The sequence below is a fragment of the Macaca mulatta genome, chromosome 9 (genome assembly GCF_049350105.2).
Source record: "Macaca mulatta isolate MMU2019108-1 chromosome 9, T2T-MMU8v2.0, whole genome shotgun sequence".
NCBI lineage: Eukaryota > Metazoa > Chordata > Mammalia > Primates > Cercopithecidae > Macaca > Macaca mulatta.
Window position 1 is genome coordinate 56,036,147 of NC_133414.1, and position 66,262 is coordinate 56,102,408.

The 66,262-nt window shown below is 41.5% G+C and overlaps 2 protein-coding genes and 2 pseudogenes across 12 annotated transcripts; 1 reads left to right on the forward strand and 3 right to left on the reverse strand.

Annotated features, from left to right (window-relative positions):
* Positions 1 to 2,369: 2,369 nt before the first annotated feature.
* On the reverse strand, positions 2,370 to 20,566 carry ZNF239 (zinc finger protein 239). Of its 6 annotated transcripts, XM_077946315.1 has the most exons (5): positions 20,490 to 20,566; positions 19,564 to 19,604; positions 17,500 to 17,840; positions 13,851 to 13,976; positions 2,370 to 4,200 (listed from the first exon to the last, which is right to left on the reverse strand). In XM_077946315.1, the coding sequence occupies exons 3-5, from the start codon at positions 17,501 to 17,503 to the stop codon at positions 2,732 to 2,734; spliced, it is 1,599 nt and encodes a 532-aa protein (XP_077802441.1). In that variant the 5' UTR covers positions 17,504 to 17,840; positions 19,564 to 19,604; positions 20,490 to 20,566; the 3' UTR covers positions 2,370 to 2,731. The 6 variants fall into 6 exon arrangements, with proteins under 6 accessions (XP_077802441.1, XP_028682120.2, XP_077802440.1 ...); XM_028826287.2 differs by lacking the exon at positions 17,500 to 17,840; XM_077946314.1 differs by lacking the exon at positions 17,500 to 17,840 and having other exon boundaries at positions 19,989 to 20,566.
* Positions 20,567 to 31,394: 10,828 nt separating this feature from the next.
* Positions 31,395 to 37,358, reverse strand: LOC100424503 (coiled-coil-helix-coiled-coil-helix domain-containing protein 2 pseudogene; annotated as a pseudogene).
* Positions 37,359 to 37,593: 235 nt separating this feature from the next.
* LOC705016 (adenylyl cyclase-associated protein 1-like) lies at positions 37,594 to 39,666 on the reverse strand (annotated as a pseudogene).
* Positions 39,667 to 39,860: 194 nt separating this feature from the next.
* On the forward strand, positions 39,861 to 51,298 carry ZNF485 (zinc finger protein 485). 6 transcript variants are annotated; one of them, XM_077946320.1, is made up of 6 exons: positions 39,861 to 39,962; positions 40,414 to 40,491; positions 42,030 to 42,156; positions 42,673 to 42,768; positions 47,922 to 47,947; positions 49,687 to 51,298. In XM_077946320.1, the coding sequence occupies exon 6, from the start codon at positions 49,713 to 49,715 to the stop codon at positions 50,763 to 50,765; it is 1,053 nt and encodes a 350-aa protein (XP_077802446.1). In that variant the 5' UTR covers positions 39,861 to 39,962; positions 40,414 to 40,491; positions 42,030 to 42,156; positions 42,673 to 42,768; positions 47,922 to 47,947; positions 49,687 to 49,712; the 3' UTR covers positions 50,766 to 51,298. The 6 variants fall into 6 exon arrangements, with proteins under 6 accessions (XP_077802446.1, XP_077802444.1, XP_077802445.1 ...); XM_077946318.1 differs by having other exon boundaries at positions 39,861 to 39,957; XM_077946319.1 differs by having other exon boundaries at positions 39,861 to 39,928.
* The last annotated feature ends 14,964 nt before the right edge of the window (positions 51,299 to 66,262 follow it).

The window sequence follows — 66,262 nt, forward strand, 5'->3', positions numbered from 1 at the left end:
GAATTTTCCTATGATGTCCTTTCTGACTTTGGTATCTGGGTAATGTTGGTCTCATGACTTCTTTGGGGGAAGGTTATCAGCTACAAATTCAATTTAACAGGACTATTCAAGTTCTCTCTCTCGAGTGGGCTTTGGTTCTATATTCCTTACAATTTTCAATTCCATTTAAGTTGCTGAATTTATTGGCATTAAGTTACTAATAAAATTCCTCTGTATTACCTTCTTGGTGTATAGGAACTATAGTGATATTTCCTCTGTCATTCCTGACACTAGGAATTCTTTCAATCCTTTCAAAGAGCCAGGTTTTGATTCCATTAAATTTTCTCTATTGTTTATCCATTTGTAATTTTGTGACTTTTAGCTCTTTATCATCTCCTATTCTACTTGCTTTGGATTATTTGTTCTTTTTCTCATTTCATAAGGTAGAAGTTTAGACTATTGAATTGAAATCTTTTTATCTAATGTAAGTATTTAATACTCTGATTTCACCTCTAAGCACTGCTTTAGCTACATTTCACAAATTTGTCACTCATTCAGTTCAAAATATTTTCAAATTTTTCTTTCTCTTTATTGCTCATTTACGAGTATGATGTTTAATTTCCAAATATTAAGAGATTTTTTGGACATCTTTGTTATTGGTCTCTTACTTAATTCTGTCCTGATGAGAGAATATACCTTGTATGGTTTTCATTCTTTAAAAAATTTTAAGACTGTTTTGTTATACTCCATAGTAGGCACACTTAAAAATAATGTATACAGGTTGCGCAGTGGCTCACATCTGTAATCCCAGTGCTTTGGGAGGTCCTGGAGGGAGGACTGCTTGAGCCTGGGAGTTCAAAACCAGCCTGGGCAACAGAGCTAGACCCCATCCCTACAAAAATAAAAAATAGCTGGGTGTGGTGGCACATGCCTATAGTCCTAGCTACTCTGGAGGCTGAGACAGGAGGATTGATTGAGCCCAGGAGTTCACGGTTGCAGTTAACCGATTGCACCACTGCACTCCAGCCTGGATGAGTGACACTGTCACTAAAAAATAAAAAAATATATTAATATATCATGCTAATGAGTGAAGTGTTCTACAAATGTCAGTTAGTCAAGTTAGTTGGTAGTGCTGTTCAAGGCTTGTATCTCCTAAGTGACTTGTGCTATCAATTACTTGATTAAATATCTAACTATAATTGAAATTGTGCCTTTTTCAATTTTGCCAGTTTTTATTTCATGAATTTTGAAGCTGTTTTATGTGTATTTAAGCTAGAAAGTAGCTTTGCTGTAGGATTCCCGAATTTCCACAATGTAGAGGTCTTTCCCTTGGGGCCATTCAACTTCTGCAGAGAAGAAACTTCCCATCTCCTGCTGGACGTTAAACCTCTGGTCAGCCATGCACAGGAGTTGGGGAGCAGTATGTGTGTTTATGTAATGAGGAGGAATGTTCCATATACAAATGGCCATTAGTTTCATTGCTTTCTCTTCACATCTCACTCCCGTCCTCCAAGGTAGTAAGCATTTCTGAGCCTGGAGCCAAACTGGTTCCTTCTTTTCTTTATCCCCATATGTAAGCAGCGTAACTGTGCCTGCTTCTGCTCTACTGGCTATCTTTCCATCTTTCAAATTTTCATTTGCTGATATTCTTTCTCCTATTCTCCTTATTGCTGTAGTTTGATAAATTAAAATTTTCCTTGCATCTTAATGTTGTCCAATGTGATGAGACATGTTTAACAAAAGCGCATTCTTGAACACTTTCTCTGCTAGCCATTTTTAGCTTATCGAGCCCCAACATGATTTCTGCAGCCTCTAAGCTGCCCCCTGCTCCTTATGTATTCATTTTTCCAGCTCTGCCTCTGGAACCTATTTGTTGTTATCACCTGCTCTTAGGTAGCCTCCTGAGTAGCTGCGTCTGAAGCTGTGTGCCAGCACACCAGCAAATTTTGGCACTTTTTTATAGAGACAAGGTTTTGCCATGTTGCCCAGGCTGGTCATGAACTCCTAGGCTCAAGTGATGCACCCTCTTCAGCCTCCCAAAGTGCCAGGCATGTTACTTTGGACCCTCCCTCACATTCCTCTGGAAGTATCCCAATAAACTAGCTGTACTCACCAAAAAGGACTACTTATGTTCCTGAATAGTTGCCTGGGAGGGGCTGTTCAACTTCCTATCAAAATGGTATATGGGAACGTACTACATGAGTAACTCTCTTCCAGCTTTTTGTTGTGTGGCTACGAACTATTGTACCTGTCTGCAATAAACACAAGGATTTCCATGTCCCTTGTATTTCCAACTGCCCTCTTGGCCTAAAATGGACACAGTGTACAATCATAGTTTAGAGGTGGCTAATCAGGACTGGAAAGAAATATGAAAAACACAAAGCACGTAATTTGAAGAGAAACCAGAGTTTCAATTTCTCAGAGAATGTGAACAAAGGAAAACATGCCCTGCTTGAGAATAAATATAAAGTTCTTGCCATTGAAATGCTGGGTAGAATATGTAGTTGAACTGTAAAGTACAGACACTTTTACTCTACCCATCTGAAAATAAGTACAATCCATTCATTGTACAGCATAAAAAAGTGCTTGATACTTAAATACTTTGAATGAATGAATTTTTTTCAGTGAGGAAACACATCTAAATAACCCTTACATCTCTCTCCTTTGTAGAATATAAAGGTAAGAGTGATACTAAATATTTAACAGTTTTTACAGTATGAGCGCTGTGAAGACCTGAACGGGCAAATGTCACTTAGCGAGGATCTTTCTTATGAACCCGCTGGTGGATGTGAAGGTTGGAGCTCTGGCTGAAGCCCTTCCCACACTTGCTGCACTCATAGGGCTTCTCTCCAGTATGTACTCTCTGGTGGATGAGGAGTTTGGAACTCTGGCTAAATCCCTTCCCACACTTGCCACAGTGATAGGGCTTCTCCCCAGTGTGGACTCTGAGATGGATGCGAAGATCCGAGCTCTGGCTGAAACCCTTCCCACACTCATAGCATTGGTAAGGCTTCTCTCCCGTGTGGATGCACCGGTGAATGTGAAGGTTCGAGCTCTGACTGAAGCCCTTCCCACACTCGCCACACTTGTAGGGCCTCTCTCCTGTGTGTACTCGCTGGTGGATGTGCAGGTTTGAGCGCTGACTGAAGCTCATACCGCACTCCCCACACTCATAGGGCTTTTCTCCAGTGTGGACTCGCTGGTGGATATGTAGTTTGGAGCTCTGACTAAAGCCCTTCCCACACTTGTCACATTTATAAGGTTTCTCGCCTGTATGGACAGCATGATGGATGAGCAGACTTGAGCTCCTGGTGAAGCCCTTCCCACACTTGTCACACTTATAAGGCTTCTCATCTGTGTGGACTGCCTGATGGATAAGCAGACTCGAGCTCCTTGTGAAGCCCTTCCCACACTGTTCACATTTGTAGGGTTTTTCTTCTGTGTGGTCTCTCTGATGAAGTAGTAGTTCTGAGCTTTGACTGAAGTTCTTACCACACTGACCACATTCATATTGTTTCTCTGCAGTGTGGATTTTCTCATATGGATGACCATCTGGGCTGGTGTTAAGTATTTTCCCACAGTTATTATGGTCACAGGGTTTCTCCTCTGTATGAGCTCTCTGCTGACTACAACTGATCACCTGTGATTTCCATCCATAAATGTCTCTGCCGTTACAGTTAATGGGATCCAAAGATTCTTTTAACTGGCCATTCTGGCAAGTTGCCTCACCATTTAACAATGGCGAGGCCAGTTCTTTTCCATCAGACACCATTTTAACTTGAAGGTTCTCTGAAAAACTTTCTCCCTTTATCACTTTTCTCTCAGTGCTTTCTTCCGTTACAAAGAGATGTTTGCTTTCCTGATGATTCTGAGGCTCCTTCTTACAGAACTTCACTGAAGAGTATTGTGTGTCTATTTGGCTTGGGACTTTCAAAGGCAAATATGTTTCACTTTCACTGTTTTTGAAATAATCACTTTGAAGAGTCATCACACTGTCCCTGTTTCTGGAAATACGAGAAGATGCTTCTCCCCACTGTTGACAAAGGGAAAGGTCTAGTTCAGGCTCCCCATCCACTTCCCCTTGATGATTCACGATACAATCCTGACTTCCGGTAATTGTACTGGCCATGCCTTCCAAAATTAGCCAGGAGGAAAGCTCATGTAACAGATCCTGAAGTGCTTTCTGCTGAAGATTCTCCACAGAATTTTCATTCAAGTCTCCTAGGGAACAGAGAGAATTCAGTGGTAAGAACAAAGGGTAGACTTCAAGATTTCTGAGTGAGAGTGCCTAAGGCCTGAAGGCTTAGTAACTACGAAAAAGTTCAGCTTGTCCTTATAGTCATGTCCTTTGGGTTAATGTCGGGTGCATTTGTATCTGGGTACAAGACAGAGATTTTCTCTTGGCTTTTAAGCATAGCCAAGGAAAGTCTTCCCTAACTAATCCTATAGAAGACTGTAAGTCCTATATCCTTGCTAACAGTAACATTTCATCTCATCTCACTTCATTTTTTTTTTTTTTTTTTTTTTGAGACAGAGTCTTGCTCCACTGCCCAGGCTAGAGTGCAACGGTGTGATCTGGTCTCACTGCAACCTCCACCTCCTAGGTTCAAGCAATTTTCCCACCTCAGTCTCCCAAGTAACTGGGATTATAGGCCCACGCCACCATGCCCAGCTAATTTTTGTATTTTTAGTAGAGATGCGGTTTTACCATGTTGACCAGGCTGGTCTCAAACTCCTGGCCTCAAGTGATACATCCGCGTCAGCCTCCCAAAGTGCTGGGATTACAGGCATGAGTCACTACACCCGGCCTACTTTCCTTTAAGTAAATTTGCATTTCATTGGTATTCTGCTTTCATAGGTATGGGGGACACAAGGAAGAAAATATAAATCCTTTTGCTTAACAAGCTAAAGCTTCCTGGGAAGACAAATATACCAAATAATGATAATACTAAGTGAGTGGTGTAGATGAATGTATAGTACAATACAGTGCAAGAGATGTATGCATAACCAGCTAGGAAAGTACAGAAGAGGAACACTCAACTCAGACCCCGGTGTTTAGGAAGATTTCTGGGAGAAAATGACAAGAAATAAAGAAAAAAAAAAAAGAAGTGAAACGTGGAGAGAAAATATGACATGTTAAAGAAAACTACAAGTGGCTTCTTACGAAGGAGATAAAAACGGTAAGAGTGGTGAAGAATGTGCCACGGAGGGGAAGTAAGGAGCCAGAGCAAAGGGCTTAGTGTCTCATAATAAGGACCTTAGGGCTAAACCCTGCACGGATTGAAAGCTATTAAAGGATTTAAATTCAGAGTGAAATAATTGACTTTGTGACCTATAAACACCACTGGAAAGTAAGACTTTAGGTAGCAAGATGGCTGCCATAGCAAATCATAAGAAAAACAGTAAGGATGATAGTTGTGGAGAGAATGGGAGAAATTCATTCTAGATCATGTGATGATAAATTAAACCTCGAAGAGAAAGGAGGCCCCAAGCCTGTTCCTTGGGATTGCTGCCTGAGTGAATGGGTACCGTGGTACTCTATAATCAGAGAGGAAATGCAAGAGGAAGAGGCTGAAGTAGGGAAGGGTGCAGAAACTCAAATCTGCCTTGCATAATCTGTGGTGTTAGTGGAACATTCTTGCAGTACTGGTCAGTAAGCAGTGAGATATATATAGGTCTGGAAGTCCTGTGAGAGAACTGTGCTAGGAATACAGAGTTTAGACTTACTGGTATATTAAAAAACCAAAACCAAAACAAAACCCTCCCCCAGACTTACTACAACAGTTAGAGTGAATAGCCTAATATTACACTGAAATGACAAGAAATCCATAATAGTCTTGGGAAAACAGAAAGGTCGACATCATCAGAATAAAAACATCGAGGAACTCGTAAATGATAAAGAGCAGATGGACTAGGAGTGATGGAGAAACTAGGGGAAAAATGTACAGCTCAAATTATATATAACAGAAGGCTTCCTCATGGGTAAAACATCTTAAGAAATCATAGAAATTCAATTACCAAACTCAGAATCAATTATTACAAAGTAAGGGAGCACTGACCCCATTTTCCTGGAGTCTATGTCTCAGAAAATAATAAACAGTGATAAAGACATTTCTTAATTCAACTTAGGCATTCTTAACGTGCTGTGCTAGTTTTTGCTGTTAGCAGCACTCTCCCAGCCCACCCTCTTCCTCTTAGAAATAGAAATATTGGATGGCTAGCAGCAGTGGCCTCATATAAAGCCTCAAGAATAAAATAAATGATCTGCCAAAGAAAGACTGCTAATAATGTTAACTGAACTGAACAGAGAAGCAGAGGTTGAGGTAATGCTGAACCTACACAATGACCGATGGATTGAGGAACAAAAAGAAGCAACTGACAACAAAAGTGCCCAGGATAAAACTTCAAGCTAATCTTTTTAATGGGAGTTCTGACAAGGAAGATAGCCCAGGGCTGGAAATGAAGAAGCAGAGCATGCCCCCAATAACTCAGTGGCAAAAGAGGTGGCCTTAAAAAATGGCCTACACCACTGTGCAGGGGAGTACAGGGAAGAGGAGGCCCACCTGAGGCTCAGCCCTAGCCCTTAGACCATCCGTGGGGGGAGTTTACTACCTGGGTAGTCCCCTTGCCCACACATCCAGCTACAAAACAATTCAAATTTTTTATTTTTCCCAAAATAAAACCTCACTTAGCTCTGCCAACTGTCAAAAAAAAAAAAGAAAAAAAAAAGGCCTACAACATCTACCATCTGGATTCTTATTACCTCCCTCCCTAGCCCAATCAGCAGAAGCGTCCCCTAAAGTAGAACACACATACATGCCAAAGTGGGTCAAGCATGGGTTGAGGACACACTCCAATATCATACTGAGAACACAAGAATTTTGAAAAAATATATAAGGAGACAAACAGAATTTAAAAGGTACATAATTAAAATCCCAGAAAAACTGGAGTGGATATCATATTTAAACACAATCTAATAATAAAATATAAACATATTGCTATGAAAATAATAATTCTAAATAAAATGACTGAAGATGATGATAGGTTATGTAACTTGTTTCCTAGATATGTGTCAGGCTGTTTTAGTCAAAGGCCTGCAATTTAGATGAGTTAAATAGTAAAATGAACATATGGCTAAGATGGAAGATTGAGGAATTCTCCAAGAATGCATATGAAAAGACAGACAGAAAGATAAAAGTAAAAGCCCATCTCCAAGGAGTTGCATGAGGACAGTGAAGATCGAACACATGGAGAGAAAATGATCAAAGAAATAACAACAAAAAAATGTTTCCTAGAATGCAAGATTCAGGGCCCAATAAATGCTAAAAAATGGTATGTAAAAACACCCCGAACTAAACATACCCTTTTAAAACCTCAGGACTTCAAGGAAAAAACAAACAAACAACAACAACAACAACAAAAAAACCAAAATGCTAAAAGCTTCCAAACAGAAAAGCCAGGTTATGTGCAAATAAGTGAGAATTATATTGACACTGAACAACTAATTGGCAATATTGCAAATCTTCAATATCTTCAAATTTTGGGTTAAAAGTCATTGTGAAATTATAATTTTTAACCAGCCAATTAACCATTTCAAAGAGAGGAAAAAATAGACACTCTTTCAAACATGAAAAGATTCAATTACTAAAACAATCACTCAGGAATATACTATAGGAAAATTTTTTAAAATTTAAGAAAAAGGATACATGCTACAAGAAATAACAGTAAGCCAAGAAGTCAATAAAATACATAATTAGGCCAAGCGTGGTGGTTCATGTCTGTAATCCCAGCATTTTGGGAGGCTGAGGCGAGGTGATTGCTTGAGCTCAGGAGTTCAAGACCAGTGTGTGCAGCATGGCAAAACCCTCTCTCTACAAAATACAAAACAAAACAAAAACCCTCAAACCCCAAAACCATAGTTGAAAAATAAAAGAAAAAATAAACAAAACTCTACAATAACAGTATGGAGTCAAAACCCTCCAAATAAAATATATTTTTAAAAGGCAAGTATTAGCTTCAGAGGAAAAATAAAAAAATAAAAAAGGAACTATAATCATATTGTACCACTTGACTCTATAGTGAACAACTAATTACAAAGTCAAAGCAATGTAAGCATTCATCACTGACATGACTCTAACAAATTCTTGGGAGGCTAGGCATTTGAGGAGGTAATATGAAAAAGCTACATCCTCATCTATAATATGGGGAAGTCAATAGAAATTACAAAATATTGATAAATGGAGAAATAACAGTATATCACAATACACTAAATTTAAATGATACTGAGGTACCATTTTCCACCTGTTAAACTAGCACAAACCCGAAGTCTGAAGACACACATTACTTGTGAGTGTAAACTGATATGAAGGACATTTTGACAATTATCAATCAATGTCATAAATATATGCACTCAACATTCCAACTTAGAGCTTTACTCTTCAGATTTCCAGGCACAATTTGTGAAATGACAGTTACATGAGACTACTCACTTTTTAAGGGCCAATGACCAGAACCTGCATAGACAAGAGCTACAGACATGAAAGAAACTTTTCATTGTGCACCTTTTATATTTATTTTGTAATCATGTGAATGCATTTATTGTTTATTTAGAAGAGTAACTATGTCTAAACATATCGTCTGGAGTAGGAAGACAAACCCAATATGGAACAGCTAGAAAGATGACAGCTGAGTGCCTTTGGAAGCCACATTGTGGCTGATGGAGCAGCAGAGTCAGGAAAGAGGAACGTTTTCACTATGAGCTGCCCATACAACTTGTTTTACCCAGGTGAATGTATCACTTTGTCTGCACATTTCAAAAGTAATGGCAAAAATGAAAAAGAAAAATGACAAAAGAAGAACAGGGCAGTCTGTAGCAGTTAAATCATGAAATGGGGTGAAATGATTAAATGGATTTGAAAGGATATTGCTTCAACAGCCATATCATACAGTACTTGGAAGTAGGCTAGTGGTTATAGAAATTGTAGGTGTGTGAAAATGAATGGGGGAGGAATTTTATGAAAGGTGCATTTTAATGAAAGTGTGATGTTAGCTTTTAAAAAAATGTTTAAAATAATATGAAGAATGAGGCCAGGCACGGTGGCTCATGCCTGTAATCCCAGCACTTTGGGAGGCTGAGGTGGGTGGATTACCTGAGGTCAGGAGTTTGAGATCAGCCTGGTCAATATGGTGAAACCGTCTCTTGTAAATATACAAAAAATAGCAGGACGTGATAGCGGGCACCTGTAGTCCCAGCTACTCAGGATGCTGAGTCAGGAGAATCACTTGAACCTGGGAGGTGGAGCTTACAATGAGCCGAGATTGTGCCACTGCACTCTAGCCTGGGTGACAGAGTGAGACTTCGTCTAAAAGAAGAAGAAGAAAAAAAATACTATGGAGAATGAGTGTACAACATTAGGAGAAAATACTGACATGAGAAAAGGGGTCCTTTTATAGGGAGTTAACATGGCAGAAAAAAACTAACACATACTGCATAAAACAGCAAATTAAAAATACGCACAGTGTAATCTCATAAAATTTTAATGCATATACTTGTACATACATAAATATAGAGTTCATAGAAAGTGATTTGATTTCACATTATACTGTGTTGTTTGAGTTTTTGAGACTTTTATGTCTTACTTGCAAAAAAGAACAATGTTCAACAAGTTTGTTCCATTTTATGTCAATAAAAATGAAAACCTAGAGCAGAGCTTGAAATTGGAAGCCCATCTCCTATTTCACTTTTGTCTACGTGTAAATCACTCTCCACAGAGCAGTCACAGTGATACTGGGTCAATCAGAGCATACCATTCCCTGATCCAATGGCTGCCCACTCAAAATAAATCTACTTTTTTTTTTTTTTTTTTTGAGATGGGGTCACACAGTGTCTCCTAGGCTGGAATGCACTGGTGCTATCTCAGCTCACTGCAACCCCCACCTCCTGGGCTCAAGCGATTCTCCCACATCAGCCTCCCAAGTAGCTGGGATTACAGGCATGTGCCACCACGCCTGGCTAATTTTTGTCATAAATCCACTTTTACCAGTGCCTTCAACGCCATAACTGAGCCAGGCCGTGTCCACCACCTCTTCTCAGTCCTTCTTAGATGCACCCTGTGGTCTACCACACTCCTCCTTCCAGGTCTTTGGGTGTCCTCTTGCGTGGTTCTCTTTGCCTGGATGTTCTTCCCCTCCCTAGTCACCTGTTTAAACTATTGATCCCTTAGCTCCCAGTTTAATGTCACTTCAGAGGCTCTCCCTAAGACACATACACAACCCGCATTCCATCACATGCCTTCGTTCTCTCAGAGCATTGTTCCATTCTTCATAGGACTTACCAACTGTATAGTAATACTTCAAAGAATGACATCATAAATGATGTTTAAAGGAGACAAGTGTACTTGCAACATCTAACTTGAGCTTGAAAAATGATGGCAACAATCTGACTAATTTTTACCCTATTTTAAGCATTAAACAGACTCATTTTAGGGCAACATCTGTGGGATCTAGGAGTGTTAATAAACTTAAAATAAGTTAAAGGTAAAAAAGAATTGGTGGGAGATTTTAGATACTGAGGACGAGAAGAGAGAAACTGTTTTTTTTTTTTTTTTTTGAGACAGGGTCCCACTCTGTTGCCCAGGCTGCAGCCTGGAGATCTTTGCTTGCTGCAGCCTGGAGATTTTTGCTCACTGAAGCCTCAACCTCCCTGGCTTAGGTGATCCTCCCACCTTGGCCTCCCAAGTAGCTGGGACTACAGGCACATGCCACCAGGCCCGGCTAACTTTTTATATTTTTTGTAGAGGGGGTTTTGTCATGTTACCCGGGCTGGTCTTCAGCTCCTGGGTTCAAGTGATCCTCCTGCCTCTGCCTCCCAAAGTGCTGGGATTACAGGCATGAGCCACCATGCCTGGCCCAAGAGAAACTGAATACAGTCATGGCCCATTTCTAAACTAGGAGGCTGGAACAACTTTAATACTGACAAAAGTGGGAATACAAGAAGGGAACTTAAAAAGGAAAATAATTTTAGGCTTATCAAAATAGAAAGGAGAGTTGAACAGCATTAAATATGTAACAGTTCCTCCTATAAGTGGACATATCATGCATTCTCAGGGACAATAATGTCTCCAAGGGGTGAGAATTGGTTCATAGGGGGCAAAACAAATCTTTTTATTTTTTTTTGAGATGGAGTCTCACTCCGTCACCCAGGCTGGAGGGCAGTGGCACGATCTTGGCTCACTGCAACCTCCACCTCCCGGGTTTAAGCAATTCTCCTGCCTCAGCCTCCTGAGTAGCTGGGATTACAGGCACCCACCACCACGCCTGGCTAATTTTTATAATTTTAGTAGAGATGGGGTTTTGCCATGTTGGCCAGGCTGGTCTTGAACTCCTGACCTCAGGTGATCTGCCCGCCTTGGCCTCCCAAAGTGCTGGGATTATAGGCATAAGCCACCACGGCTGGCCAAACAAATCTTACATATTATGCTGGTTTGGGACTCACAAAACAATCCTACCTGACAAAACCTTATTCCTTCATACTTAATTTCTCTAAAGGAGAAATCTGTCTCCTTTTGGCAGGGAGAGAGTAATGATAAATAAAAAGGCCGAGAAACACTGATGATGTAGTGACTTAAAACCAAAGAGCCCTTTGAGATTTCAAGTTAGAAAAAAGATAGAAGCCAGGTGATCAAGACCAGCCTGGCTAACATGGTGAAACCCCATCTCTACTAAAAATAGAAAAAATTAGCCAGGCATGGTGGTGGGCGCCTGTAGTCCCAGCTACTCAGGAGTCTGAGGCAGGAGAATTGCTTGAACCCGGGAGGCGGAGGTTGCAGTGAGCCAAGATCACGCCACTGCACTCCAGCCTGGGGGACAGAAAAAGACTCCATCTCAAAAAAAAAAAGAAAAAAGAAAGAAGCCAGAGAATCTGCAGAGAAAAGGACTACGAGAGAAGCTGGAGGAAATAGAAAAACTATGATTTCATGCATGACAAAGAATTTCAAGAGAAGATCAACACTATAGAAACCATCAGTAAAATTGATAATGGTAAATATGCTGAAAGAAACATTAAAAAAGGAACAAACTCTGAAAGAGACAAAAGTTCAGTAGTGGGCAATTTTGGTACAAGAACAGAGCACAGGCACTGGGTTTATATAAAGAATGTGGAAAGGCCTGGTTCACTACCTGGAGGTAACGACTTTGCCCTGTAGCATTCTCTTTACTCCCCAGGATTAGCTGAAAATAGAAACTGAAAGGGCACAGTTACTGAGGGAAGAGAACCAGGGCCCCACTGTGGACTGAGGGAGGAAAAAACCCTGAAAGCTAACATGATGGCACATTTTTTTTTTAAAGACAGGGTCTAACGGTCACCAGGGCAGGAGTGCAGTAGTGTCATCTTGGCTCACTACAACTCTGCCTTCCCAGCTCAAGGGGTCCTCCCACCTCAGCCTCCTGAGTAGCTGGGATTACAGGTAACTGCCATCACATCCGGCTAAGTTTTGCATGTTTTGCAGAGACAGGGTTTCGCTGTGTTGCCCAGGCTGGTCTCAAACTCATGAGCTCAAGCCATCTGCCCGCCTCAGCCTCCCAAGGTGCTGGGATTACAGGCATGAGCCACTGTGCCCAGTCACTTTTCGGTGCTTTTGTAGAATGGCTGCTTTTGGCTATAAAATGGCAATTTCACATGGTTCAACCTAGTAGGTATACATTCATCTCCCCATCTAATTAAAATTATTTACCAATCTATTTTTTAATGGCTACATACTTTTCTGTGATCCATGATAATTTGGCTGACCAATCCCCTGTGATACATTTAGGGGGTAAATATTTTTTTCACTATTTTAAATAATTCTGTAATGAGTATTTTGTTCACAATTTTTGGTTAAAATTACCATTGCCTTAGAATAGATATCTAAAAAATGAATTACTGCATTTGGAAATGTTTAAGGCTCCTTGATTCAGGCAGTCAAAAAGTGTTTTGGCTGGCTGGGTGTGGTGGCTCACGCCTGTAAGCCCAGCCACTCCGGAGGCTGAGGCAGGAGAATCACTTGAACTTGGGAGGTGGAGGTTGCAGTGAGCCGAGATCATGCCACTGCACTCCAGCCTCCAGCCTGGGCGAAAGACGTTGACTCCTGCTCAAAAAAACTAAAAAAGTGTTTTATTTATTTGTAGGGTATGAGAGTGTCTCACCACGAGTTTTGATTAATTTTGGGAGGGGAGAGGGATGAATTCCTGAATGTGTAAGAAAAGAAATAATGGAAACGATATTGCAAGGCAGGGGAGGACATTCAATGAAAAATAAAGTCCAAGCAAAGATGGCACAAGACCAATGTGGGGGAAATGTGGGGAAAGGCAAGAGTACAGAGAAGCAAGTGACCATTACTGGGAAAGACCACAACCTCCTGCAGAGGTAGAAGGGAAGTAAGTGAATAGATCAGGTAAAACAGTGGCACATAGGAAACATCCCAGAAGTCCCTGCTTTCGACACAGACTGCAAGATATCAGATAACTCCTGGAACACTGAAAAAGGGACTCCTCTGTTGTGGATTAGCCTGGCTTATAACTTGCCATGATGCCTGGTGCTCTTTGGGGTTCACTTGCTATTATATAATGATCTTTATCTTGTTCCATCTGAGAGATCACATTTCAGAAACTCACAGGGATTGGGTGATTGTGCAGAAAGCAAAATCAGTCCCACCTCTGGCTTATAAAGGATGGAACAGGTATGATTTTTGAGACAACCCAGTAAAACTACTATTCTCCAATTCTTACCAAGTTCTTTAGCTGCTTAGAATAGTCAGAAAACATCCTTTTGTGTCAAAAAGGAAGTGGGAAACAAAGATGCCAATGGGCAGGTGTCCAAGTTCACATGTCCTTACCCACCAAGACCAAGTTCCTGTAGTTCCCAGCATTACAGCTCTGCACAGCTTCCTGGGAGCAGAGTCCAGGCGGCCTCACTTCTCCTCCGTGAAGGCCACAGAGGCATTCTTGAATGTAACTGGTTCCTAAAACATTAAGCACATTCCTCCTCAACAAACAACCATCTGCACAAATGCCCTGGAACGGGGGTGAAGTCAGTAGCACTGGAAAAGGTAAGAAAGGTATAGAAGAAGTTTGCAGCTCAGGGGATCTAAGTGAGCTAAGTCAAGTTTTGTTGGAAAATCTTTCCTTTCTCACTTAATTGGCTACTTCCATCCAAATCATTTCCTTCCTGCCCACAACATGTCTACGCTCAAGTCCTCAGCTACTGAATCTTTCCGTGTCACTGTCTTCTTGTGTCATTGCTGAATTGTCATCTTCACCCCATTCCCACCATTATCCTGACAACCTTAACTCTCGCAGGAACAATTGACCCAACACTCTGACCTCACATTTCTTAATCTCCACAGTGCCAGTGATCTCAGCCACATTTCATCAAACTGTAATAACCATAATTGGGACTAGTCCACTACCTGGACTCCTCTACTCTTAAAATATTAATCTCTCTAATTTTAAAAACTTTAAAAATCACTTCCTATGCTTTCTGTTCTTCCGCTTATAAACTAAGTAGTTGAACATTACTGGGAAAATAAAATAGCACATATACACACAGCCATAAAACACTCTCCTGAGGGATCCCTTGACTTAAAATACCATTTACTGCCAAATATTTATTTCCAGCCCTTACCTCTTACCTCACCTCCAGACTCCTTTTAACATCTACACTGGGACGTCTAAAGGTGCTTAAAACTTAATAGGCCCTGGCTGGGCACAGTGGCTCATGCCTGTAATCCCAGCATTTGGGGAGGCTGAGGTGGGCGGATCACTTGAGGTCAGGAGTTTGAGACCAGCCTGGCCAACATGGTGAAACCTTGTCTCTACTGAAAATACAAAAATTAGCCAGGCGTGGTGGTGCATGCCTGTAGTCCCAGCTACTTAGGAGGCTGAGGTAGAAGGATCTCTTGAACCCGGGAAGCGGAGGTTGCAGTGAGTCAAACAAACAAACAAAAAACAAACCAAAAAACTGAACAGGCCCTAACAAAACTCCTGCTCCAGCAATATCCATCAGCATCTGCTCTTCCCCAGTCGTCCCCATTTTAGTAAACAGCCACACGAACCACTCAATTGCTCAAACCAAATCCAAGAAGTCATTTCATTCTCATCCTCACATCTCACCCATCACCTAGCTCCTTTACCTCTAAAGCATACCGGCATCCACTCAGCTCCCCTGCCCTGCACTGTCACCTCTCTAGGCCTAGGCAGCACTTGCTCTCACCCACACCAACCTCCTTCTTGGTCTGACTCTACTCTTGCTCCCCCAAACATGAGTTTTCCACATGGCAGCCAAGGTGATCTTTTAAAACAAAAACAAGGCCAAGCGTGAAACCCTCCAAAGGCTTTTCAGTGGCCATGAAGTAAAATTCAGACTCTTCATCCTGGCCCGTGAGGCTCTCCTGTCACCTCCCCAACCTAGGCCTCTCTTATGATCATATTCAGCACCAGTGACCCAGCAGGCCCTTGAACCGCATCACTCATTGTAGCTTTTGTGCTAGCTGCCCTCTCCATTCCTCATCATTCAGCTCTCAGTCCAACCATTGCCTCTTCAGAAAGCACGTCACTGACCATCTAATCCACTGGCGTACCCTATATCTATCATTTTCCTAGTTTAATTAAATTAATTTCTTCTTATGACTTATGCCTTACCTTATTTTCTTATTTATTCACTTGCTTTCTTATTTACTGTCTCTCCCTGCTGAGATTTAAGTTCCCCAAGAACAGAGAGGCTGCCTCATTTGTTCATGACTGCATCCCCAAGACCTCAAGCAGGGCCTGGCACATAAAGGGAGTCCAAATATTTTTTCAGTCAATGTCAGCAAATCTGGTTCCCTTCAGGGCTCTGTCTGATGAAGCAATGCTTCTTAAACTACCTGTGGTGAAGTTTTTTGTTTTTGTTTTTCAAGCTCTCAATTTCAGTACTTGTATCTGCACCGTGCATGGGCTGGCACCACTCTCTAAGGCACAATTTCAAAAGTAAAGTGATAGAATACATAAAAAGTCATAAAGGCTGTCTCATAAATTTGATCAGCTAAGCCAGCTTTAGCCTGAGGCTAAAGAGGCACCACTTACTCCTTCCTTGGGCCTGCCCTGCAGGGGTGACATGACTTATCCGACTCGTCACCAGTGGGGAAGGATGAGGGTAAAGATGAAGGTAAGGATGGGTGCTGTCTCCCAAGCTTTCTGTTCAAGGTCACTGGTCTCCACTCTGAGGAAGAGGGCTGGAAAAGGAGCCTCAAGCCCTGGAGTAAAGGTGGGACAAACAACCAGAAGCAAAGATTGCTGCCTTCATGTTCCACCACCACATCCTTTAGCAAGGCATGACCCACGGCATACTAAAAGCAAGTGGGCTGGCTGCTCTTCCCAACCAGACCTCTTCAGACCAGAGGAAAAAAAAAAGTCTTTCTGTTTAAGGCTAATCTCTTCCTGTGCATTCTAGATCAAATCCTTTCTTCTCTCTTTAGAGATGCAAGCCCACCAATTATGTTTTCTCTCCCTTATTTTTTATCTGTCTTCCATCCAGTCATCTGGATTGTCTAATCCTCCTTTTCTACCTCAACAATATTCAAACCATGTCAGATCCTGTCAATTCTGCCTCCTACATTTCCCTCCAATGTGTTACCTCTTTTCCATTTCCACTGCCAGTCTTAGTAAGACGCTTATTTTTTTTTTTTCCTTACCTAGGCTACAATAACTCCTTACCAATTCTTCGTAGTACAATTTTTGTCATCTTTCAGTCCCTAGGTTAGACAATCAGGGCTATTAATTTTTTAAGGTCCTGAAGATAAAATGGCAGGCGGGATTCCATTCTGAGAAGGGAAAGGATATGTTGGTGGACTATTAACTTTGTGGTAGGTAAAAAAAAAAATGACAGGAGTAGACCAAATGAGAGGAATCATTGTGACAAGGGAAGGGAGAAAAAGGAAATAGTGCTCCTAAGCAAGACAAAGCTGGGACTGAAACACTGAATAATCAACAGTCTTCCCAGGTATCAGTGGCACTAAGGAGTCACTCCAAGGCTGTGCTCCTGCTTACAGTGGAGAGAGCAGACTCGATATTCTAAAGGCCAACCAAAGAGGAAGGTCACAAGATCAATCGTTTCCTGTTTCTATCAGACAAATGTCAACCTCCTTAGAACTACATACATGCCATCACGTGGCCTTCCACTTCTTTCCAGAGCCCCTCTCTGCTGTATCTAACTTTACTTTGAAGTGGAAAAGCAGGAAGAGGCACACTAGATTACCTGGAGTCATTCAACACATCATACTTGAGTCTAGCACAGTCCTTTCTATCATAAGCCCTAACTTATTGAGTTCTCCCATCCATTTTGGAGCTTTCAGTCTTAGGACAATAGCCTCTTTCTGAAGCATGAGGATGAGTTAGAATTCTTCTCCTCTGAGATCTCACAGCATCTTTCACATCCCTCTACTATAGCTATTAAGTCTGTCTCCCAAGTTGGCTGTAAGATTCTGAAGGATAGGTGCCACACTCAACTCATCTTTGTTGTTTGACGCAGAGTCTCACTCTGTTGCCCAAGCTGGAGTGCAGTGGCAAGATCTCAGCTCACCACAACCCCCACCTCCTGGGTTCAAGAGATTCTCCTGCCTCAGCCTCCTGAGTAGCTGGGATTACAGGCATCAACATGACCAGCTAATTTTTTGTATTTTTAGTAGAGATGAGGTTTCACTATGTTGGCCAGGCTGGTCTCAAACTCCTGACCTCAGGTGATCCTCCCCACTCAGCCTCCCAAAGTACTGGGATTACAGGTGTGAGCCACCACGCCTGGCTTCAACTCATCTTTAAATCCCCAGCAGCTACCACAATTGACTTGGAATCTGAAAGATAAATATAAATTCATATTCAATTTAAATGAATAAATAACACAACTAAAAGAAAACTTAAAGACAGTCAAGCCTAAGACCCTCAGTTTACAGATGAAAAAACCAAAGTTCATAAGGGTGAAGTGATTTACCCAATGTCACAGAGGAAGGGCAGGGTTAACTAACACTCCCGCCTTTCAGCAGACCTAAGGACAATGTGTGGTACATAGAAAACACACAGTGATTGGAATTAAGTCCTTTCTTTAAATTAAAAAAGTTGTTGTGTAACACACACCAGAATCTCAAAATTTACTAAACTAGCAATCCCCAGTTGCAGCAGCAGTGAATAATTAACCATTAGGGAGCAGGCAGAAGTGAAGGAAGGAAAATGTATTGATTCTACTCAGGTTAGTCTCCCTTCAAGTCCTCAATTACTTTTCAGGGCACAGAGAAGCCATGCTCTCAGTACCTCAAGACAGCTTACTGTCCTCTAAACAGATTTTTCTAAGAGCTCGTGTGTGAGGGCTGTATTTGCCAAGCAAAAAGATGGCCTTTGCTGGTAGTGTTAAAAAACATTTTTTTTTCCTTAAAACGCAGTCTGATATTTTATTCAAACAATTTCCGGTGTGATGCCCTGTTTAGTTAATGGAGAAAGAACAGCCTGAAGTTAGAAAACACGGGGTTTATTTCTGGCCTGCTGCTCTCTGCAACAAAGGACAAGGCACTTTCCTTCGGCTCTCTCAGAGTTAGCCGAGTTAAGAGCTCTCCACCAGAAAACGCCAGGACAGGGCAAAGAGGGGGCCGACCATCTCAAACACCGTGGGATTCTAAGTGGAGGCTGACCATCTCGAATACCCTGGGAGCCTAAGGGTTAATTTTGAGGTAACCTCCTACAGATGGTTTTACAGAGACAAATGAGAACTCTCTTTAAAAAAGTATGACTTGGTAATTTAAAATTTATTGGGACAGTTAAATATGTAGACATGCTAGTGAAAGAGAACAAATCAACCTGAGTATAAAGGATGAATTTTACCTACCCTAGAGACACTTATGTCAAGTGTATAGACAGTATTTCACAATAAACCTTTGGATGTACAAAGATCAAAAGAATAAAAAAGGAGTGAAACTCTCCTTTCACTAGGTCTGGAAGAGAGAAGCTTAGTTCTTAAAAAAAACACCAGAGACTTCTGATGCATAGCCTGGTTGAGAAGCATTTCTAGAGTGATTTTGTAACCACTGTGCTGCCATTTAACGAATTTCCTCGTTTTTGACTCTTTCATAGTTAACAAATTATCACTATTAATATGCATATTTTTTGTGTACAGGTAATATAATATGCTAATCAAAATGGTAAGCTCCTTGAAGAAAAGCACCGTGGTATATCATTCTGTTTTGCTGAGACCACTTGGCACTGGGATGAGTATGGAATAGCTTGGAATGACTTTCAATGTGAGTGAAATGTCTGACAGGAAAAGGTAGGCTTCCAGATGCTCCGCAGGAGGGCACAGCCCACTGCTCTGAGGAGTGGAATAAATTCTTGGGTAGGATGGGCCAGTGAAAACTATCTGTGCAGACCCTGGTGACATCATCTGCTAGCTACATGTCCTTAGTATCTTAATGTCCCTATATCCATAGCTATAAAATACCGTACTGGGGGCCTGACAATAAAGAAAACAACACATGGCACAGGGACATTTCAGAGAGATGGCATTTTAGGAGAAATGGAGCGCCAACTCACCCGGACCTTGGTCATTTCTTACTCCCAGTGGGGATGGATTCCTGGAAAGGCAGAGTTAGGGAAAGAGAAAAAGCCATGAAAATCAAGTCCAGCAAGACTGCAGGGAAAAAGTTACCCAGCTCCTGCCTCTGACGCTTCTTCAGTCAACCCTTCCACTAGCACTCCCTCCATGAGGTGAGAGGTGACGCATTTTCTGTCACCATCTTCATCTCTCTCCACAGGGCTTTCGATTAAACAAGCCAAGTCTTCCCCCCAAAAAACCAAGAAGCTAAGTAAATTCCGCAGCCGCCGGCAGCTCTAAGCCGTGCCCATTTCCTCAGACTTTGCCGATCTCTGTCCTAAAGTTCTAGTTAAGAGGAGGAGATCTCGGGTTATATGACCGCTTCTCGGGATGGGTTTCGGTTGCCCAAGACGCCTTCCCCGACCTCATTCTCAGGAGCCTGGCTCGCTCCTGCGGTGCGGGGGCTCAGATGCAAGCTCTTTTCAGCGAAGGCAGTGCTGCGGACAGAAACCTCAGTCTCTTACAGGAGCCCCCCTCCGTCGCCTAACGTCCACCGAAAATCCCCTGCAATCACGCCGGTCACAGGCGAGGAAAAGGCCGGCGTGGCCAACCACGAAGCCCCCAGCCGGCCCAGGCCAGAGCTCGGCCAGGCGGGAGGAGGGGCCATCGGAGGCTCGGCCGCTCAGCTGCACGGCCCGACAGCCTTCGCTGTGGCCGCAGCCAGGCTCCCGGGGTGCAGCAGCTTGGAAATGCGGCGCCGGGACACACGTGCCGCTGCGGGCCGCGCCTCCGCTGGTCGCGTGCCCTACCATCGCCGCCCTCCCGGCTTCCGCGGCTCGCCGGCCCAGCGCCTTCGCCGCGGCACACCCATTTCCTGACCCCTGAACGCCTCTATCAGCGGCCGGGGAAGCCCGGCCAGTCTCACCTCCCACGTGGAACCCCACACCTGCAGGGGCCGCATTCCGGATGCTGCCGGCTAGCGCGCCTAGAGCCCCGAAATACAAGTCCCAGCAAGCCGCGGGCGAGCCACGCCCACTTCCGGCGCGGGCCGCGGAGCTCTGAGCTCTGCGGAGCGGGATTCTTGGCCGGGGGTGGGGGCCGGCGGGGTGACCATCTTTGAGTCAGCGATGCGTGTATTCAAGTCCTCGTCCTCGTTTTTTATTACAAACTCATAAGAATTATTTTGGGAATACCTATTAAGGTGTTTTTCATTTGTTAAAATACTATTGGGGGAAAAGGACGTAAATACCCGTAATTTCATCTTTACCTTTCAAAACATTCTGAAGTGAATATTTGCTATTCGGCATCTTCCATCTCACCTCTGAAGGTCATCCATTTAACAGATATTATTTGAGAGCCAGCTGTGTACCAGGAGCTGTTCAAGATGCTTGCACAAAAGTCACTGCCCTATTCTAGTGGGGGAAACAAGCAATCCATAAATACAGTGAATATATGGCGTCGTGTGTGTCATGAGGTGGTACGGAAAGCATAGAGCTGGGCGGGGGGTTGCGAGGTGTGAGTGTGTAGGGCTGGGGGTGTACTTTGCAATTTTAGATAGGAGATCTTGGAACAAACACAGGAGGTGAAGGAATTAGACAAGTGGCTCCCAGCAGTTAGAACTGTCCTAAACGCACACAAGGGTTGTTTATGCCAGGATTTTACATTTCTTTCACTTCTCACCGAGTGACACAGAGCTACCCGTTTGGTCTTTTCCCAATTCCTTTCTTTCAGATTTATTTTGGAGAGAAAAGAGATGTTGCCTGGACCTCTCTTCTATATCCTCCCCCTTCCTTGGTGTATTAGTTTCCAATTGCTGTCACAACAACTTACCACAAACTTAGTAGTATAACAAACATGTATTCTCTTAAACTTCTGGAGGTGCCAAGTCTGAAATCAGTTTTACTGAGCTAACGTCAGTGTCGGTGTGGCTAGTTCCTCCTGGAGGTTCTAGATGAGAATATTTCTTTGCCTTTTCCGGCTCCCAGGGACTGTTTGCATTCCTTGGCTTATGGCCCGCTCCTTTATCTTCAAAGAGCATGACTGCAATCTCTGCCTTCATCATCACATCACATGCTGGGGCACTGACTCCTCGTGGGGCCTTCTAATAACGACTGCTGTGATTACATCAGGCCCAACTGACTAATCTTGGGATAATCTCTCAACGTTAAGATCCTTAATTTAATCACATTTCAAAAAATCCCTCTTGCCATAGAAATTAACATCCACAGCTTCTGGGGGTTAGGACATGGACATATTTGGGGGACTCTTATTTTCGGACTTCGATGCTTGGAGAGGCCCATGTCCCCTTCAGTCTCCTCTTCAGAGATGCTCTCTTACCTTTTGCCTGGGGAACACAAAATGTCTCCCTTGGACCTTACTCCTCTCCTCAATGGAAAACCACAGAGCTTTTCCCTATTTAGATTCTACCACCCTTGCCCTGACCTTCACTTCCTCATGTGCACACTCCCCTCCTCGTGCAATATAAGAGGCCATGGGCCATGGTTATGGCCAGTCCTGTGTATGTGCGGTTACCCTTAACTCTCTTGCCCCAGTCTTTCTTGGTTTTATTCTCTTGATAGAAACCCAAATCTGCTTGAATCCAGTTCCTGGCCTGCACCTGCATGGCAGAGATTGTTTGAGAAAACCACGTGGCTGGGATGATTGGTCTCATTTTCAGTTTATAGCCATTAAGTTCAAGTGAGCCCTTCATGCTGCCTGGCTATCCTTCTACATTTCTTAGTCCATTCATTCTCCTAAATGACTGTTTCACAGCTTCTACTTTCTTTTCATTATTTATTTATTTTTTTGAGCCAGGCTGGAGTTCAGTAGCGCGATCTTGGCTCACTGCAATCTCTGTTTCTTGGGCACAAGCGACCCCCCAACCTCAGCCTCCTAAGTAGCTGGTACTATAGTCTTGCACCACCACGCCCAGCTAATTTTTGTGGGGTTTTTTTGTTTTTTTTTTTTTAAGAGATGAGGTTTCACTATGTTGTCCAGGCTGGTCTCTACCTCCTGAGATCAAGTGATCCGCCCACCTCAGCCTCCCAAAGTGCTGGGATTACAGGCTGAGCCACCATGCCTGGCCTTCTACTCTCTTTTCAAGCCTCCAACAACTCCTCCCGTCTCACTGAGTGCTGATGACTTTGCTTTTTGTTACTGAGTAAAGAGAACCTTTGTACCGCCTCACAGGTATGTCTGCCCTCCTTTCTGCATTATAATCTGTATGCTCTACTTTTCTTTCTGAGTGACTGGCCCTAGTTCCTATATGAGAAAATTCTTTTGCACCCTGGATGTTAACTGCCTTCTCGTGAATGAGGGCCTTCTCTCTCTTCTGTATTTCAAGATTTTCATTCTGTACTGAATTATCAGCATACTAATGAATACACTATAATATTGTCCATAAAATAAATAAAACCCCTTACCTTGCACCCTATTTCTCTCCAGCCACTACCTTATTTCTCTGCTTTGCTTTACAGCAAAACTCCTAAAAAAATTGTCCCTAAGGGATGTTTCCAATTTCTTTTCTCCCATATTCTCTCTTTTTTTACATGTAAAACCCAACATTTAATTTCTTAACTTAATTTAAAAAATTGATATATAATAGATGCATGTATTTTGGGGGTACATATGATAATTTGATTAATATTATGTGTAAAGATCAAAGCAGGGAAATTGGGATATCTATCACTATAGTATTTATCTTTTCTGTATGCCAGAAATATTGAAAAGATTCTCTTCTGGCTATTGGAAACATACAGTAGGTTAATGTTAACCATAGCTAACCTACTGGTCTATTGAACACCAGGTCTTATTTTTTCTATCTAACTGTGTATTATACCTTGATATGGTTTGTCTCTGTTTCCCCATTCAAATCTCATCTCGAATTGTAATCCTCACGTGTTGAGGGAGGGACCTGTAATTCCCACAAGTGGAGGGAGGGAGGTGATTGGATCAACAGGGGCAGTTTCCCCCATGGTGTTCTCATGATAGCGAGCGAGTCCTCACAAGATCTGATGGTTTTGTAAGTGTTTGGAAGTTCCTTTGTTCTTCTCTCTCCTGCCACCTTGTGAAGAAGGTGACTGCTCCTTCTTCCAACATGATTGTAAGTTTCCTGAGGCCTCCCCAGCCATGTGGAAGTGTGAGTCAATTAAACTTCTTTTCTTCATAAATTACCCAGTCTCAGGCTTTTTTTTTTTCATAGCAGTGTGGAAAAAAAAAAAAAAAAAAAAACTAATACATACCCCTTAACCAACCTCTATTCAGACCCCCACCTCTACTCTTACTGAACTCTGGTTACCACCAATCTACTCGCTATCTTCATGAAATCCACTTCTTTTTTTTTTTTTTTTTTTTTTTTTTAGTTCCCACATATGAGTGAGAATATGCAATATTTGTCTTTTTGTGCTTGACTTATTTACTTAACATCATGGCCTCTAGTTCCATCCATATTCCTGCAACTGACAGGATTTCATTTTTTTTTATGACTGAATAATATTCCGTTATGTACATACACCACATTTCTTTATCCATTCATCCATTGATGGCCACTTAGGTTGATTCCATATTTTGGATATTGTAAATATTGTTGCAGTAAACATGGGAGTGCAGATAGCTCTTCAGTATATTGATTCCCTTTCTTTTGGATATATACCCAGTAGTGGAATTGCTGAATCATATGATAGTTCTGTTTTTAGTTTTCTGAGGAGCTTCCATACTGTTCTCCATAGTGGTTGTACTAATTTACATTCTCATCAACAGTGTACAAGGATTCCCCTTTCTCCAAATTCTCACCAGCATCTGTTATTCCCTGTTTTTAGATAAAAGTCATTTTAACTGTGGTGAGATGATAGCTCATTGTGCTTTTGATTTGCATTTTTCTCATGATCAGTGATGTTTAGCATTCGTTTATATACCTGTTAGCAATTGTATGTCTTCTTTTGAGAAATGTCTATTCGGATCTCTTTTGTCCATTTTTAAACTGGATTATTTGTGTTTTTACATAGAGTTGTTGGAGGTCCTCGTATATTCTTGTTATTAGTCCCTTGTCAGGTGGATAGGTTGCGGTATTTTCTCCTATTCTGTGGGTTGTCTGTTCACTTTGTTGGTTGTTTCCTTTGCTGTGCAGAAGCTTTTTAGTTTGATGTAATTCCATTTGTCTGTTTTTGCCTTTGTTGCCTATGCTTTTGAGGTCTTACACAAAAAAATTTTTGCCCAGACCAGTGTCCTGGAGTGTTTCCTCAATGTTTTCTTCTAGTAGATTCATAGTTTCAGGATTTAGATTTAAGTCTTTAATCCATTTTTATTTGATTTTTGTTTATGGTGAGAGATAGGGGTCTAGTTTCATTCTTCTGCATATGGTTACCCAGTTTCCCAGCATCATTTATTGAAAAGACTGTCCCTTTCTCCAACGTATGTTCTTGGTTCCTTTGTTGAAAATAAGTTGGCTGTAAGTACATGGATTTGTATCTGGGTTCTCTATTCCGTTCCATTTGACTGTCTGTTTTATGCCAGTACCATACTGATTTGGTTACTATAGCTTCGTACTGTATTTTGAAATCAGGTATTATGCTATCTTCAGCTTTGTTCTTTTTGCTCAGGATTGCATTGGCTATTTGGGGTCTTTTGTGGTTCCATGTGAATTTTAGGATTTTTTTTCCTATTTCTGTGAAGAATTTTTTTTTTGTGAAGAATGTTATTGGTATTTTGATAGGAATTGCATTGAATGTATAAATTGCTTTGAGTAGTATTGTCATTTTTTTTTTTTTTTTTTTTTTTTTTTGAGACAGAGTCTCGCTTTGTTGCCCAAGCTGGAGTGCAGTGGTGTGATCTCAGCTCACTGCAACTTCTGCCTCCTGGGTTCAAGTGATTCTCCTGCCTCAGCCTCCTGAGTAGCAGGGGCTAGAGGTGCCCGCTGCCACACCTGGCTAATTTTTTGTATTTTAGTAGAGACCGGATTTCACCCTGTTGCCTAGGCTGGTCTTGAACTCCTGAGCTCAGATAATCCTCCTGCCTCAGCCTCCCAAAGTACTAAGATTACAGGCATGAGCAACTGCTCCTGGCCAATAGTATTGTGTTTTTAGCAATACCAATTCTTCCAGTCCATGAGCATGGACTATCTTTCCATATTTTGGTGTCCTCTTCAATTTTTTTCATCAGTGTTTTATAGTTTTCCTTGTATAGATCTTTTACTTCTTTGGTTAAATTGGTTCCTAGGTATTTTATATTCTTTGTAGCTATTGTAAATGGGGAAAATTGTAAATCAAAAAATGCGTTTTGATTTCTTTTTCATATTGTTTGCTGTTGATGTATATAAATGCTACTGATTTTTGTATGTTGATTTTGTATCCTGGAACTTTACGGAATTTGTCAGTTCAGAGAATTTTTTGGTATAGTTTTTAGGATTTTCCAAATGTAAGATCACATTGTCTGCCAGCAAGTCTAACTTGACTTCTTCCTTTCTAGTTCGGATGCCCTTTATTTTTTTCTGTCACCTAATTGCTCTGGCCAGGACTTCCAGAATTATACTGAATAAAAGTAGTGAAAGTGGGGATCTTTGTCTGGCTCCAGATCTTAGAGAAAGGATTTTCAATTTTTCCCCATCAAGTATGATGTTGGCTTTGGGTTTGTCTAATATATGGCTTGTATTATTTTGAGGTATGGAATACACCCAGTTTGTTAAGCATTTTTATCATAAAGGGATGTTAAATTTTATTGAATGCTTTCTCAGAATCTATTGAAATTATATGGCTTTTGTTCTTGGTTCTGTAAATGCAATGTATCACATTAATGTATCGTGTAAATCAATAAATGTTTATTAATGTATCACATAAGTCAATAAATGTTTAATATTTCTCGATTTATATATGTTGAACCATCCTTGCATTTCTGGGATGAATCCCACTTGAACATGGTGAATGATCTTTTTAATCTGTTGTTGAATTCAGTTTGCTAGTATTTTGTTGAGGATTTTTGCATCTACATTCATCAGTGATATTAGCTTCTCATTTTCTTTTTTTGTTGTGTCTGGTTTGATATCAGGGTAATGCCTGCCTCATAGAATGAATTTGGAAGTATTTCCTCCTTTTCATTGTTTTGAAGAGTTTGAGTAGAGTTGGTATTAGTTCTTCTTTAAATGTTTGGTAGAATTCAGCAGTGAAGCCACCTGGAGTTTTCTTTGATGGGAGACTTTATTACAGCTTAGAGCTCATTACTTGTTATGGGCTTGTTGATGTTTTCTTTTCTTCATGGTTCAGTCTTGGCAGGTTCTATGTGTCCAATTTATCCATTTCTTCTAGGTTTTCCAATTTGTTGTTGTATAGTTGTTGATGGTCTCTAATGTTTCTTTGTATTTCTGTGGTCTCAGTTATGTCTCCTTTTGTTGTTTCTGATTTTATGTATTTGGGTCTTCTCTCTTTTTTCCTTAGTCTAGCTAAAGGTTTGTCAATTTTATCTTTTCAAAAAACTACTTGTTTTGTTGATATTCTCTCTATATATATATTTTTACCTCAACTTCATTTATTTCTGCTCTGATCCTTATTGTTTCCTCCCTTCTAATTTTGGATTAAGTGTGTTCTCGCTTTTCTAGTTCGTTGGGGCACATTGTTAGATTTTTTATTTGAAGTCTGTCTACTCTTTCTTTCTTGGTTTTGTTTTTGAGACAGAGTCTCGCTCTGTCACCCAGGTTGGAGTGCAGTGGTGCAATTATGGCTCTCTGCAGCCTCGACTTCCCAGGCTCAAGCGATCTTCCCACCTCAGCCTCCCGAGTAGCAACTACAGGTATGTGCCACTACAACAGCTAATTTAAAAAATTTTTGTAGAGATGAGGTCTCACTGTGTTGTCCAGACTGCTATCGAACTCTTGGCCTCAAGCAGACTTCCCACTTCGGCCTCCCAAAGTGCCAGGATTACAGGCATGAGTCACTGTGCCTGGCCTGTCTTTCTGCTTTTTTGGTGAAGGTGTTTATTGCGAAAATCTTCCCTCTTAGTACTGCTTTTTCTGTGTTCAATAGATTTTGGTATGTTGTATTTCCCTGTTCATTTATCCAAGAAATTTTAAAAATTTCTTCCTAATTTCTTCATTGACCCTTTGGTCACTCAGGAGCATGTTGCATAGTTTCCATGTGTTTGTGAAGTTTCTGATGTTTCTTTTCGTCTTGATTTCTAATTTTATTCCATTGTAGCTAGAAAAGATACCTAATATGATTTCCACTGTTTTTTTTTTTTTTGAGACAGGGTCTTGCTTTGTTGCCCAGGCTGGAGTGCAGTAGCACAATGATGGCTCACTGCAGCCTTGACCTCCTGGGCTTACATGATCCTCCCCCCTCAACAACCTGAGTAGCTAGGACTACAGGTACATGCCACCACGCCCAGCTAATTTTAAAATTTTTTGTAGAGATGGAGTTTCACTTTGTTGCCAGGCTTGTCTCAAACTCCTGGCCTCAAGTGATCCTCCTGCCTCAGTCTCCCAAAATGCTGGGATTACAGGTGTAAACCACCATGCCTGGCCCGATTTCTACTTTTTAAAATTTACTCAGGCTGGGCACAGTGGCCATGCCTATAATCCTAGCACAGAGGCCAAGGCGTGTGGACCACTTGAGGTCAGGAGTTCGAGACCAGCCTGGCCAGCATGGTGAAACCCTGTCTCTTGTAAAAATACAAAAATTAGCTGGGTATGGTGGCAGGAACCTGTAATCCCAGCTACTCAGGAGGCTGAGGCAGGAGAATTGCTTGAACCTGGGAGATGGAGGCTGCAGTGAGCCGACATCAGGCTACTGCACTCTGGCCTGGGTGACACAGCGAGACTCTGTCTCAAAAAAAAAAAAAGTTATTGAGACTTGTTTTGTGGCCTAAGGTGTGCTCTATTATGGAGAATGTTTCAAGTGCTGATGAAAATAATGTGTGTTATGCAGCATTTGGGTAAATGTTATGTAGATGTTACTTAGGTCTATTAAGTATAGTGTGCAGTTTAATTGTGATGTTACTCTATTGATTTTTTGGTCTGTATGATTTGTCCATTACTGAGACAGTTCCCTACTATTATTGTATTGCACTCCTTCTCTCCCTTCAGACCTATTAATGCTTGCTTTTTAAACTTGGGACCATCCTGTGTTGCATGCATATTTATAATTATTATATCCACCTGCTGAATTGATCCCTTTATCATTATATAGTGACTCCTTTTGTGTCTTTCTACAGTCTTATTTTGTATTCTATTTGATCTAAGTATAATGATTCCTGCCCTCTTTTGGTTTCCAGTTTCGTGAAGCATCTTTTTCTATCCCTTCACTTTCAGTCTATGCGTGTCTTCAGAGGTGAGGTGGGTTTCTTATAGTAGCATGTAGTTGGGTCTTATTTCTTTATCTACTCAGTCACTCTATCCCTTTTAATTGGAGAATTGAGTCCATTTACATTCTGTTTTATTATTGATAAGAAAGGATTTACTACTGCCATTTTATTGCTTGTTTTCTGGTTATTTTGTAACTTTTGTCTTCCTTTCTTCCTTTTTTATTGTCTTCTTTTGTGGCTACGTGATCTTCTTTGGTAGTATGTTTTAATTCATTGTTTTTTTACTTGCAGTGAATCGATTTTTTTTTTTTTTTTGCATTGTGGTTCCCGTGAGGAAACCAAAAAATATATATCTTATAGATATAACAAGTTATTTTAAACAGATGACAACTACACTTTGATCACAAAGAAAAGAAGACAAACAGAAAAAAGGAAAAAAAGACCAGTTCTACACTTTAACTCTATCCCCCCATTTTGACTTTTAGTTGTCTGAATTTACATATATTTATATTACTTACCTCTTGACAGGTTGCTATAGCTATTATTGTTCATGACAAATCGATCATGGCTGTTGTGGTAAACTGAGCACCAGAGAGACCGATACGGGGAATATAGGAGGATGTTTATTTAAGGTACGCACCAGCTCAGTGGATTCACATCCAAAAAGCTGACCATTGAACAAAAACAGAGTTTAGCTTATGTAGGTTAGCATACATAAGCAAAATAAAGGCAGTAAGTTTTACAGTGACAAGTCACGTAATCTATAGCATAACTGCTGACCTTGGCAATAACCTGTGGCCTTGTATAGCTAGTGGCCTAGCAACTGCATCGAAAGAAAAACAGGAACTTTGCAAATCCTACTAAATACAAGCATTGGCAAACATAGTCATAACTAATAGTACAATACAGGAGAGACAGTAAAGGAATTTGTTTTTCTTCTTTTAACCTTGCTTGGGGGTGTCCGGAGTTCATTTCTTAAGGCTAGGTCACCACGACCTGTCTATAGCCTTGCCTGCAGTAGAGAAAAACTTGTGTTTCTCACTTCACCTTTAAGTGCTGAATGTATTCACTTTTCTTGGAGTGAATAAATGCAGTACTTATTTTCATTATTATTTTTAAATTTCTGTCTCATGCCTATTGGGCTCCATACTAAAATTGTGAGTGGATTGTATGCCACAGTTACAGTATTAGAGCATTCTGGGTTTTTCTATGTATTTAATTTTACTAGTGGGTTTTATACTTCAATTTTTCTCACATTAGCAATTTTTTTTCAGACTGAAGAAGTACCTTGAGCATTTCTTGTAAGATAGGTCTGGCGGTAGTGAATTCTTTTGGGGCTTTTTTTCTTTTGAGACAGGATCTCCCTTTCTTGCCCAGATTGGAGTGCAGTGATGCAATGTTGACTCACTGCAGCCTCAACCTCCTGGGCTCAAGCGACCCTCCCACCTCAGTCTCTCTAGTAGCTGAGACTACAGGCATGCACCACCACACCAGGCTAATTTTGTTTATTATTTGTATTTTATTTTATTTTACTTTTATTTTATTTTATAGAGATGAGGTCTCACTATGTTGCCCGGGCTGGTCTCCAACTCCTGGACTCAGGTGATCCTCCTACCTTGGCCTCCCAAAGTGTTGGGATTATAGGTGTGAGCTACTGTGCCTAGCCTGGCATGTTAGAATCATATAGGGAGCAATGACAAATATGATGTTTAGAGCCTGGGCGACATAGTGAGACCCCTGTCTTTACAAAAAACTAAAAAAACAGCTGGGTATGGTGGCTGATGTCTGTTGTCCCAGCTACTTGGGAGGCTGACATGGAAGGATGGTTTGAGCTTGGGAGGTGGAGGCTGCAGTAAGCAGTGACTGCCACTCCAGAGTGGATGACAGAGAAAGACCCTGTCTAAAAAAAAAAAGAAATGTTGTTTAACTTTCTTTGATTCATGTTTGCATGAAAGTATGCTTATTTATTTATTTATTTATTTTGAGAGTCTCACTCTGTCACCCAGGCTGGAGTGCAGTGCACTACTGGGCTCAAGCGATCCTCCAACATCAGCCTCCTAAGTAGGTGGGACCACAGGCTCATGCCACCACACCCAGCTAATTTTTTGTATTTGTTGTAGAGATGGGGTTTCACCACATTGCTCAGGCTGGTTTCAAACTCATGGGCTCAAGAGATGCTCAGTTTTGAACTCCCAAAGTGCTAGGATTGCAGATGTGAGCCAGCATGCCTATATTAATTTTGTTTTGGGTGGGAGGATTGAGAAAATCACTTTATTCTAATTAACTCTCAAACAATAAAATTACAGCAGCTGGTTTAAGGAAACCACAGAAATATTTGTCCAGCCCAAAATTCTATACCATCTCGGTGAAATTCTATACAGTGAGAACACCCTCTTCCATTGTAATTCTGAAGCAGGAAAGATATGAATGACAGAGGAGAATTTTAACTGATGGTTTTATACTTTATACCTTTATTGTCAATTATATTTTATGCTAAATTAACTTGGTCATAAGAGCCATTTTCATTTCTTCAGTTTGGACTTGATTAGGCTATTCCATTTGCAAATCTGCACTGTTTCAACACCTCATTGAAACCTCACAGAGTTTTGTGTCATCCTGGTTCTGGGCATGCTCCAAAAACCGTTTGATCTCAGAAGCAAGGCCGCTGCTGCTGTGCTGGCTGGGTTCCCTGAGGTTCGTGGTAAGTGAGACCAGGCCTTGGAGGCTCAGCATTATTTCTTCCACTAAAACCCCCAGCGTGTGCCCAACAGTAGAGCCCGCAGCAATGCCAGCTGCAGTGGTTGCCATTTGGGCCATCAGAGCTAGCCACCAAGGTGCAGCAGCAGGAAAGCCAGTTGCAGAGGATGGGGCTGCTGCTGGGGGCTGAGCTGTGGTGCTGGGCTGGGTGCAGTTCTCATCTCAGGTGCCCGGCTGGCTGGAGGGGCTGTGCAAGTGATGATGCGGCTTCCATGCAGCATTATGGCTGCACAGAGGCGCAGCCTGTGAAACCCTGCAAAGAGCTCAACACCATAAATGTGTTATGAGTATGTGTTTCAAAATTGTATAAGATTTCTAAAAAGTTGATATATCTTGGTACATGTAGTGAATTGCTTTAATCTGATGCTTTTCTGCATAGAGCTTTTAGCTCTGTGCAAATCCTAGAGTGTTACATCTTCAAGGATATTCATGGAAAGGACCAGGAATTGTACTCTTGAATAGAGGTTTCTGATAGCTTTGTAGATCATATCATTAGACTATGTAAAAGCTTACAGACCACTAATAAAAGACTGGTGTGTTCATGAAGATCACTAATTGTGTTAGTCCATTGCACTGCTATAAAGAATACCTGAAAGAAAGTGTAATTTATAAAGAAAAGAGGTTTAATTGGCTCAAGGGTTCTGCAGGCTGTACAGGAAGCATGGCTGGGGAGGCCTCAAGAAACTTTCAATCATGGCAGAGGGGAAGCAGGCACATCTTACATGGCCAGAGCAGGAGAAAGAGAGAGAGAAGGAGGTGCTACACACTTTTAAACAACCAGATCTCATGAGAACTCACTCACTCTCATGAGAATAGCACCAAAGGGGAAATCTGTCCCCACAACCCAATCACCTCCCACCAGGCCCACCTCCAACACTGGGATTACAACTTGACATGCGATTTGGGTGGGGACACAGATTCAAACCATATCACTAACTCAACCTCAAACAGAACAAGAATTAATTACCTGGGACTGAACTGATGGAGAAGTGAAATGATTTTTATATCTTTTTGTTGGAAACATTGCTGATTCTTTTCATGTTTTGTTTTGTGGAGTCAAGAAAACTTTATTTCTTTTGAGCTACTTGTAAGTCACAGAAATTGGGTAAAATATACCTTTATTTATTTATTTATTTATTTATTTATTTATTTATTTTTTAAACAGAGTTTTGCTCTTGTTGCCCAGGCTGGAGTACAATGGTGTGATCTCGGCTCACTGAAACCTCTGCCTGCCGGGTTCAAGTGATTCTTCTGCCTCAGCCTCCCAAGTAGCTGGCATTACAGGTGCCTGCCACCACACCCAGCTAATTTTTGTATTTTTAGCAGAGGGGTTTCACCATGTTGGCCAGGCTCGTCTCAAACTCCTGACCTCAAGTGATCCACCCTCCTTGGCTTCCCAAAGTGCTGGGATTACAGGCATGAGCCACTGCACCCAGCCTAAAATATACTTTTGTGAGTAAATTGAGACATTTACCTTTCTCTCTACCTGATTTCTCCAGAATTCAGAAACTATTTGTGTGTTTTCTTACATTATGGCAATATAGTTATTTGCATAAGCTCAGTAAGAATCCATTTTTTTTTTTTAACAGGACACAATTGGAGACACTGTTTTTTTTTTTAAACCACCATTTGACTGGAATGACGTATTTTCTGATATGACCAGATTGCTTTAAATAACTGAAGTTGACTTATAAAGCCGATAGACATGGGGAATGACCGGCCTGGTACCTTGTCTACACAGTTCCCTTACAAGGTTCCTGACCTTGTGGTAAGAAAATAATATCAGTTTCTGGCCAGGTATGGTGGCTCACACCTGTAATCCCAGCACTTTGGGAGGCTGAGGCAGGTGGATCACGAGGTCAGCAGTTCAAGACCAGCCTGGCCAAGATGGTGAAACCCTGTCTCTCCTAAAAATACAAAAAAATTAGCCAAGCATGATGGCAGGAGCTTGTAATCCTAGCTACTCTGGAGGCCGAGGCAGAGAATTGCTTGATCCCAGGAGGCAGAGGTTGCAGTGAGCTGAGATTGCACCACTGTAGTCCTGCCTGGGTGACAGAGCGAGACTCCGACTTAGAAAAAAAAAAAAAAGGATATCAGTTTCTGACAGGCACAGGGACCTCAAGATATTTTGAGACCTAGAGAAGAGAGAAATTTATCTAGTTTGTACAGGTATGACGGGTACAGTCTGATGGTGAATCCTTGGCTTGGTCACTGCACTCCAGGCTGGGTGATGGAGTGAGATTCTGTCTCAAAAAAATGAAAAAATTAGCTCGGGGTGATGGCGCACAACTATAGTCCTTTTTAATCAGTGTTCTCACACACACACCTTTGAACACTTGGCTGATTATCTCTTTAGGATGAGCCCGTGGAAGGGCGCTCACTGGGTCACGGGATGTGCTCACAATGTGCTCCTTACTTTTCTGGCTGTGAGTCCCTTCCCTTAAAGTTCTCATTACCCCAGGCCCCCCAGGGTGATCTTTTGAGAAAAAGGCCTGTTCCTGTCTTATCCTCTGTAAAACTTCCAAGGCTTCCCATTGCCTGCACGGAAAGGTCCAAACTTCATCCTGGCCCAGCCTTTTGCCAGCTTTGGTGCCGCCCACTGGCTGGAGCACCACATCTCCACTTGGCCTTGAGTTCATCTGAAAAATGGGTACAGATTACACCATTCCCTTCACATTGCCAAGTGGCTAAAGAAGTGAGGAATTTAAGCATTTAGCACAGAGCCCGTCTCTCTTTAAGTTTTAGCTGGTAGTGATCGAAACAGTGAACTCCCCATTGCCGAGACCAGCTTGGTCGGGGAGACCCTAACTCAGCGGCGCTAGAGGAATTAAAGACACACACACAGAAATACAGAGGTGTGAAGTGGGAAATCAGGGGTCTCACAGCCTTCAGAGCTGAAAGCCCCGAACAGAGATTTGCCCATGTATTTATTAACAGCAAACCAGTCATTAGTATTGTTTCTATAGATGTTAAATTAACTAAAAGTATCCCTTACAGGAAATGAAGGGATGGCCCGAATTAAAGGAATAGGTTAGGCTAGTTAACTGCAGCAGGAACACACTCTTAAAGACACAGATTGTTCATGCTTTTGTTTGTGGCTTAAGAATGCCTTTAAGCTGTCTTCCGCCCGGGGTGGGCCAGGTGTTTCTTGCCCTTATTCCTGTAAACCCACAACCTTCCAGCGTGGGCGTTAGGGCCACTATGAACATGTTACAGTGCTGCAGAGATTTTGTTTATGGCCAGTTTTGGGGCCAGTTTATGGCCAGATTTTCGGGGGCTTGCTCCCAACCCCCCATTTTGAGTCCTTAATCTGTATTATCAGTAAATAACGTTCTTTTCAAATGATTTACATGACTCCTGCAAGCTCTGCCTACATCTGCCCACTGGCAATTGACACTTTGTCCAAGCCCCACACAGGAGCACTTACAGTGGAGTGTACTAAGAAAGGGTATCTCTTAGTCTTGGGCCACAGAAGGGAAATCGATATTTTAGTTCTGATAGGAAGGATGGAAAGGAGTTGGCCAGGACAAGAGTTGGGGCCCAAGTTAGGCAAGCAGAAGGAAGAGGCCAGGGCAGCTCCTGCATGGGTCCAGTTCCCTAGGTGGTATGAAGCTTGGTAAGCAAGGGGCTAAGGAAGCCACTGGGGCAGAGCCACATGAGCAGGATTGGCAGAGGGAGAGGTGAGGATGGCAAAGCAGGCAGGAAAGAGTGGAGGGTGCCACGGGTTAGGCAAGGAGTTCAGACAGTCGAGGAATGATGGAAAGCCAATGGGGGCAGCTTTGCTTTGGGATCCAACAATGACTGTTGGTACCCAGCTCTGCCATTTACTAGGTGAGGGACCAAAGACAAGTTACGTTCTCTGAGCCAATTTCCTTATCTGTAAAATGACAATAATAATTGTACCTTCTTTGGTGGTGAGGACTCAGTGCAATGATGTATTTGTAAAGGGCTCTGCATGTCCTCTGGACTCAGCAAATGTTAGCCATATATAAATAAATGCAGATTCTGGATCCAGTCCCCAAAGTAAGGAAAGACTGGTCCTCAGGTGCCCTTGCTGGAAAAAGCGGGATGGAAAAAGTGGGATACTTTTATTTTTTGTAGAGTCTCGCTCTGTCATCTACGATGTAGTGAGTGGCGCGATCTCAGCTCACTGCAACCTCCACCTCCTGGGTTCAAGCAATTCTCCTGCCTCAGCCTCCTGAGTAGCTGGAGCTACAGGTGCACACCACCACACCCAGCTAATTTCTTTTGTATTTTAGAAGAGATGGAGTTTCACTGTGTTGCCCAGGCTGGTCTCGGACTACTGAACTCAGGCAATCCACCCGCCTCAGCCTCCCAAAGTGCTAGGATTACAGGCATGAGCCACTGTGCCTGGTCATGATTCTTGATAAAGTGGCTTTGTAGGATTCCTGCCTAAAACTCGGCTCACCAGGCCGAGACAAGGCATAGTTGAAAGGAGGATGCAAAGGAGCCTGACTCCACTTTAGGAGAGACGCTTGTCAGCTGTTCTATCCTTAGCATACAGAAGTGAGTGGCACATAGTGGGGCTTCGGTCAATCATTGGTAAATTGGTAAATGAATGAACCATTCTGAGAAATTTTCTTAAAAAAAAAAAAGGCCCTAATTGAATGAGAGAGATACATTTTCCTCCCTTAGCTTTCTAATTCCTGGAGTTAATAAATAGAAACATATATTTTCCCTAGAAAATAATACATTTGTTAAAACAGATTCAGCCTACTTTCATTTTCTATGTCAGCAAATGGTGAGGAAATAATGTTTTTAGTGTTCTAGATGATGTACTTTTCTAACATGCTTTTTATTTGTATGAAATAAAAACAGGATTATTTGGAAACAAATAGCTATCCAAAGTCACATAAAATACGTCTCTCATATTTTGCTTACCAGTTTCTGGTGGCAGGTGTCAATCTAAGCAGTACATTAGAATCACTTGGGGGCTTTTAAAAATCCCAATGCCAGGACCACACTCAGGGCAATTAATTCAGAATCTCTGAAGCTGGGACCCAGGCACCTTCACTTTTCTTTTTCTTTTTTTGGTATTAACTTTATTCTATTTTCTGTATAACTTTAAGTACATAAAGTTTTATTTCCACAGGCCTCAGGAAATGGGTAGAAATCACAGGACAATCTCTTTTCCCACTAAAAAAGTTGCATATTTTGGTAAGTGTTTGTCCTAGAGGGAAAAAACTGAAATTTACATTAGCAGTGCTGTGCAAGATTCTTACATAAATCAAGACCTAAAAGCAGCTTGCAGTGGAGGTTTTGGTCCCCTGTTCAGGTGCTTGGACAGAAGCCATAAGCTGGTGAGCATGACAAGGAAAAGGAGGCAGTGAAGACAGGTGACAGGCACCTAGCAGGGAAGGAGGATTCAGGTGTGCCAGACTCCTTGGAATGGGGTGTTGTTTTTCCTTTTTTTTAAAATCTCTGTAGGAAGGTGCTGGGTAGGGATCCCAGAGAAAGAAAGGGTCCAATACTTCTTTAACTGCCCTGGATGAAGGGCACTGCTGTAGCAGCTAGTATCGGAGACTCTCCTATCTCATGGTTGAGGCAGAACTAGGATAGAATAGTGAATAAAAGGAATGCTTATAGGAAACCATTTTCCGTGGAATGCTAGATGGCCAAGCCTCAGCCTTCAGTCCAGTGTAACCCTTGCCTCACTTGTCAATAGTGAAAAATTAGTTTGGTTAGAAGAACCAGCTGGAAACACACCAGCTTCTGCTACCTTCATGCTCATCGTTAGAAAAAGATAACCAGTGTGAACATTCTGATCTGTTAATTCCTTGGACTGTTTTCCTCCCAATGGACTGTTTGTTGGTAGAATAACCTCCAAAACTCAAAGCTAAAATGCATCATTTTAGCCTGGTCGGCAGTTCCTTAAGAATGGACTGGTGGCATGGTTGAGCTAATATGGAAAAGCTACACCTTCCTGCAGAAGATCACCTGACCTGCTATGCCACTGCAAATCTCAGCCTGAGGTATAATTCAGTGAAGGCAGGTAGCTGTGCTTCTCAGAGCAGAGAAGCAGTTTTAAGAGCAGAAAGGTAGAGGAAATCTAGAAAAGAACCGTCTTGATACAAATTTATCCCATGGTATGAAGGGAGGGCAAAGAACCCAGTGGCACTTTGCTTATCCAGCAATTTCTGTCACTGTGGTGACCAACTTCTGCCCATTCCAGAGGGTCTTGAACTGCTCAGGAACTGGGAATTCACTAAAGTCACTGCCTATTGTAGGAATGAGGACGTTCATCTCAGAAGATTTGGCACTCACTATTTCACAATCCAGAGAATTCTTCCTCAGGTAAGCATGGCAGCCATCTGTTTTGTTGATTGAAATGGTTGGCACTTTACTCATTACCTAAACTTTGACATCCCTACTTGTTGGGAGCAAGCCCCCCCCAAATCTGGCCATAAACTGGCCCCAAAACTGGCCATAAACAAAATCTCTGCAGCACTGTGATATGTCCATAATGGCCCTAATGCCCATGCTGGAAGGTTGTGGGTTTACAGGAATGAGGGCAGGGAACACCTGGCCTGCCCGGGGCGGAAAACAGCTTAAAGGCATTCTTAAGCCACAAATGAAAGCATGAGTGATCTGTGTCTTTAAGAGTGTGTTCCTGCTGCAGTTAACTAGCCTAACCTATTCCTTTAATTCGGCCCATCCCTTCGTTTCCCATAAGGGATACTTTTAGTTAATTTAATATCTATAGAAACAATGCTAATGACTGGTTTGCTGTTAATAAATACATGGGCAAATCTCTGTTCGGGGCTTTCAGCTCTGAAGGCTGTGAGACCCCTGATTTCCCACTTCACACCTTTATATTTCTGTGTGTGTGTCTTTAATTCCTCTAGCACCGCTGAGTTAGGGTCTCCCCAACCAAGCTGGTCTCGGCACCTACTGTTGATTATCTCCACAATGCCCACTATATCATCGAATACCAGACCAAATTTCTTACAGTTATCTACTGTAATGGAGTTAATTTTGCCCTTGATTTGCAATGTCGTGTTGACACACTTGTATATGTAAGCTGCGTGTTTCAGCTCTGTGTCATCAATCACCAGGGTGGAAACATTTTCCTGATTTTCCACTCTCTGCTTCTTGCCCTCCAGTTCAAGTACAGCTGGCTCTTTCTTTGTGGCTGGTTTGGGGTCTAGGTGCAGAGAATGGCTTGGGGACACTGCATACTGGACCACTCTGAGCCTTCAGAGTTCTTGTGAGTCTTCATGTCATCAGATACATGTTTCAGGGCATGTGTGATGCTCTTCCCCTGATTAATCTACGCAAACAGTGCTGAGAGGGAAGTGGATTCATCTGAGCCTGAACTGATAGAGACTAGCGGAGGAGGGGGGCCTGGTGGTGGGGGAGGAGTAGCTGATCCAGCAGAGGGTCCAGATGGCAGTCCAGTCAGTTCTTTTGCCACAGGCCCTGTTTTGCTCCAGGCTAGTCCGGTGGTATGGAACTCCTTAATGTAAGCCTACAGCTCTGTCCGTATACTTAAATAAGCTTTGAACCAGTCTACATGCATCTTATCCACATCTTTGTACTCTTTAAGGACTCGGTTTGTATAAAACACTGCAGCATGATTCATTTCTTTCACATAAGGGCCAGGATTGGGAGCCACAGCCACCCAAACCAGGGCCTGGATACTTTCGCTGACAGCTGACAGGTGATTACACAACTTGCTGCCTCGGTTCTTCTCCCGAAAGGTTATCACTTCTTTCATCTGTTCTGAGATGGGTGCCAACAAATCGGAAAGCTGCCGGCTGTTGACATTGAGAAGCTGTAACCAAGAGAGTTCACTTCAACTTCAAACCTGTGTGGACCATCTCCGCATCTTTCTGCACATCTCCCCCAATCTCTTTACTGATCTTCAAGTACTCTGCCACAGGACAGGCAAGCGAGTCAAATGCCTGCGCATATGGAGCTGTTCCTGCTTTTGAAGGACTGTCTCCATACCCACGGTGCATGTCAGAGGTATGGGATACTGCCTCTAGGCAGCCCACTGCCCTGTCCAATTTTTCTACCAGATTTTGCATGTCAGTCATAATGTACCACCTCCCGATTGCGATCAGCCGCTCTCCACTTCCCGCACCTTCACTTTTCAAAGATTTCCAGGTGATGCCAACCTGCTCTGCGGATGGAGCCCCTAAGACTCCCGAGCGACGCAGACTACGTTTCCCAGAGGCCTCCGCGGCCGCAGCCACTTCCGCTTCCGGTCCGGTCCGCCCCCGCGTGGGGCGAGAGCTACACCAGCAGCTGGCTGGTAGCTAGTGTCTGGACAGCGTGGCGTGGTCGCTGTGTCTCTGGGTGTGCAGCTCCGCAGCCCTGCCGGCTAGGTTTGGTTTGTCAGCGGCCGCCACCAGCCTGGGTCCCTGAAGCCTCGGGCCCCTGGCGGGTGCTCCCCGCCTTTCCCAGGGGCGGGTCGAGGGGCGAGCCGGGGTGGGAGGGGACGGCGGCGGTGGGCAGGGCCTACCCACAGTGGCTGAGCCATGTGGAGCGACCGCCCGAGACTGGTGCATCACAGAGCGCTCCAGGCTTGCGCCCTGGCAGACAGATTGGGCCACTGACAAGGCCGTCCCCCCGTGCTGCCAAAAGTGCTTGGCGTGGAGCTGGCTGCAGTCCAGGACGGATCCCAGCAGCCGTTCCCTTTCCTTTCTTCCCGAGCGTACCCACCTGGACCTGTCTGCCCACCCGTGGAGGGAACGGGCGGGCGGGGGCCTGGTCCAGAGGGCAGATTCTAGCTAGGCTAGGGCACGGAGGGACTTCCTCATATTTCCTCTCTTCTTTCCCAGATTGACTTACGCAGAATTCTCTGCCCTTGCCTGGGAGAACAGTTCAGGAGACAGATGGCCCCAAGAGCCCAGATCCAGGCAAGTTTGATTTTTCCATTTCTTGAGAAGCCACGTGTTTCAGCGAGGTGGGGCTTATGCCTCTTGCCCAGACGATGCCCTGCCCTGTGTGTGGACCAAGCTACCCGAACCAATCCTGGATGGGTCCCACTATTTCCATCCTCTCTACCCATTAGGTAGTCATTCACCAAATAGATTATTGCTACCCATGTTTTCTAGAGTGCTAGAAACAGAAAAGTACTTTGCAACCTGGCAGATGATGAAAAAAATACACATTAGCATATAAAGACGTAGGCCATAAAGACATAGGGTGATAGCAGTGCTCTCTTGACCTTTAGTGTGTGGTGGGGTGGGAGGGGTGGAGTAGTGGAAGCCTTAGTTCTTCCTGAAGAATATAAATGAGATGCGTAATCGCAGAGAATACTAGGGGAAAGCGCTGCCTGAATGAAGTCATTATGGCAGAACCATGAACAAACTGGACTGAGAAAGTTGGAAACATTCATGGTCTAGAATCCCAGACTGGAGTTTGCCTTTATCCTGGAGAAAACTAGGTTTTGAAGGATTTTGAGAAACTGATTATGTAGTTGGTATTTTGAAAGAAAGTGATAAACATTTGAGTATCTATTATAGAAGTAAATAAAATTAAAAAAATTAAAGATTAGCTACATTTCTACTGTTCTAACAAGTCATTTCATTTGAAACACCTTTTGCGTATTTTTAAGGCCTACTCTTTTTTCTTTTAATATTTCATAACCATTCCAATTTGTTCTAGTTTCATTCCTACTTTTTATAGCTTCCTTTTATACTGTACCTTCAACCAGCCCTGGGACCTTGAGCAAGTTCTTCCAACTCTCTGAACCTTTGTGTCTTTAGCTACAAAATAGATTTTACTTTATATAGTTATGGCAGAAATTTAGAGAGATGATATATATCTCAGGGTTTAGCACTGTGGCTGGTACCTAGTAAGTTGTTACTGTTATGAAAAGCAATTTTTTTTTTCTTTTTTAAAAATATTCTGCCCCAGAGTTAGATCATACTTCCTGTAAATTTTCGGATAAAGCTAATCACTTTCCATGTCTTTTCAAAGTTTCTATTCATTTGTTGATGGAACAAAGCCTGAACACTTCTGTGTGAGGCCGTGTTTTTGACTGGGAGGCAGCAGTGACCCACACTGTCCCCCTGGAGCTCACATTAGAGAGGATGCTTACAGTCAGTGCAAACCTCTCCTGCCAGGTGGTGAGAAATCCTGTGAAGAAAAATGAAGTGGGTTTCGAGACAGAGTGGCAGAGGATGGGGTGGAGAAAGAGACCTTTTTGACGAGGTGACATGAAGGGTGGGGTGAGCAGAGGCCAGGCATGGAGGAGGAAGCAGGACAGGCATGCAGGAAGAACACACTTGAGGGAGGAGTCCCACCTCCCCCCAGCCCTCAGCTTTTACTTGTTCATTTCCATGAGCACCGTTGGAACTGTCAGAAGCTGGCTTTGACCACCTTGCTTCCTTCTCTTGGGATGCTTCCCTCAGGGGTTCCTGGATGAGCAGAATTGGGTTTGCTTTTGCAGGGACTGCTGACATTTGGGGATGTGGCCGTGGCCTTTACCCGGATTGAGTGGAGACACCTGGATGCTGCTCAGCGGGCCCTGTACAGGGATGTGATGCTGGAGAACTATGGGAATCTGGTGTCTGTGGGTGAGGATGACTTTCTCCTTGACTCAAGATTGGTCTGCTGGGCAACTTTGTGTTTTCACAGGGTGAATGGTTTGGGGTATTGAAAAAAATCTTAAATGATGTGCTTTTTGTTTTGTTTTTCTTAAGTGTGGGCTTAGAGGCTGGAGTTTATGCCCCTTCCACCCCTCAAGAAAGGTCAGAGCCATACAGAGTTAAGATGGGTAGCTTTGTGGTTCCAACTAGCCCAGTTCTGGAACGTTTCTGTGTCATGATTCATCTGCCTCCCAAAATAGGAGTTTCTCGTCCTCCAGGAGGACCTGGTTTTCTAATTGACTTTGCCCCCTTCATTTGCTTTACTGCATGAGTTGGACATCCTGGGTGCCACCCTCGAGGCCTCTCTAACCTGTCCGTGCTCCTTGCAGATGCTCAAGTTGACACTGAGGTCTGGAGTGACTGCTTGTGCTTGTAACCACTATCACATTCCTTTTCATTCATTTTTTTTCTTCTTCTTCTAAGATCCTTTTTCTTTATGAACAGGGCTTCTCTCTTCCAAACCAAAACTAATCACTCAGTTGGAGGAAGGGGCAGAGCCCTGGATGGAGGTGCGAGAGGCTCCATCAGGCACACGTGCAGGTGAGTGGGTGGGAAACATCCCAGCAGCAGCGGAGCACACGGAACGGTACGGGGGCTCCTGAGTGGAAAGCTCATCTCTGAGTGCCCTGTCGGTGCAGAAGGGCACTAGTTTCCTCTTTTGATGTCATCCTCCTGTCAAGTGGCTGGCTGCTTTTCTCCCCAGTCTTTCTGTACTTGGGAGGGCTGCTCCCTTCCTGAGGGCCTCAGGCCCATCTGTGCCATCTCCCAGCCCTCTGAAATCCTCAAGCTCTTTATGTGATTTTTCTCTCTCTCTTTCCAGGCATTCACCAGGCTATCTTTTGTTTCTTTCTACTTCTGGTCCATTTCCTTTCTTTTATATTTTTTGAGACAGAGTCTTGCCCTGTTGCCCAGGCTGGAATGTAATCATAGCTTACTGCAAACTCAAACTCTGGACTCAAGCCATCTTCCCGCCTCAGACTCCTGAGTAGGAGTAGCTGAGACTACAGGCATGCACCACTATGCTTGCCTAAGTTTTAAATTTTTCTTTTATGTAGAGATGGTGTCTCGCTATATTAGTCATGGCTGGTCTCGAACTCCTGGCCTCAAGTGATCCTTCCACCTTGGCCTCTCAAAGTGCTGGGATTACAGGTGTGAGCCACCACACCTGGCCCCTGTTCATTTTCCATTCCTTACCCACTCTCATGGAAGCTTGCTAACTCACTATATACCACTTACCAGTGGTAGTCGCAGATTCCAAATGTAAGCATGGTTTTCTAGCTCTCAGGTAATTGCGATTTTGGCGAACACATTGTTGGGGAAGCATTTTCTTTCCTTTTCTTACGGATCTTCTTTTATTTCTCTTTTCTACTGTCCTTTGCTCTTGGCTTCCATTTTTTTCTGTGTATGCTTTGTATATGTTTCTCTATATCACTTTCTCTGTGCCATAGTTCATTTCTAAATCTCTAAACCTGAATATTTCTCTCACCTAAAATATTTATCCTGCCAGTATTTCTTCTTCTAAAACTCTAATTGTCATTTTGCCTCTGTCATCTTCAGGAGAATGTTTATAACTGTATTTCATGTAAAATACCAGTAATACATAGTTTTGCTTAACCTAGGTCTTTGCTGGTTGTGGGTGGGATGCTTTTGAAGTAATTCCTTCTATTCTTACTATGTTTAACATTTCCCTGTAAATTCTTGTGTAGATTCTTTATATAGTAACAAAAGTCGCTCAGTCTTCTTTATTCTCTGTTCTTTCTGTTTTAATTTTGGTTGTTATTTGAAATAGAATGTTTAAAACTTAGAGGTAATGAAAACAAGCAATGTTTCCCCTAATATTTCTTTCATCTGCTTAGAGGACTAGTAAATCTTTCTACAAAGACTTCACAACCATTCAGTATTTTATGGTTTTTTTTTTTTGTGTGTGTATATATTTCCCTTTCTGTTAGTTGTTAGACATGCTTATGGTACCACATTCAGATGGTTCAAATGGTATGCAGTCTCCTTCACATACCTTTCTCATCACTCAGTTCCCCTCCCCAGAGGCATCCCTGTATCAGTTTCTTGTGGAGATTTGCATATGTGATGTGTACTTTGTGAGAGTATCCATGAATTCTTTAAGTACATGGTAGCACGCTCTTTTGCCTGTTACTTTGATATTTATGTCTTAGAAGTCATTTGACATAACTATATTGTTTAGAGCTTCTCTCTCTCTCTCCTCTCTCCCTCTCTTTCTTTCTTTTGGAAACAGAGTCTCACTCTGTTTCCTAGACTGAAGTACAGTGGCTTGATCATGGCTCACTGCAGCCTTGACTTCCTGGGCTCAAGCGATCCTCCTGCCTCAGCCTCCTGAGTAGCTGGGACCACAGGAGCATGCCACCACACCTGGCTAATTTTTTTTATTTTTAATTTTATTTATGTATTTATTCTTAAATTTGTTTTTGTAGGGATGAGATCTCACTATTTTGTCCAGGCTGGTCTGGAACTCGTGGCCTCAAGCTGTCCTCTTCCCTCAGTTTCCCAAAGTACTGGGATTACAGGCGTGCGCCACCATGCCAGCTTATCTTTCTTTTTAATGCCTGCATAGTGTTCCACTTTATGGATGTCCTATAATTTATGTAATCAGTTCTCTTTAGTGGACATAATGACTCTGACCAGTGTTGCAGTGGTTATCCTCATACACATCAATTCTCTTGTGTACAAGTAAATCTGTAGAATAAATTCCTATAAAAATTGTTAAAGGTTAAAATTTTAAAATCCACCAAGTTTGGTGGGTATTTCCACTATTCATAGAGATAGTACATGTTTATACTCCTAATGACAACATATGAGTGCCACTTTTATCATCGCTTGTCAACGGTGTCTTATATGCTTTGATCCTTGCCAGTCTGAGAGGTGAAAGTATTTTATTGTAATTTTAATTTGCCTTTTTCTTATCAGGAGCGTGATTTAGCATGTTTCAACATTTTCAGCAACCCTTGTGTTTATTTTTCCTGAGAACTACCTGTTCCAGTCCTTTGCCCATTTTACTGTTAGATTGTTGGACAATAAAAATTGTTAATGTGAAGGCTTCTTTATACATTCAGGAAATTAATTGTATATCATATATATCACAGATTTTTTTTTAAAAAGTTTGTTTTATATCAACTTTATATTAACAAAGGTAATGATGGATATGCTTATCTTTGCATCTTTGCATTGTGTCTGGGCTTCTCATTTAAGCTGGCTATTGAGTTGGGATACACATACATTGTTATTTAAAGGAAGTATTTCGTTCATATGTTTTGTTAAGAAATTTTAGTTTTTTAAATCAAGCATGATTGCTGAATTTTATTAAATGCTCTTTCAAGATATGTGGAAATATCTGTCTTTTCCATTTTGATCTGTTTCTGTGGTAGATTTTATTCTCAATTATCTTGGCCATGACACATTATATCATTCTCTGAATGTGACAGTAGATGATTCCGTTTGCTAATCTTTTATTTAAATTTTTGCAGAGACTTAAATGTATTTACATTTTCTTTTTCATCTGCCCATTTTCATTGGGCTTTGACTTTAATTTTATAATACTTTCATAAAACATTTTCTGGCCTTTCATATTTTTATCCTTTAGTCTAGTTTAACTCACATGATAGCTGTTCCCTAGAGGTTTGGGTCCTTTGTCCCGTTTTTGCTTATTTATTGTGATGGGAGCAGAAGGGAGGAATTGGGGGTATTTTTTTGACAGTGTTGTCAATAGTGACTTGTCCAAATAGATTTTCTCTCTCTAGGAAACAGTTTTAGTAATTTATAATTTCCTAAAAACTATGGAGCAATTCAAGGTTGTAAGTTATTTGTGTTAAACAAAGTAGCTTTTTATAACTCTTTTAGTAATATCCTCTGCATCTTTGGTTATTTTCCCTGATTTCTTACTTTGTCTTTTTCCCATTTCCTATGTTTTCCTATTTCCCCTTTATTAGCTCTGTTTTAGTTTTTTGAAGAAGAGCATTTGGGTGTATTTATTAGTGTTACTGTTTTCTGTGTTTTGAGTCTTAAGTTCCTTTTCCCTTTTGCTTTCCTTGGGTTTATTTACTTTTTCCTAAACATTTTAGTTATTCATTAATTGATTTTTCTTCTTTCTTATTGATGTAATGTAAACATTTAAAGCCTTAAACTTTGTCTATGTAATGTTTTAGTTATATTCAGTAGGTTACAATATGTAGAGTTGTCATTATTTTTTAGTTATTTTGCAATTTGTGTTTTGATTTCTGTGATTGAAGTACTAAGATATTTATAAGCTAGACTCTCCTTTTCTTTCTTAAAGCCTTTAAAAAAATTAACACATATTTAGAAAAGCTGATAAAATATGTGTACAGCCCAAATTAGTATTTTAAAACTCAATACCCATGTAACCAAAACTTAGGTTAAAAAATAGAACTTTGGCAATACCTGAGTAAATCGCATCATAATTCCTCCCAATTATTACCCATTCTCCTCCCCTTGAACTAACACTATAGTTTATTTTTGCCTTTTTTTAACTTTATGTGAATGGAATCATATAGTACATATAATTTTTTGTCTGGCTTATGCATAACATTTTTTCAAATTCATTCATCATTTTTATTTCTTTCTTTGCTGTGGATCCATGCTTCTGAAAACCCTAGCGTGCCTCAGAATGCATGCTGCAGTACAGTTGTGGGGCCCCTGCAGAGTTCTTTATTCAGCAGGTTCTCAGGCATGCTGATGCTGGTGCTGCGGGGCTGGAGCCCATGCTTGGAAAATCACTGCTGTAGAATGTCTCATTGTGTGACTCTACCTCAGTTTCTGTCTTATATTCAGATGCATATATGCCATTTTCCAGCTTTTGGCTATTAGAAGTGCTGTAAACATTCTTATAAATTATTTTTTGGTTCCTATGTGGCTACATTTCTATTGGGCATGTATTCAGCTTTAGTATATAATGTCAAATAATCTTCCAGAGTTTTGTACCCAGTTATACTCCTTCATCAGTGTGTGAGAGCACTCCTTGTCCCATGTCCTGGCTAGCCCTTCCTGTGGTCAGTCTTGTGAAGTTAGTCATTCTGGTGGATGTGCAGTGTGCCTCATTGTGGTTTTCATATCCATGTCTCTATATCTAATGAGGTTAAAGACGTTTTAGGGCTGGGCACAGTGCTTCATGCCTGTAATCCCAGCACTTTGGGAGGCTGAGGTGGGCGGATCACCTGAGGTCAGGAGTTCGAGACCAGCCTGGCCAACATGGTGAAGCCCTGTCTCTACTAAAAATACAAAAAATTAGCTGGGTGTGGTGACATGTGCCTGTAGTCCCAGCTACTTGGGGAGCTAAGACAGGAGAATTGCTTGAACCTGGGAAGTGGAGGTTGCGGTGAGCCGAGATTGCGCCACTGCACTCCAGCCTGGGTGACAGAGTGAGACTCCATGTCAAAAAAAAAAAAAAAAAAAAAAGACCTTTTAGAGTATTTATTGGTCCTTATAGAGCATCTCTGATTGGGTAGCTATTTCAAGAACCTGTTACTGATTACATGTATTGTACCATCTCTCTCTGTATTGTTACTGACTGTTAATGATCTTGATGAATAGCAGTTATTCCTTTTTCGGGGCTCAAACAATCCTGTCTCAGCTTCCTGAATAGCTGGGACTATAGACACATGCCACCAGGCTCAGCTAATTAAAAACATGTTTTTTTTTTTTTGTAGAGATGGAGACTTGCTAAGTTACCCAGGTAGGTCTGGACTTCCTGGCCTCAAGCCATCCTCCTGCCTCAGCCTCCCAAAGTGCTGGGATTATAGGCATGAGCCACTGTGCCCAGCTGAGTTCTTCCAGTTGATCAATCTCTTTCTTCTTTGTCAGTGCTTTTTTGTGTCATGCTTTATTTAAAATGCTTATTTTAAATTATATATTATTAACAATTATTTATTAACATTTATTATTTTTGTGATTTTAATATTTTTTCTTTTCCCAAGATCACAAAGATATTCTTCTGTGTTAATTTCTAGAAGCTTTATTATTTGTTTTTTTTTTTGTTTGCATTTACCATCCTCTTGGAATGGATTTTTGTGCATCATATGAGATAGGGTTTATATTTATTTTTTTCTCCTGAAATGTGCTAATGCAGAGCCTCCTCTTCCTCACTGCTTTGCAAGACCACCTTTGTCATAGAACAAGTACCCACATGTGTCTTCACGTTGCCAGCTTGGCAATCAGTATCTTGAAATATTCTCTAGTTTGATCATAATACATTAAACACATATCCCATCAAAGACCATTGGAAGAATCGGGGCTGTTTCTGACTGGGCTTCACCTTCAACTTGCATTTCCTTGAAAAGATAAGTCTTAGCTCTAATATCTGTTGTATGGAATTTGTCCCTAGACTACTAAGTATAAATACATATAAATATATGTATGTGTATATATCTTTAGGTATAGATAGATACAACTTATGTTTGTAAGAAAAGTGCATTTAGTGAAACAATTGGTTGGTGATTGTTAATTTTACTACAAGTTTGTCTCTATTAGTTTTTCAGAATGTTTTTATCTGAATCATTTTGCTCTGTCTGTCTGGGGTCTTGTGTCTGTACTTTGTAAAAAGCTAGAGAAAATTCACATAGTATACCCATTGATTGTGTGTGGTTTTTTCTTTTTTCTTTTTTTTTTTTGAGACAAAGTCTTGCTCTGTCACCCAGGCTGGAGTGCAGTGGCACTATCTCAGCTCACTGCAACTTCTGCCTCCAGGTTCAAGCGATTCTCCTGCCTCAGCCTCCCGAGTAGCTGGGATTAAAGGCATGTGCCACCAGGCTAATTTTTGCATTTTTAGTAGAGACAGGGTTTCGCCACCCGAAGTGCTGGGATTACAGGCATGAGCCACCGTGCCTGGCATAGATATGTTGTTTTTTAGATATGTTAAAAATTTAGTTTATAGTAAAATCTTATTGTCCTGAGAACTATTTTTGTTCCTTGAATATTTTTTCTATTTTCTTTTTTCTTCTGAGCAATTGAATATTGGTTCACTGTTAAATCCTCACAGAGAAATATTTTTCTCAAGTTCTTGGTGACATCATAATGTTCTCAAATATACCACCTGCAGAAATCTGTCCTAGTAGTAATTATAGCTTTCTTTGTGACTCTGGTCTTTCTCCTCAATTTTGTATTTATTCTGACATTGTCTTTTTTCTTTTTTAGCTGTTTCCTGTGTTGTCTTCCTAACTTTGCAACTTCTTAGGTGCCCACTGCATTCTTTAAATGCAATGTTTATAGTAGAGATTATTTTCTTTTCTTTAAAATCATACTTCTCCTGCCCTTAGCCTAGCCATCTTTTCTCAGCAAGAATCACAAATGGGACACATTAATAATTTTTCATAACCTTTAGTTATGTAGCATAGAACATTATTCAAGTCCTTGCACAACTCTCACTTTCAGCATTTCGACATAAAGAACGTTTGAATTTTTTAAATTTTCTTTCAGTCCAGGATTACTGGTTTGAAACAAAGATGTCAGCCCTAAAGCAAAGCACTTCTGCAGGATCTGTTGTGGGAGAGCGAAGGAAAAGTGTCATGATGGAAAAAGGCCTGGACTGGGAGGGCAGAAGCTCCACAGATAAGAACTATAAGTGCAAGGAATGTGGGAAAGTCTTCAAATACAATTCGTCCTTCATTAGCCACCAGAGAAATCATACCAGTGAGAAACCACATAAGTGTAAAGAATGTGGCATCGCCTTTATGAACAGTTCATCCCTTTTAAATCACCATAAGGTTCATGCAGGCAAACAGCCTTATAGATGTGTTGAATGTGGGAAGTTCCTGAAGAAGCACTCAACGTTTATCCACCATCAGAGAATTCATTCTAGGGAGAAACCCCACAAATGCATTGAATGTGGAAAAACTTTCAGAAAGAACTCAATCCTTTTAAGTCATCAGAGAATTCATACTGGCCAGAAGCCCTACAAATGTAATGACTGTGGGAAAGCCTTCGCTCAGAATGCAGCCCTTACTCGTCATGAAAGAATACACAGTGGAGAGAAGCCTTTTAAATGTAACGAGTGTGGGAGAGCTTTCAGGGATAACTCAACTGTGTTGGAACATCAGAAAATCCATACTGGTGAGAAGCCATATCAGTGTAATGAATGTGGAAAAGCCTTTAGGAAGAGCTCAACTCTTATTAGTCACCAAAGAATGCATACTGGAGAGAAACCCTATCACTGCAGTAAATGTGGAAAATCTTTCAGGTATAGCTCATCCTTTGCTGGTCATCAGAAAACTCATAGTGGAAATAAACCCTATCAGTGTCGTGACTGTGGGAAGGCCTTTACAAAGAGCTCAACCCTTACTGGACATCAGAGAATTCATACTGGAGAAAAACCCTATCACTGTAAGAAATGTGGGAAAGCCTTTCGGCACAGCTCAGGCCTTGTTGAACATCAGAGACTCCATACTGGGGAAAAACCTTATAAATGTAATGAATGTGGGAAAGCTTTTCCCCAAAGTTCAGCCCTTAAACAACATAAGAAAATTCATAACAAAGAAAGAGCCACGAAATGTAGTTAGTGTGGCAAATTGTGCAGAGTAGTTTATTCGTTCTGACCGTCATACAGGAGACATTAAATAAATTATGCATTTAACAGAAATACTCTGTGTACTTCTGAGAGAACACCTCACTTGTGAGGATATTCATTGTGAGGTTTGTACTAGTGAAATATTTGAATAAGCTAAATGTATGTCAGTACGGAAGTAGTTATAGCATACTGCGTGCTAATTGAAAAGAATGAGGTGGAGCTGTAAATACTGTACAAAGCCAGGCATGGTGGCATATGCCTGTAGTTCCAGTTGCTTGGGAGGCTGAGACAGGAGGATTGCTTAAGCCCAGGAGTTTGAGTCTGTAATGCACTATGATTGTGTGTGTGTGAATAGCCACTGCACTCCAGCCTGGGCAACATAGCAAGACTCCATCTCTAAGTAAAAAAATATGACAGTAAAAATATACCCATGATACCTTGTTAAGTTAAAGAAGCAAGTTGCAGGAAATCTATATTATATGCATTCAAAAAGACCTGGAAAAATAAAGAGCAATCTTAACAGCAGTTATCTCTCTCTGTCTCTCTCTCTCTCTTTTTTTTTTTTTTTAAGAGACTAGCTCTTACTCTGTCACCCAGGCTGGAGTGCCATGTGATCATAGCTCACTGTAGTTTTGAACTCGGGCTTGAACAACTTCCCACTTCAGTCTCTGGAGTAGCTGGGGCTACAGGCATGTGCCACCACACTCAGTTAACAGCAGTTATCTTTGAGGAGGATGTAGAATAAGTTGAGCATCCATAATCGGAAAATCTGAAATCTGAAGTGCTCCAAAATCCAAAACTTTTCTGAGCACCAACAGGTGCAAAATTCCACAACAGACCTTATGTGATGGGTTGCAGTTAAAATGCATCTTCAAGATTCCTTATTTTGTGCGTGCAAATATTGCAAAGTCCAAAAAAGTCTGAAATCGTAAATACTTCTGATCTCACGCATTTCAGACGAGGGGTACTCAACCTATATTGGTATGATGAAGTGAAATTTTGACTTTGGCTGTGTTCTTTGAAATGAAATATTTAATCAAGCATCATTCATGTGTCTTCTGTAACTTAGTGTAGTTATCTTCCAATATGAGAAAACTCAGAAATCATAAAAACAAGACAAATGCCACACAGAAACTAAAAGCTTTTAGTTTCTGCAGCTAGAGGCTTCTCAGTATTAAAATACAAAGCGCTGGACTTGGAGAAAATATTACCATCATCATATTTAACAGATAACACTTAGAATATCTAGAGAGTCCTTAAAAATACATAAATATAAAAATTCCAGTGGAGAAATGGTCTTGGATATGAATGTACAGTTATCAGAAAAAGAAATATAAATGATTATGCCTACGAACTTTGACCCTTTGACCTACCATTTATATTTAAAATCTAATTAAAAAGTACAGTGTTGTAGTAATGAAGAGCTGGAGTCACTGTAACGTCTGTCATCAGGGGAATGTTTAAATTAAGATACATGCAGTCTTTGGACTACCATGTAGTCACTCAACATTTAATTAAAAGACAGTCCTTTAATTAATTAACATTTGGTGAGTTAGACTTTTATGAGCTGACAGGGAAAGCTGTCTATAACATTAAGTTGAAAAAGATCCAAAGTAAAGAATAATAGTATAGTACTTCTTTTGTGTAGTCAATGCATTACCTGAATATTTTATGATAAAACTATATCACAGATATAGTTCAAAATGTAAAAGAAATAAAGCAAACTTGAAGAAGAATGCTATGAAATAGAAAATATCTAAGTATTCAACTCATGACTGAAAAGGGCCAGATTTAATCAAAAGAAACACAGTTGCACACACATAGATGATTGTTAGTAAGAACTGGTTAAGCTGCTTTGGATAACAGTTTGGCAACATAAATGTAAATCTAAATGTATGTTCTCATTGACCCAGAAATGCCACCCTCAAACATTTAAGGAAATAATTTGACTAACTTACAGAGCTTGTATTGCTCATCACCATTGGTTACACTAATATCCTGGAAAGATGTGGGAGAAACATCTAAGTAGGGAAATGTTTGAATAAGTTACAAAACTCTCATAGGCTAGCATCCCAGTTACTACAGATGTATAATAAACCATCACACACTTAGCTGCCAGTATTTATGCTCACAGATTTTGTGAGTCAAGGATTCAGAAAGGGCACAGCAGGAACAGCTTTGTAACCCCATGATGTCTGGGATTTCAGTTGGGAAAATTCAAGGTTGGAATCGACAGTTGGTCAGTGGAGTCATCTGAAGTGGCCACACTATGGTAGCCACAGGTGGCTACTGAGCAGTTGAAGTGAGGCCAGTCTGAATGGAGACTAGTGTGTTGATTGAAAATAGGACTGTAAGTATAAAATGTGCATCAGATTTCGAAGACTTTGTATAAAAAAAGAAACTAAACTATTTTAATGTTTTTTATATTGACTGTATTTTAGATAGGTTAAACTAAATGTATTAAAATTGAATTTTAATGTGACTACTAGAAAATTTCCATTTACATATGCGGCCTACATGTATGGTTCGCATGTTTCTATCAGACAACACAACTGAAGGCTCCATCACAAATTGGGTGGTTGATGCTGTTGGCTGGGACCTCAGCTAGGGCAGCTGCATGTGAACACCTACATGTGACCTTTTTATGTGGCTGCATAGGCCTCCTCAGCTTGGTGCCTGGGTTCTGGAGAGTCAGGCAGAGAAACTGTTATTGCCTGTTGTGATGTAGCATCAGAAATAACAGCATCTCGGCTGGGTGTGGTGCCTCATGCCTGTAATCCCAGCACTTTGGACGCTGAGGTGGGTGGATTGCTTGGGGCCAGGAGTTCAAGTCCAGTCTGGGCAACTTGGTGAAACCCAGTCTCTACAAAAAAATTAGCCAGGTCTGTGGCATGTGCCTTTGGGACATGTAGTGCCTGTAGTGGTGGGGAGGCTGAGGTGGGAGGATTGCTTGAGCCTGGGAGGCAGAGGTTACAGTGAGCCAAGATTGCACCACTGCACTCCAGTCCGGGCAACTGGAGTGAGACCTTGTCTCAAACAAAGAAACAACAACAATAACAAAAAATTTGGCGTCTCTTTCTCCATAGTCAAGCCTGTCCAAACTCAAAGGAGAGGGAACATAGACCATACTTTTTTGGAGGAGTATCAGAGTCACATTGCCAGAAAAGTATATTCAATGGAGTACATTATTACAACAATTTTGGAAAATATCTGCCATGGCATATGATACAACCATTAAAAAGGATAAAGTGGATATGTTGGATGAAGAAATAGGTTACAGAACAGTATCTGAAAGCTTATGGCAGCAGTTTAGAAGTATAATCTTTGGAGTCAGGGTGCAAGATGCAGCTTACCTCTTAATATATTTTGTGAAACCACTGGCTAGTTATATAGCCTATTGAATCATCTACCATGTACAGATAAAAAAAACCTAGTTTTGTTTAAAGGAGGTAAATTTGTAAAGTGCTTAGCTGAATACCAGATGCAAAGTGCAAGGTAAATGTTAGCTGGTGCTGTGTTAGTTATATTCATTTCTGTTTGTTTAAAAAGTGTATAGTATGTATACATATATACACGCACACATATATATGTACAGGTGTATATACATATATTTCTCCTATATTTTAAAAAATATAAAGTTAAAATTCTGCATAAAGATATAAAATAAAAAATTTCTCTCATATATATATGAGAGGTCTCTTACAAAATTGATTAAAGATCTCAAAAGAACGTGCTCCACCATGATCTATATCCTGTGCACAAGGCTCAAGAGGGGCCAGTGGTTTTACCTGCTGTCAGACACCATGAACAAAGCTTGGGTACTGGCTTGTCTTATTGAGGAAACCTACTTTAACATATGAAAACAAATAAAATATTTCAAAATGGTAATGATAATTGTGACATTTTTGGTAACGTATTTCATTTAAGAAGTTTTCATTTAAAACACTAGGGTATTAAAAATGGGACAAGACAGGACAATAAAAGAAAGCTGACCAATATTCCTTATCAGCATAGAAGCAAAAATCCTGAATAGAATATTAGCAAATAAAATCTAGCAATATATAGAAATAATAATATAGAATCATGATCAAATGAGGTTAAGGCTGGTTCAGTGTTTGGAAATCAATCAATGTAATCTACGTTAAAGAAGATTAAAGACCAAAGAGGAAAAACTGCCTGATCGTACCAATTGATGCAGCAGAAGCATTTGACAACATACAGCATCCATCCATGATACAAGTTCTCGGCAAGCTAGTAGAAGGGGAGTTCCTCAACCCCATAAAGGCCAACTATGAAAAACCTATAGTTAACCTCATACTTAATGGTGAAAGACTGAATATTTTCTCTATAAGATGAAAATAAGGTTAGGATATCTGCTGTCACTACTCTTGTTTTACATAGGACTGGCAATCCTGGCCAGTGCAATAAATCAAGAAAAGGAAATAAAAAGCATACAGATTGTAAAGGAAAGAGTGTAACTGTCTCTGTTTACAAAGGACATGATTGAATATGTAGAACATACAAAGGAAGCTATAAAAAGCAAAAACCAGCCAGGCGTGGTGGCTCAACGCCTGTACTCCCAGCACTTTGGGAGACCGAGGCAGCTGGATCACGTGAGGCCAGGAGTTCAGACCAGCCTGGGCAACATGGTGAAACCCCATCTGGATAAAATTACAAAAAATTAACCAGGCATTAAAGTGCATGCCTGTAATCCCAGCTACTCGGGAGGCTGAGGCAGGAGAATTGCTTGAACCCAGAAGGTGGAGGTTGCAGTGGGCTGAGATTTGTGCCACTGCACTCTAGCTTGGGTGACAGAGCAAGACTGTTTGAAAAAGAAAAAAAAATCCAAGAACTAATAAGTAAGTTTAGCAAGATTATAGGATCCAAGGTCACACACAAAAAATGTTTCTACACACTAGCAATGTACAACTGAAAGCTGAGATTAAAAACAGTGTCATTTGCAATAGTTCATAAAATAATGAAATTCTTAGGTATAAATCAAAACATGCATAGGACCTGTACACTGAGAACTATAAAATGCTGATGAAAGAAATAAAAGACCTAAATAAATGGAGAGACATGTCATATTCATGGATGGGAAGATTCACCATAGTCAAGATGTCAGTTCTCCATAAATTGATCTTTAGATTTAACAAAATATCAGTCAAAATCCTGGAAGGATTGTTTTGTAGATGTAGACAAGTGGATTCTAAAGTGTTATCCAAGGCAAAGGAACTGGAATAGCTAAAACAAGTTTTCACAAAACTAGAAAAAACTTTGACTCAGTTTACACAATTTAAGACTCTAAAGATTTAAGACTCTAAGACTGGTATTGGTGGAGATATAGAAATATACATAAGTGGATCAAAATAGTCAAGAGTGGACCCACAGAAATATGACTAGTTAAAAAATTTTAAACGTGGGTGCAAAAACAATTCAATAGAAAAAGAGAAATCCAATACCATTTTCAACAAATGGTATTGGAGCATTTAGCCACGTGTTAAAAATGATCTTTGACCTATACTTCACACTTTACACACAGATTAACTCAGAAGGGATTATAGAGCTCAAAGTAGAGCACAAACCTGTAAAAATTTTAGAAGCAAACAGGAGAAAATCTTCATGATCTGGGTTAGGTACAGAATTCTTAGACATAACACAAAAACCATAATCCATGCAGAAAAAAATTGATAAACTGGAGCTCACATTTCTGGAAGGTAGGAAGTCCAGTATTAAGTTTCTGGCATCTAGTGAGGGACTTCTCACTATTTCATCCATGGTGGAAGGTGAGAGGGTGAGAGAGAGAGAAAGGGAAAGTGAAAGTAAAGGGGGTTGAATTCCCTCCTTTTATAGCAGGGATGCTATAAAACTGCCATGCTAACAGCATTAATCCATTCACTGCACCCACATGGCCTTATCATGTCTCATTAGGCCCCATCTCCCCAAACTTGCACTGGGAATAAGTTTCCAACACATGATTTTGGGGGAACAAATTCAAACCATAGCAACAATAAAATATTTGAGATAAATTTAACGAAATAAATGTGAGACTTGTACACTGAAAACCACCATTCCGGAAAGAAATTTTAAAAAATCTAAATAAATATAGGGACACTCTGCATTAATGAAGTTGAAGCTCAATATTTTAAGATTGCAAAACTCTTCAAATTGATCTGTAGTTTCAATGCAGCACCTATCACATTTGCAGCAGGATTGTTCTGAAGAATTGACAAACTGATTCTGCAATTTATACTAAAAGAAGAATTGAGAATGGTCAAAACAATCTTGAAAAAGAACTAAGAACGAAATTAATCCCAGTTTCAGAGCTTACTATACAACTGCTAAGGGGAAAAAACAAACTTTTCCATCTGTTGTCACACCACGACGACAACACAGAAGACTTCTGCGACCAAATGTGTGGGGATTTTTCCTGTCTGACAGATAGTGTCAGATCCCACAGGTTGAGGGCTCAACCCTGTAAGACTGCCTACACCCTCTCAGATGCTAGGTGCATCTGGAGGCATTCTGGACGTAAGCCCTGGTCTCCAGAACTTCTGACCCACCAGCTTCTCAAGTTTGGGCCCCCACAATCACCTCTTTGGGTTCCATTTATATAACTGCTGTCACCACACAATTAATTTGCTAGAGCAGCTCACAGAACTCGGAGCAATACCTACTTACATTTACTGGTTTATTCTTAAGGATATTACAAAGGAAAGTGATGGGGAGGTGCCTAGGGTGAGGCATGTGGGAAGAGGTATGGAGGTTTCACGCCCTCCTGGAGCGTGCCACCCTCCAGAACCTGCATAGGTTTTGCTATCTGGAAACTCTCTGAACCCTGTCCTTTAGGTTATTACGGAGGCTTCGTTACATAGGCATGATTGATTAAACCATTGGTTGGTGATCAACCTTTAGCCCCTCAACCCTTTCCAGAGGAGGTGGGCCTGAAAGTCCCAACCCTGTAATCCTCCCTTGGTCTTTATGGTGACAGCCCCATCCTGAAGCTACCTGGGGGGCTGTCAATGCATTAACATACAATAAGACATCATTTTGGTGTTTCTAAGGGTTTTGGGAGTTGTATGTTAGGAAATGAGGTTGAAGACCAATTATATATTTCACAATGTCACAGCTACTACATTAATCAAGACAGTGTGGTCATAGCATAAAATTAGACATATAGACCCATCAAACAGAATAGAGATTCTAGAAATAAACCCTTATGTTTTTGGTCAGTGGATTTTTTTTTTTTTCAGACAGGTTCTCACTCTGTTGCCCAGGCTGGAGTGCAGTGGTAAGATCATGGTTCACTGCAGCCTCGACCTCCCAGGCTCAAGTGATCCTCCCACCTCAGCCTCCTGAGTAGGTGGGACTACAGATGTGTGACACATCACCGGCGAATTTTAAAATATTTTGTAGAGATGGGGTCTCCCTATGTTGATCAGGCTAATCTCAAACTCTTGGGCTCAAGCAATCCTCCTGCCTCAGCCTCCCAAAGTGCTGGGATTACAGGTGTGGGCCACCGTGCCCATCATCAGTGGATTTTTTTTTTTAATGGACTCAAATGATCTCTGTAGGGCCAGCTACTTGGGAGGCTGAGATGGGAGGATCACCTGAGCCCGTTAGCAATGGATTTTTGACAGATGTGCCAAGGCAAATTCAGTGTGGGGAAAGGATAGTTTTTTCCACAAATGGTGCTGGAATAATTGGATATCCTCATGTAAAAATATATAAGTTTAGGATATATATATATATAAGTTTATATATATATATCCTAATATATATAAGGATATATAAACATATATATCCTATATATAAAATATATGTTTATATATCCTTATATATAAGATATATATAAGTTTATATAGGATATATCTTTGTATATCCTATATAAACATATATATCCTATATATAATATCCTATATATAATATATGTTTATATATCCTTATATATGTTTATATATATCCTATATATAAGGATAAGTGTTATCCTCAAAAAAATATGTTTAGTCATTTCTCATCATACATAAAAATCAAGAAAGATCATTGACCTAAATAGAAGAGGTAAGTTATACTATATATATATATATATATATATACACACACACACACACACACATATATATTTGGTTTGGGATGTAGAGGCGAAGGGAAAACTTCCCCATTGCCCTCTGAAAGTTTGCTGAACATCACTGACAAAAGGCAGATTAACAGAAAAGGCATGCACATTTATTTGATCGTAGTTTTACTTGAAATAGGAGCCTTCAGAATGAAGACTCAGAGATACAGGGGATAGGGCCCATTTTTTTGCTCAGGTTCAACAGAATATGTACAGCCATGTAGAAATCTGATGGGATGAGAAGGGTGTGATCCGATACTGACAGACTGAGTGGGGAAAGGGGAAACCCAGCAGGGCCTGTCTGTCTAGATTGTTCGTGGCCTCTCTAAACATGCGTTCCTTCCTTCTGCCTCTGAGGCAGGACCCTCTCTGGAATGGGGGTCTTAGGACATACAGTTAAATAAGGTAGGTCAGATAACTTTTTTTTTTTTTTTTTTTTGAGACGGAGTCTGGCTCTGTCACCCGAGCTGGAGTGCAGTGGCCAGATCTCAGCTCACTGCAAGCTCTGCCTCCCGGATTTATGCCATTCTCCTGCCTCAGCCTCCTGAGTAGCAGGGACTACAGGCGCCGCCACCTCGCCCGGCTAGTTTTTTGTATTTTTAGTAGAGACGGGGTTTCACCGTGTTAGCCAGGATGGTCTTGATCTCCTGACCTCGTGATCCGCCCGTCTCGGCCTCCCAAAGTGCTGGGATTACAGGCTTGAGCCACCGCGCCCGGCCGACAGATAACTTTTTTATGGCCTGTTTTTACACAGAAAGGTATGGGAAAGTGAGGGATATATTTTTAGGTTTTATTGCTGGCTTTGGAGAAAAGGGGTTCTGGTTTCTAGACCTGTGGGGGAAGAGGGATTCTAATTTCTATGGCTAGCCTATGGGGAGAATGAGGGACCAGAGGCAGAAAGGTTAAGAGAAAGTCAGAGCTGCTTCTGTGGCCTTCAGTTTTGGGTGTCATTTTCTGCGACCCTACTAGACAATCAATTCTTAGATATGACATCAAAAGTAAAAGTGATAAAGAAAAAAAGAAACTGATAAATTAGAGTTTATTCAAATTAAAATCACTTGCATTTCAAAAGACATCATTTAGAAAGTCACAGACTGGGAGAAAATATTTACAAATCGTATATTTAATATAGGATTGTATCCAACAATACATAAAGAACTCTAACAACACAATTATTACTATTATTATTTTTTTGAGACAGAGTCTTGCTGTGTCCCCCAGGCTGGAGTGAAGTGGCGCAATCTCAGCTCACTGCAACTTCTGCCTTCCAGGTTCGAGCAATTCTCCTGGCTCAGGCTCCTGAGTAGCTGAGATTACAGGTGTGTGCCACCATGCCCGGCTAATTTTCGTATTTTTAGTAAAGACGGGTTTTCGCCTTATTGACCAGGCTGGTCTTGAACTCCTGACCTCAGGTGATACACCTGCCTCAGTGTCCCAAAGTGCTGGGATTACAGGTGTGAGCCACCATGCCCGGCCGCAATTATTGTTATTATTATTAAACTAGACAGTTTAAAAATAGTTAAAAGATTTGCATGATCAAGGAAGTGAAAAGATGGCCCATAGAATGGCAGCAAATATTTGCAAATCATTTATCTGATAAGGGACTTGTATCTTGAATATATAAAGAACTCTTACAACTCGGTAATAAAAAGACATTTTGCTGGGAGTGGTGGCTGATGACTGTAACCCCAGCATTTTGAGAGGCTTAGATGGGAGGATGGCTTGAGTCCAGAAGTTTGAGACCAGACTAGGCAACATAATGAGACATCCCCCTGCCATCTGTACAAAAATAAGTAGAAATAAAGAAAAAGGCCGGGCGCGGTGGCTCAAGCCTGTAATCCCAGCACTTTGGGAGGCCGAGGCGGGTGGATCACGAGGTCAGGAGATCGAGACTATCCTGGCTAACATGGTGAAACCCCGTCTCTACTAAAAATACAAAAAACTAGCCGGGCGTGGTGGCGGGCGCCTGTAGTCTCAGCTACTTGGGAGGCTGAGGCGGGAGAATGGCGTGAACCCGGGAGGCGGAGCTTGCAGTGAGCCGAGATCACGCCACTGCACTCCAGCCTGGGACACACAGCGAGACTCCGTCTCAAAAAAAAAAAAAAAAAAAAAAAAAAAGGAAAAAAAAATTTAGCTAGATTTGGGGTGTGGTGGCAGGGACTTTAGTCCCAGCTACTTAGAAAGGTGAGGTGAGAGGATTGCTTGAGCCCAGGAGGTCAAGGCTTCAGTGAGCCATGTTCTCACCACTGTACTCCAGCCTGGGTGACAGAGCCAGACCCTGTCTTAAAATAATAATGAAAACCCCCCAAAGACGATCTTGACTCACTGCAACCTCTGCCTCCCGGGTTCAAGCAGTTCTCGGCCTCGGCCTCCTGAGTAGTTGAGATTACAGGCGCCTGCCACCATGCCCAGCTAATTTTTGTATTTTTAGTAGAGACGGGGTTTTGCCATCTTGGCCAGGCTTGTCTTGTAACCTTGTGATCCACCTGCCTCGGCCTCCCAAAGTGCTGGGATTACAAGTGTGAGCCACCACGCCCAGCCCACCCCGAAGACATTTTAAAAGTAGTTGTATTAGTTGATTAGGGCTGCCGTAACAGCATGCCATAGACTGGCTTAAACAACAAAAATGTATTTTCTCACAATTCTGGAAGGTACAAGTCTGAGATCTACCTGTTGGCAGGGTTGGTTTCTCCTGAGGCCCCTCTCCTTGGTTTGTGGATAGCATCTTCTCCCTGTGTCTTCACATGGCCTTCCCTCTGAGCGTGTCTGTGTCCTCGTCTCCTCTTCTTATATGGACACCAGTCATTGGATTAGGACCCACCTGAATGACTTCATTTTAATTAACCATCTCTTTGAAGATCCTGTCTCCAAATACAGTCACATTCTGTGATATTGGATATTATGACTTTGTTATATGAATTCAGCCCATAACAATGAGCCAAAGATCTGAACAAGCATTTCTCCAAAGAAGATGTGCAAATTGCTAATAAGCACATGACAAGATGCTCAGCATCAGTGGCTATCAGGGAAATGCCAATCAAAAGCACAATGAGATGTACTTCACACCTACTAGGATGCTGTAACCATAAAAACCGATCATACAAGTGTCGGTGAGGATGTACAGGAATTGGAGCTCTCATACATTTAGTGAGAATGTAAAATGGTCCTTCCAGTTTGGAGAACAGCCTGGTAGTTTAAAAAAGTGTAACGTACAGTTACCACATGACTCAGAAGTTCCACTCCGATGTATCAAAGAGAAATGAAAACTTCCTCTGCCCCAAACTTGTACACAGATGTTCATAGAAGCATTATTCTAATAGCTGCAAAGTAAAAACAATCCAAATGTCCACTAATTGGTGAATGGAGTAATAAAATGTGGTCCATCCATACAATGGAATACTGTTCAGCAATAAAACCAAGTAAAATGCTTATACATGCTACAACATGTGTTTACCTTGAAAACATTATGCTAAATCAAAGAAAACAGTCATAAAAGACCGCATATTGTATGACTGCATTTATATGAAATACCCCCAAGAGGTCAATATGTAGAGACAGCAGGTAGACTGGTGGTTGTCAAGAATTGGGGGATGGAGGATGGGGGGATGGGGAGTAATTGGTAGTGGGTATGGGTACTGGGTTTCTTTTTTGGGTGATGAAATGTTTTAAAATTGACTTAGTAGTGATGTGGTGTGGTGATTTACATTTCTGAAAATACAAAAAGCCTTGTACACTTGAAATGGGTGAATCATATGGTACGTGAAATATATCTCAATAAATTTGTTTAAAAAATATATGCATTGACATTTAACCAAAGAAAATACAGTCATGTGTCCCTTAATGATGGGGAGAGGTTCTGAGAAATGCATTATTAGGCATGGTGTGAACATCGAGTGTACTTACACAAACCAAAATGGTATAGCCTACTACACACCTAGGCTATATGGTGTTGCCTATTACTCCTAGGCTACAGACCTGTACAGCATGCTATTGTAGTGAATATAGTGAATACTGCAGGCAATTGTAACACAGTGGTGTTTGTGTATCTAAACATAGAAAAAGTATAGTAAAGATACAGTACTGTAATCTTTTTTTTTTTGGAGATAGAGTCTCACTCTGTCACCCAGGCTGGAGTGCAGTGGCGCGATCTCGGCTCACTGCAACCTCTGTCTCCCAGGTTCAAGCGATTCTCTTGCCTCAGCCTCCCAAGTAGTTGGGACTACAGGTGCCTGCCACCATTCCCAGCTAATAGTTTTTTTATTTTTATTTTTAGTAGAGATGGGGTTTCACTATGTTGGCCAAGCTGGTCTTGAACTCCTGACCTCATGATCTGCCCTCCTCAGCCTCCCAAAGTGCTGGGATTACGGGCATGAGCCACCATACCGGCCTTTCAGTATTATAATCTTATGGGACCATTGTTGTATATGCAGTCTGTCATTGACTGAAATGTCATGGTGCATGACTGTATATGAAAGTTCAAATTAGTTGGGCATCGTCTCGAACTCCTGGGCTCAAGCAATCCTCCTGCCTCAACCTCTCAAAGTGCTGGGATTATAGGTGTGAGCCACCGCATGGGTGCAGGTGACCTCTGTAGTCCTAGCTACTTGGGAGGCTGAGACGGGAGGATCACCTGAGTCCACTATCAATGGATTTTTGACAGATGTGCCAAGGCAATTCAGCGTGGGGAAAGGATAGTTTTTTCAACATATGGTGCTGGAATAATTGGATATGCTCATGTACAAAATATAAGTTTAGTCATTTCTCATCATACATAAAAATCATTGACTTAAATATAAGAGGTATAACTATAAATTTGGTTTGGGATGTAGAGGCGAAGGGAAAACTTCCCCATTGCCCTCTGAAAGTTTGCTGAAAATCACTGACAAAAGGCAGATTAATAGAAAAGGCATGCACTTTTATTTTGATCATAGTTTTACTTGAAATAGGTGTGCGCCTGTAATCCCAGTTCCTTGGGAGGCTGACGCAGGAGAATTGCTTGAACCCAGGAGGCGGAGGTTGCAGTGAGCCGAGATCGCACCATTGTACTCCAGCCTTGGTGACAGAGTGAGACTCCATCTCAAAAAAAAAAAAAAAAAAAAAAAAAGAAAAAGGGCCGGGCGTGGTGGCTCACGCCTGTAACCCCAGCACTTTGGGAGGCCGAGGCGGGTGGATCACGAAGTCAGGAGTTCGAGACCAGCCTGGACAACATGGTGAAACCCTGTCTCTACTAAAAATACAAAAATCAGCCGGGCATGGTGGCATGCACCTGTAATCCCAGCTACTCAGGACGCTGAGGCAGGAGAATCGCTTGAACCCATGAGGCGGAGGTTGCAGTGAGCCGAGATAGTACCACTGCACTCCAGCCTGGCAACAGAGTGAGACTCTGTCTCAAAAAAAACAAAAACAAAAACAAAAACAAAACAAAGCTCAATAAGCACATGAAAACCTCGTTAGATATTAGAAATGTAAATTAAAACACAATGAGATGCCACCGACACTTTGTGCCCCAGGGAATGTTGTCTGTAATAAGAAGCCACTAACAAGTGTTGGGGGGTGGTATAATTTGGATATTTGTCCCCTCCAATTATGTTGAAATGTGGTCTCCAGTGTTGGAGGTGGGGCCTGGTGGGAGGTATTTTGGTCATGGGGGTGGATCCCTCATGAATGGCTTGCTGCACTCCCCATGGTAATGAGTTACCTTGAGATCTAATTGTTTAAAAGAGTCTGGGACCTCCCCCACTGCCACCCCACTCTCTTTCTCACCATGTGATGTGCTGGCTCCCCCTTGCCTTCTGCCATGATTGTAAACTTCTCAGGGTCTCACCAGAAGCTGAGCAGACGCTGGCAGCATGCTTGTACAGCCTGCAGAGTTACGAGCCAAATAAACTTCTGTTCTTTGTAGATTACCCAGACTTGGGTATTCCTTTTTAGCAGGGGTGTCCAATCATTTGGCTTCCCTGGGCCATATTGGAAGAATTGTCTTGGGCCCCATATAAAATACACTAACACTAATGATAGCTGATGAGCTAAAAAAAAATTGCAAAATTCTTATAATGTTTTAAGAAAGTTTATGAATTTGTGTTGGGCTGCAGGTTGGACAACCTTGCTTTATAGCAACACAAGATGGACAAGTGCAGGGGAGAATGTGAAGAAACTGGAGTCCTCATACATTGGTGTTGGAATTGTAAAAATGCCATTTTGACAACAGTTTTCCAGTTCCTTAAAATGCTAAACATAGTTTTACCATATGACCCAGTGATTCTACTCTGAGATATACCCAAGAAAATTAAAATATATATCCACATAAAGACTTACATGTAAATATTCATAGCATCTTTTCTGTCTTTCTTTTCTTTCTTTCTTTCCTTCTTTCTTTCTTTCTTTCCTTTCTTTCTTTCCTTCCTTCCTTCCTTCCTTCCTTCCTTCCTTCCTTCCTTCCTTCCTTCCTTCCTTCCTTCCTTCCTTCCTTCCTTCCTTCCTTCTTTTTTTTTTTTTCTGATGGAGTCTAGCTCTGTCACTCAGGCTGGAGTGCAATGGTGCGATCTCGGCTCACTGCAACCTCTGTCCCCCAGGTTCAAGAAATTCTCCTGCCTCAGCCTCCTGAGTAGCTGGGATTACAGGCATGCACTATCATGCCTGGCTAATTTTTGTATTTTTTTTGAGACAGGGTATCACCATGTTGGCCAGACTGGTCTTAAACTCCTGATCTCAGGTGATCCACCTACCTCAGCGTCCCAAAGTGCTGGGATTACAGGTGTGACCCACCGCACCTGGCTGTCAATTTTCGAAATAGCCAAAAACTGGAAACAACCAAAATGTCCATCAACTTATGATTGGACAAACAATATCTGCTATGTTCATACAATGGAATATTAACAATAAAAGGAATAAAGTAGTGATACGGGTTACTATATGGATGGACCTCAAAAACATTCTACCAGATAAAAGAAGCCATATATTCTATAATTCCATTTATATGAAATGTCCAGAAAAGGCAAGTCTATAAAAACAGATATTAGATTTATGGTCCCGTGGAGCAGAGGGTAGCAGTGAGGGATGTTTCCAAATGGAAATGAAGTTTGTTGATGGTGTATTGCAAATGTTCTAACATTAGATTGAGATATTACTCAGCTGTGCACATTTTCTAAAAATAATTGAATTGTACACTTAAAATAAGTGGGTGTTATTGTATGTGAATTGTGTTATTGTGTGTGAATTATGCCTTGATAAAACTGTTTTTAAAAGTGATAGCAAGGTATGGGAGTTGAGGGTGTTTGCAAGTAGGTGATTAAAAGAGGGACCATATAATAAAAGCTGGTAAGGAAGGATGCACAGTAATGAAAGAGTAGCAGGATCCATGAATTATTTGATGC

Excerpts from the sequence above, each read along its gene's own strand:
- ZNF239 (XM_077946314.1), bottom strand. Across the intron at positions 13,977-19,563 it reads AAGAAATGACCAAGGTCCGG|GAACCAGTTACATTCAAGAA; the intron begins GTGAGTTGGCGC and ends TTAATGTTTTAG. Across the intron at positions 4,201-13,850 it reads CAGGAACTTGGTCTTGGTGG|GAGACTTGAATGAAAATTCT; the intron begins GTAAGGACATGT and ends TCTGTTCCCTAG.
- ZNF485 (XM_001109591.5), top strand. The coding sequence starts at position 40,468 with ATGGCCCCAAGAGCCCAGATCCAG. Across the intron at positions 40,492-42,029 it reads CCCCAAGAGCCCAGATCCAG|GGACTGCTGACATTTGGGGA; the intron begins GCAAGTTTGATT and ends TTGCTTTTGCAG. Across the intron at positions 42,769-49,686 it reads TCCATCAGGCACACGTGCAG|TCCAGGATTACTGGTTTGAA; the intron begins GTGAGTGGGTGG and ends ATTTTCTTTCAG.